General features: G+C 36.9%; 5 protein-coding genes across 12 annotated transcripts in view; 3 read left to right on the top strand and 2 right to left on the bottom strand.

Annotated features, from left to right (window-relative positions):
- The first annotated feature begins 9,550 nt into the window (after positions 1-9,550).
- LOC122009144 (G-type lectin S-receptor-like serine/threonine-protein kinase At1g34300) lies at positions 9,551-12,487 on the top strand. The gene has a single exon (XM_042565169.1). It carries the CDS (start codon positions 9,625-9,627, stop codon positions 12,322-12,324), a length of 2,700 nt encoding a protein of 899 aa, XP_042421103.1. The 5' UTR covers positions 9,551-9,624; the 3' UTR covers positions 12,325-12,487.
- A 928-nt stretch (positions 12,488-13,415) lies between these two features.
- On the bottom strand, positions 13,416-36,011 carry LOC122009143 (increased DNA methylation 1-like). 6 transcript variants are annotated; one of them, XR_006119478.1, is made up of 9 exons: positions 31,958-36,009; positions 27,621-27,747; positions 27,325-27,410; positions 24,644-24,885; positions 21,505-21,591; positions 18,889-18,988; positions 15,250-15,454; positions 14,613-15,132; positions 13,416-14,548 (listed from the first exon to the last, which is right to left on the bottom strand). XR_006119478.1 is itself a non-coding variant. In XM_042565167.1 (9 exons), the coding sequence occupies exons 1-9, from the start codon at positions 35,063-35,065 to the stop codon at positions 13,912-13,914; spliced, it is 4,203 nt and encodes a 1,400-aa protein (XP_042421101.1). In that variant the 5' UTR covers positions 35,066-36,009; the 3' UTR covers positions 13,416-13,911. The 6 variants fall into 6 exon arrangements, 4 of the variants coding, with proteins under 4 accessions (XP_042421101.1, XP_042421100.1, XP_042421099.1 ...); XR_006119477.1 differs by having other exon boundaries at positions 13,416-13,920; XM_042565167.1 differs by having other exon boundaries at positions 13,416-13,920; positions 14,894-15,132.
- A 19,427-nt stretch (positions 36,012-55,438) lies between these two features.
- On the bottom strand, positions 55,439-61,674 carry LOC122009141. The gene is made up of 4 exons (XM_042565163.1): positions 61,346-61,674; positions 59,770-60,695; positions 59,403-59,477; positions 55,439-56,123 (listed from the first exon to the last, which is right to left on the bottom strand). The coding sequence occupies exons 2-4, from the start codon at positions 60,667-60,669 to the stop codon at positions 56,007-56,009; spliced, it is 1,092 nt and encodes a 363-aa protein (XP_042421097.1). The 5' UTR covers positions 60,670-60,695; positions 61,346-61,674; the 3' UTR covers positions 55,439-56,006.
- Positions 61,675-61,815: 141 nt separating this feature from the next.
- LOC122009142 (probable U3 small nucleolar RNA-associated protein 11) lies at positions 61,816-68,255 on the top strand. The gene is made up of 9 exons (XM_042565164.1): positions 61,816-62,073; positions 64,313-64,443; positions 64,545-64,635; positions 64,705-64,796; positions 64,869-64,962; positions 65,033-65,112; positions 66,320-66,403; positions 67,421-67,520; positions 67,843-68,255. The coding sequence occupies exons 2-9, from the start codon at positions 64,388-64,390 to the stop codon at positions 67,933-67,935; spliced, it is 690 nt and encodes a 229-aa protein (XP_042421098.1). The 5' UTR covers positions 61,816-62,073; positions 64,313-64,387; the 3' UTR covers positions 67,936-68,255.
- Positions 68,256-69,386: 1,131 nt separating this feature from the next.
- The window catches only part of LOC122009140, a 3,181-nt gene continuing 2,807 nt past the window's right edge, over positions 69,387-69,760 (top strand). The window contains exon 1 of one of the 3 annotated variants that reach the window (XM_042565161.1): positions 69,387-69,579. The gene's annotated coding sequence lies outside the window, so the exon portion shown is untranslated. The remainder of the gene's footprint in view (positions 69,580-69,760) is intronic. The other 2 variants (XM_042565160.1, XM_042565159.1) reach the window with 2 other exon arrangements.

Genomic DNA, 69,760 nt, shown 5'->3' with positions numbered 1-69,760 from the left:
GGTGGATCGATTCAGACTGTCCCAATCGATTGGTCGATCGATTGGGATTCGACCGTTGCCCGGGATGCAGGTGATGGACGATTGTGATGGAGCGGTGCTGACGTGGAAATCGATTGGGGTTGATTTCAATCGATTGGAGGCACTGTATATAGCCTGGGCGGAGTGTTTTCTTCACCAGATATTTGTGATCTTCTCCTGCGAGCTTACAACGATCTTCACAGCGATTTCTCCAGCACTCACGCCAGTTCTTGAAAGCACTTGAGGAGCATCTTCAAGGTTCAAGAGGCAACAACAAGTAGCAAGAAGAAAGGTGTATTCACTTGTATTCTTAGAGTTTCTTTTTGTATTTGTGTTTGTGTTGTGTGTGAGTTTGTAGGAGGCTTCTCCACCTCCGGCTGCGACCAAGAAGGAGGTTTTCATTAGTGGAGATAGCGTGTCGTGTATGGATCCTTGGATTAGTCACCTCTTCTTGAGGTGGATACCAAGTAAATCCTAGGTGTTAGCATTGTGAGTGTTTGTCTTCGAGTATTCCGCTGCACAACAACAAGACGAGGCAAACCGACGCAAGCGCAACGAAATGCTATTCACCCCCCTCTAGCAGGCACATCGGTCCCAACAGGAATACTGTTAAGCAAAGCCGTCTTAGGACGGACTCGAAAATGAAATAGGTCATCCGTCACTTGTTGAGAGCAGAAGTAATGATGGAATAGGTGAGGAGATAGAGTTATACTGAATAGACGAAAAATAATAATAACACCACTCAGAATACGAATGGAGTTGGGGAGGAGTTGCTGAAGGGGAATACGAAAATAGTGGTTGACGATGACAAAGAAAAAGTGAAAGGAAAAAATGAAGCCCCTCTACGACCTACTCCCTAAAGACAACGATACTTTATATTGGGAGAAGATGAGGGCAATCTTCACTTGTTGGTATGACTATATAGGAAGGGAGCTTGTAGTTAAAATTGAGGTCATGAGCATTCATGATGGTGAAATCAGAGGAACAGAGTGTATACCATGGGTTGTCCTCGGCCATTTTGTGAGAGAAGGTGACGAGAATGGAAAATGAGGGAACAAAGAAGAAAGAACAACAAAGACGAAGAAGAAATGAATGAGTCAAAATTCTCAAAGCCTTTCTTATAGAAATCCTTAAAGGTTACTTTTCAAACAGAACCGTCGGATCATAACAATAAATAGGTATGTTGAATTTGAGACCGTCAAATGGTGAAATAAAATGACGAGTATAGGAAAATGCATATATTCAAAAGGATATACACACACGTGTCACTAATGAAAAGGCTGCATCGATAACTGATTTGACAAGTAGTCATTTCGAAACATCGATGTTTTTATCGAGGCAAACCTTATTTTTTGTGTAACTCTTTTAAAAGCCTGGCTAGTCCCACGTTTGAACGAGTTTTTAGGGAACGTCCAAGAGGATAACAAATAAAATAATAAGGGAGAATCTGACCCACTTTGTACTGGACTTATTTCATTCCGAGCAAAGTTAATGCCAAACGGGTTTCATCTCGACCAGTCCCAAATATTGTTGCCCTTAACTGGTAGGTATTATGCGTCATATCCAATCCAGTCCTAAAGTATGAACAGGTGTAACCCTGAGTGGAAATAATCTTAAAGTATTTTTAGTCCTAGGTAATTTCTAATGTGATTACGCTAAAACTAAAGATCCCAGCCGTTATAGTTCGTTTGGCCTTAAAGTTCGGGCGGATGGTTTTTGTCCTGAAAAATACCCTTTCCTTGGATAATCCATACTTCGATGTAGCCAGTTAGGTTTTGGTCAAATGGATTTACATGTCCTTAATATATCACACACCCTTAAAAAAAAGAAGCAAGAGTTATTAGGCAATCAAACATTAGAGCGAAGACACACAATAGAAACTTAATTGTATATGTTGCAAACACAAACATGGAGTTCTAATTCATTAATAAAAGAAAAGGTGAACACAAAGTAAGTCATAGTAACTCGAGAAACAAGCCGGGTGAAAGATTATGGGTTATCCTCTTGCGGTTCAGAAAACGAGCGGGGGGATCGGAAGCTAAATAACTACCCTTCTTTAATTGCTCCATCGTTCCCTCAGCCCCGATAAGAAACGCTTTGCTAATGGAGTGGACAATGGGCGCGTTGAATTCACACATTTGGAGAAGGGCTTTCTTTGTTGCTTCAAAGCACTCATCTTCTCTTGCTCGGTGGGCCTCCCATTCCACTCGAGCAGCTGCAAGATCAGTCGAAAGACCTGCCAGTTCAGATTATTTGGCGGACAATAAGGTCTGGGTAGTCGCTACATTCGAGCGTAAGGCATCCTGCTCATTATCTCGAGCCACCAACTCATAAACTTTGGGGGGTTAGCTCAGTATCATATGTGGCTTTTTGCTCCTTTAGCTGAGCGGAGAGGCGATCAACTTCTGCAATCTTCTCGTCCACCTCTACCTTCCGAAGGGTTGTCTCCGACTGGAGTTTAGCCTCAGAAGTCTCTAGGGTAATCTTTAAGTTGGATGCTTTCTCAAGTTCATCTTTCGCTAGCCGTTGAGCCTCTTAGAGCTAAGTTCTAGCCCACTCAACCATTCATAGAAAGGTACAGCAGCAGTCTCAAAAATTTGTTACTTTAGTAATTCATTTTCCTACACTAGGGAGTACAATTGTTGTGTGGTGCTCATCCCAATCACCTAGTGATAAAAGAAAAGACAAACAGAGTTAGAAACATCCAATGTGGGAAATGATATATTAAATATAGAGTTAGCTCGCTAAGTTGATTTCTAGCGTCCTCCCAGGCCTTTATTAAATGACCCCTTAGAAGTATCTGGCCGGTAGGAGCGGTCAAGGGAGAAGTTATGGCCTGTGCGGATGACATATCAAAAGTGGTCGAAAATTGATGGGGTCATCTCGGCATAGCAGAGATCAAAGGCGTCTTCACACGAGGATACACAAAGAGGGCAAGGTCTATTGACTCGTCCGACAGGGAAACAACCTCCTATGTTCAAACGAGATGTGGCATTGGGCTAGCGAAAGTAAGGGCAGACAAGGTCCTCTCAGAAGATTACTCTTGTACCCCTCTTGGACGGGCCTTCCCGGGTGGGAAATACTTGAGTGGAGGGCGGCTCACTAGAAGGTACTTGAACAAAGGGTGCTCATCCTTTGGGGACCTCGGCATGAACAAGCTTGCACCTTTTGCGTCTCTTTCGAGGGGTGACCTCTCTCTCCAAAGGGGGATAGGCCCTTCCCCCTCTTGGCCCTCCTGGGTAATCTCCTTCAGGGACCTCAGAAGATTACTCTTGTACCTCCTCTTGGACGGGTCCTTCCTGGGTGGGAAATACTTGAGTGGAGGGTGCCTCACTAGAAGGTACTTCAACAAAAGGTGCTCATCCTTCAGGGATCTCAGCATGAACAAGCTTGCGTCTTTTGCGTCTCTTTTGAGGGGTGGTCTCTCTCTCCAAAAGGGGACCCTCAAACACTAGAAGCCGAGCGGAAAGTAATTCCCCAGATGTAGTGGTCGGGTTGGACTCAAACGTAGGAATGCCAGATGCCCCATCGGAAGGGACGATCGATTGTAAACTCCGCTCAATCAATAGTTCTCATTCCTAGCATGGAGCTCTTCCTCCTCTAGATCAATCTTCTCGTCAGCTAGAGATGTAAGAATGGCATTCATTGCATAAAATGAAAAATACATTAGTTAGTGATAATGCAGTGACCAAGTTATCGAAACTTACTAAAAGAACCGAGAAGCTTCTTTCGGATAGGTCTCATGTTGGATTGTAGAATTCACTACCGGGGGTGAATAGCGATTTTTGAAAGTTCGTTATCAAATCGAGTACGTCGTGGAAAAATAAAAGGTACAATGCTAACACAAATCAATTTTACTTTGTTCGGAGCCTTCGCCGACTCTTACTCCATGACCCGCACGTGAGAGTGCTTTCAGTGGACAATCATTAATAGTTCTCAAAAATGATTACAGAATAAGTATAAGAACTATAAAAAGAATACCAACAACAATTGAAAAGAAAATCGAGCTGCAGGTTGTCGAAGAGGCTTCGCAGCATCACAGAAATAGAGTGCAACAGAGCAATTATAGAAGAAGTTGTTATCCGTAGCTTTGGAGGAAGACTCCTTTTATAGGAGTGCTTTGGGCGTTCGAATCCCTTCCGGGCGTCTGGACCGTGACATTGACCCAGCATATCAGTGCGCTCTATGTGGCGACGAGATAAGTTTTTGCACCTCGGACGCCCGGATCCCTTCCGAGCGCCCGGACCACCATTTTCCAGCACATCAATTTCCTGTAAGAAAATGTTAGTACGAGGTAAATATAAATTATACTACCCTACAAAACAAAGTATTACTACAATTATAGTAAAATGGGTAGTAATTAGATTATGTCTCACTGAGATCAGAATTTAGTCACGATCTCAACTTAGATTCCCGAAATGGTTCTAGGTTAGATCGACACCTACTGTTCCCTCGAACAGGAAACACATTCTCACCAAGTCACTCCCCTCCAGTAACTTATCTTAACTTACCTACCACACATCCGATCAGCCCATCGACCTATCTGGACTTCGTGCCAGCTACTCGGTCAGCCCGTCGACCTAGATAAATTTCCCTACAACACTAAATTAACACAATAGATAAAATAATAAGGCAAAATAGTGTTAACAGAATTCAAGTAATTTAGGGTCATCTCCCCCTAGGGTTGTCTAGCTTCACTCACTAGGACTTCCATTGTCTGGCTTCACTCACCAGGACTTCCTCCACCTAGCTTCACTCACTATGGCCCGACTTTACTCACTAGGAATTTCACCACCTAGCTTCACTCACTAGGGTCTGGCTTCACATACCAGGACTTCCACTATCTAGCTTCACTCACTAGGGGCTAGCTTCATTCACCAGGACTTCCACCATCTAGCTTTACTCACTAGGGCCTGATTTCACTCACCAGAACTTTCACTACCTAGCTTCACTCACTAGGGTCTGGCTTGACTCACTAGGACTTCCACCACCTAGCTTCACTCACGAGGGTTTGGCTTCACTCACCAGGACTTCCATTACCTAGCTTCACTCACTAGGCCCCGACTTCACTCACCAAGACTTCCACTTTTCCTAACCTCCAGTTAGGACTAGTCACTCAGTAGACTTCTTACCTGTCTCTCCTTTGGTTAGGACTTACCTTTGCTAGTCATCTAGTCCTGACTAGACTTCTCTCTTCCAAACATCAAGTCATGTTTGGATCAACCCTTGGTCAAACTAATCAGACTTAGATATATTGTCAAATATCGAAACCCTAAAGGTCAATTGCACCAACAGCTCAAACCAAACAAATGTAGAAAGTCTTCATGTAACCATTTGTGGATTTTGAAGTGTCGGTTGTTCAATTTGGTGAAGTATGAGATAAAAGAGGGATCATGCTTATAATTCCCAAAATTAGGAAGGGGAGGAAGGAAAGATTGTCATGCAATCGGCCAAGTGGTGGGCTCAGGCATTTCAAGGAAAAAGAAACGCGACTTCTAGCCCTTGTTCGAAGAGGGCATACCTGTAAGTACCCCATGGTAGTTTTGATGTGATCAACCAAGTCAAGTTAGGTCATGTTGTGTTTTGATCCTTATGTCTAAGTGTGTAAAAATTTAAGAGCACAAGAAGTCGAGCGAGAGACGTAGCTAGGGAGAAGGACGACACAAAAAAGAGTTGATAGACTTGGTGTGTCTGAGAGATGAGGTGTTGCGGAATAGTACATTAGTGGACGAGAAGAAAGTGTGCGATGTGTCCAAGGGATGAGAAGCCAGAGTAGAAGATTGCTCGAGAAGGATGGAAGATGGGTTCGGGTGATCCCAATTTCGGATGATCGAAATCACCCAAGCGAACGAAACTAGAGCAAAAGGCTAGACAAAAAGTCAACTCAGAGTTGACTCTTATCCGAGCGTCCGGAGTCTGGGCACCCGAACCACTTTGGTGCCCCAGGAGTGCCACGACGACTCGACACTGTGGATCAACGTCAGAAATGGTTCGGGTGCTCAGAGCGGGTCCAGGCGCCCGGAGCTGAATAAAACTTTATCCCTTGCCCGTTATGTAGCCGTTTGTGAGAAGATGTGATTTGTCACACTAGGGGCGCTCAGAGAGAGTCTAGGTGCCTGAGCCATGTCATGTCAGCAAACGGTCAGTTTCGACCAGTGAACTATAAATAGAGCCCTGGTCTTCTCCATTTCGAATAACACACTTTGTACTTCGAATCTCTTTCTATTTTTCACTTCCAAGCTTTATTTCCGTGTACGAGGTTTCATCGCCTCCAACGTTTTGTTCGAGAAGGAGATCCTCATAATGAGCTTATTTTCCTTGAAGTAACAATCCTCTGATTGCCAACCAAGTAAATTGTTTATCTCATACTCCTCTTAATTCTATTATTATTTCTTGAAGTGTATAATTGTTTAAAGCCCGATAGTTTGAGAAAGGTATTTGCTATTTTTATTATGCAGAGAAATTCACCCTCCTCTTATCGGTCACAAGAGACCTATAATGCCTTCGAAGAACACTAATTTCAAACAAGATTGGAAAAGGAAGACCCCATAGTTCCAATTTCTTGGAATAAGAAAATAAAAAGAAATTTCAAAAGGGGGTCAGGGGAATGTTGTATAGAAGAAATAACATGAACGTGTTGCACAAGGCGCGGATGACATTCGGAGTGAACTATTGCAAAGGGATGTTGAAGTATCAACTCACCTCTGATAAGAATGGAGGACAAGAAAATGAAGATCGGCTACTAATTAGTCCTTAAAGAAGGTGATGTGGTTAGTAGGAGGATGATGAGGATGGACATCGGAGGAAGGGATGACGATATGATAATTCTCAGGGATTTCATATCAAAAACAAATGTAAGCTTTATCAGCGGTGTCAAAATCTAAATGGGTTAGAGTGTATCAGGGGGTGAAAGATTCTTGAGCCATGAAAGAAGGCAAAAAGACCAAAAAACGAACAACTTACTGATCGCTTAAGCAAGGAGAAGAAGGAAACTGTGAACGAGAGGTTGTTGGAAAGGAGATCGGAGAAGACGAAAGGCGAAGTGCTGAGAAGATGGGTCATTTAGGGTTTTTATAGGGTGTAGCTTAATTACAACCGTTGGATCAAAAGAGCATGCTCCTGGAGGATCGTTGGTTTGCTAAGAGAAATGTGTCGTTGAGTCGTACGAAGAGGTGTGCGTCAGAGGCCATTTTAGGGGATGAGGAGTAGTGTCACGTGGCATTCACCCATAAATAGGTATTTATTATGGAAGTGATAGCCAAATCATTCTAGTCAACCATCCTTTGACAAGCAAGTTTTGTAAAATGCTGCTAAGTGTGTAAGGCATGAGGGAGAATAGGCATTCCCGGAAAACCCTAGTGAAAGGAATATGTGGATAAGAACTAGACTTGAGTTCAGTCAATCGGCTATACCTCTTTCGACTAGACTTGAAGGGAAGTCTAGTGATACCTATTATAACGAGCAGACCCAGAAGATAACATGGCGGTCGAGGTCAAGGTGACGTGGCGATCAAAGTCAAAATGACATGACAGTCAAAGTCAAGGTGACACTGCGATCAACGTCAAGGAAAAAGAATATTCCCCACTTGGATTCGTCACTCACCCAGCACTAAGGCTCTTAGCTCAAGCCCAGCCGGGTTGTGGGTCGGGCGAGAGGGGGTCGACTGACCGAGTTTAAAAGAGATTGGATAGGCTAGCCGGAAGGTTAGACCTACCTCATAGCAAACCCACCACATGGGCGGGCAGAATAAGGGCCAGTTCTGAATGGTTATAAATCTCTTTATACATGCTCAGCCAGATAAAAGACTGGTCAGGCCTAAACCACTTAGCCTCACACACCTCTTTATACATGGTCATCTAGATAAAAAGGTCGATCGGGGTTAAGACACTTGGTCTCATATTGCTCCCCGAACGGATTTCTAGTACGCCCGATGCAACATATTATTCTTCGGATGAATTTCTACCATTCAACATACATCAGAGCAACTCAATGCCAAAACAGACACAAAGATGGCCAACCTTATTCGGTTGGGGTATACTCATATTCTCCGAACAAACATCTAGCGAGTTGTGCATAACTAAGCAGTTTAATAATGCAAGGATAAGTAAAAAAAAAGTGATCAACCTTATAGTCCGATCGAGATATACCCAACATACAACATCCTAATAATTTGTCAGAATAACAACTAGGTGTCAGAAAAATATTGAATCTTCTTCGAGGGGCAGTGAGTCTCTCATTAGCTGATCATTTATAACAACATAGTTCTTTAGTGATCTCGATAAGGGCATAAGTTATAAACGACAAAAAATGTATACATATGGATAAATAGAAGATTTTTCGGACAAATATTGCACATTGCCTAAGTGATGCGCCATCCATTACTTAACAACTTATGGCATTCCATGTCATCTTATGATTACGGAAGTTACGAGAGGTGGTATATAAAGGAGGTTCTCTCCATTGACAAGGTACGCTTTTCACAGCATCTGAGCCTTATTCTCGTGCGAGCATTTTCTCTACTATTCTTTATTCACTCATCCAGACACGTACTAACTTGAGCGTCGGAGAACTTTCACTAGGGATCTCCTCTTTAATTTTTAGGTACTGGCGTCCTGTTTATTCATCGAGGTGTGTGCAAAACTCTCTAACAGAGTGAAAAAATCTCACTCCACACAACAATTAAATCATCGTCACCTGCGCACCATCTCAAGACCAATACATTTTCTATCTGTCACACTTAATTTTCATTGAGAAAACATGCTAGTAATTCTATTCCAAATATCATCCAAGCATCCTTCAGTAATAAATAACCTACTAGGCTACTTAGGTATTCCCAATATCCTTCGGACATCTAATTTTTCAAATATATTTCTTTGAGAATGTGAAGTCCCGATGCCTAGAGGACCAAACAACTGTATAATCACTGAGTCATACAAACATTAATTCCCTTACACATTTTTATTATTGCCACGGACAAACTCAACTATCAACAAATTTTTATTAGGGAATCTCCGAAGTTGTGAATTGGAAAAAATTAAACAAAAAAGTTTGTTAATCCGGACTGTAACCCAGAAAGTAGTCTAGCTAATAATATAAATCTGTAATATGATGCAAGGTCGAATCACGGTGAAATCATAAAAAATGCTTTTTCACAATGAGAACTTCTTGGATACTGATTTACTTATCTGTATCGATTCTTTATCATTCATTCGTTTGGGGGTGAGCAGGGTGACCCTGTGCTGTAGGTTGCCAGCTCAACTTCAGCAGCATTAACGCGAGTGAAATTAATGTATCATTAATACCCTTTCTCTCAGCGAGCTGATGGTCCTCGTCAAATCAGCCGCCGGTGAAAGTCTCGTCGAAAATAAAAAATCACAGTAAAAGTCTGAGACCGACGCCCCCACCACATCTTCCAATCCGCCCTTCTCCCCGTGTCCCATCCGCATCAGGAGAGGAGAGCAGAGTAAAAGTCCAAATTGTTATCGGTGAGTCTTCTTCCACTCGAGAAACTCTGCGGCCTTCTCGCAGACCATCGCAAGTTTCATCAAGACCCTCTTTCAGCCGCATCCAACGGTGGTGGTCGGAAGACAAAGTCATCCCACCCTCATGAGTCACGACTCAACGCATAAGTCTGACCACAGAGCGCCGTGTTACCTCGGCCAAACGCTTCTTCTTCGTCTTCGTCTTCCTAGTATTTCTCCTTCTCCTGTTTTCGGCGTCCATCTCCAATACAGTGGTGTTGAAGGAGAGAGCCCAGGTGGTGATCCGATGAGATCTGGGGGCTTAAAGCTGCTACCTTCCCCTGTTCCGCTGTGGCTGTCGTTTCTGCTGCTCGTCGGTTCTTTTTCCATCGCCAGATCACAGGACGTCGCCCTGGGATCGACCCTCACTCCGACGAGAAACTCCTCCTGGGCGTCCCCTGACGGCACCTTCTCCCTCGGCTTCATCTCGGATCCCGATAATCCCTCGCTCTACCTCGCCGCCATCACCTACTCCGGCGGCGTTCCTGTGTGGAGCGCCGGAGGCGCCTCTGTCGACTCCGGAGCCTCCCTCCAGCTTCGCTCGGACGGCGACCTCCGCCTCGTCAACGGCTCCGGCGTTGTCGTTTGGCAGTCCAACACCGCCGGCCGAGGCGTTTCCTCCGCGGCCCTCCGCGACGGCGGCAACTTCGTGCTCAGCAATTCCACCGGCGGCGACGTTTGGGACAGCTTCGGGAACCCGACGGACACCATTCTCCAGTTGCAAAGCTTTACCTTGGGTCAGACCCTGCGTTCCGGCGACTACACCTTCTCCCTTGACCGGACGGGAAACCTAACCCTCCTCTGGAACCGTTCCATTTCCTACTTCAACAAAGGGTTCAACTCGACCTTCACCAGCGACCGAAACTTAACCTCCCCCTCTTTGACCCTCCAAACCAACGGCATCGTTTCGCTCATCGACCCCTCGCTCACCACCTCCGTCGCGATCGCCTACAGCAGCGACTACGGCGAGAGTGGCAACTTGATTCGGTTTCTGAAGCTGGATTCCGACGGAAACCTTAGGGTTTACACCGCCGTCGGTGGGAGCAACACGGCCACGGAGAGATGGTCGGCCGTGGAGGACCAGTGCGAGGTCTTCGGATGGTGCGGCAACATGGGCATCTGCAGCTACAACAACACGTCGCCCATCTGCGAGTGCCCCTCCCAGAATTTCGACCTCGTGGATCCAAACAACCCCCGTAAGGGTTGCCAACGACGGACGGATATCCAGGATTGCCCTGGCAACTCCACCATGTTGGATCTTCCCCACACACAATTCTTAACCTTCCCGCCGGAGATCTCCGCCGAGCAATTTTTCGTCGGCATCACCGCCTGCCGGCTCAACTGCCTCTCCGGCACCTCCTGTGTCGCTTCCACCGCCCTAGCCGACGGCTCTGGTTTCTGCTACTTGAAGGTCTCAAATTTCGTGAGCGGCTATCGGTCCACGGCCCTTCCGAGCACTTCCTTCGTCAAAGTCTGCGCCCCGGCGCTCCGCAATTCCTTCTCCGCTACGACCGAAATCCACTCGGAATCATCAAAGCTCAGGGCATGGCTCGTGGCGGTCCTCATCCTCGCCACAATCGCTTGTTTGATACTCCTCGAGTGGGGCCTGTGGTGGCTCTTCTGCCGTAACAGCGCCAAGTACGGGCCTTCGTCGGCGCAGTACGCCCTCCTGGAGTACGCCTCCGGCGCCCCCGTTCAGTTCTCCTTCCGCGAGATGCAAAGAAGTACCAAGAAATTTAAGGACAAACTGGGCGAAGGCGGATTCGGCGCCGTCTACAAGGGCGTCCTCGCCAACCGAACCCCCGTCGCCGTGAAACAGCTCGAAGGGATCGAGCAGGGCGAGAAGCAGTTTCGGATGGAGGTCGCCACCATCAGCAGCACCCACCACCTCAACCTCGTCCGTCTCATCGGATTCTGCTCCGAAGGCCGGCACCGTCTCCTTGTCTACGAGTTCATGAAGAACGGCTCCCTCGACGGCGCCCTCTTCTCCGGCGACGCGTCCGGGAAGCTACCGTGGCCCGCTAGGTTCAGCGTCGCGGTCGGGACCGCCAAGGGAATCACTTACTTGCACGAAGAATGCCGGGATTGCATCGTCCATTGCGACATCAAGCCGGAGAACATCCTCCTCGACGAAAACAACACGGCGAAGGTTTCCGATTTCGGGCTGGCGAAGCTGGTGCACCCGAAAGATCACCGGCAGCGGACGTTGACCAGCGTCAGGGGAACCAGGGGCTACCTGGCGCCGGAATGGCTCGCCAATCTCCCCATCACCTCCAAGTCCGACGTCTACAGCTACGGGATGGTGTTGCTGGAGATCGTCAGCGGCCGGCGCAACTTCGACGTCGCCGACGACACCGACCGGAAAAAGTTCTCTGTATGGGCTTATGAGGAGTTCGAAGAGGGGAGAGTGGGGAACATCGTGGACAAGAGGCTGAACGAGCAGGAGGTGGACATGGAGCAGCTGGAGAGGGCGGTCATGGTGAGTTTCTGGTGCATCCAAGAGCAGCCGTCGCATAGGCCGTCGATGGGGAAGGTGGTGCAGATGTTGGAAGGGGTCTTGGAGATCGAGAGGCCTCCTGCTCCCAAGGTCACGGATGGTTCCATGCCTGTTCCCACCACGACCAGTAGTCTGGGTACTAGTGCGAGTGTTTTCGAGGCTTACTCTCCGGCGGCGCCACCCTTGTCGAGCTTATCGCAGTCGATGACCAGCATGTCGTCGATTTCCAAGAGGAATCCGGAGAAGACGACGATCTCGCTCCTCTCCACCGATATTTCTTCACTGTAACTAAGTCATAAACTTGGAAAATAGATGGCATATTGTTAATTTCGAGAATGCCAGCAGTTGTTTCAATGTCAAGATCTAACTGTCTGATCGGCGCATTTGGTATTTATACGAGTGCTTTGTTATAATAATAGATTTTGAAATCAATTTTTAACTGATGCCAATATATCGGTGAGCTGTGCTAAGATAATTTATCTTTTTGAATCGCTTTTTACCTTTTTTTTTTCTTCTACAATGTCAATATTTAACGGTAAGAAATTCTTTAAAAAAATCAAGTTTAAATAATTTAAATATTTAATTTTGTTTTTTAAAATTCTTATCATAAATTGATTTTCTCATGCAAAAGATACTGCACTAATCCTTTTTTTAGAATGCGTGGAGTCACCTTGAAGGGCCATTAGATGACAAGTTTACCCTTTTTGCTTCAATGTCAAGATTTAACGGTAATAAACTCTAAAAAAATAATTCAAGTTTAAATAATTTAAATATTTAACTTTGTTTTTTGAAAATTTTATCACAAATTGATTTAATAACAAAATTAAGAGTTAAATGTAATTTAAGAAAAAAACATTATGATTGAGATGCGATTTAATAACAAAATTATTAATGAGAAAGAGAAAGATAAAGGATGAGATCCAATAGAAGTTTATTACCTTCTGTTCCTCGTTGACACCGTGCGTTTTCTTCTCTGCTTGCTAATTAGCTGCTTCAATCACGCGTCTACAATCCGGATTACAAATTGAAGCCACAACGTCTTACTCACAGTCCAATTGTTCGCGCTTAAAATGGCTGCAATTACAAAGACAATATGAATGAGTCAGTTCCAAAGGATCTTAGATACACCAAATACATTTCAAGCAAGCAGATATTAATTCAAAGTTGAGCTTGGAAGTTCAAATCCATCTGCATCAAACCAACCATTCACGGTGGAATTAGGAAACCAAAACAATCTGTGGTTTGCTCCGAACAAAAAATTTGACATCTTAACCAATTTCATTTGCATCAAAAAATAGCATCCATCCTTTGTGCTCCTAATTCTGTATTCAGTAACAAGCAGAAATCTTGATAATCATATCAGGTTAAGGAGGACAAACTGACAATATAATCTACATCCTATAATTCACATTATATCTGGATCTCATTCTGAGATTTTAAACAAATCCAAAGCAGTATTGTATTAGTGATTCAGTTAGCATTTGCAATCACAAGTATTGCAAGATTAAATAGGGATGTTCACTGAACCCATCCAAATCTCTCAAAATCCATTCAAGCACTGGTTACAGCAAAAACAAAGGTTAGAGACAGAGAAAAATGTAAAAGAGAACTGCACAGTTGTAGGCTTCTGCTTTAGCAGACATAGTAACCCTCCCTGTTAATCCAGAGACATCATGAAAGTTTTGTTCAGCGGCACAATTCTTATTTCAGCAACAGGCAGTCATGATATCCTGCAAGTTAAAATCCTTTTTCGACAACCAACAGTCTTCTCAGCTCCCAAAATTACTTAGGTTCCAACAAGATGAGTCAGAATCATTGAATTCCCTAATATTCGCTTTCACGCCGGGACTAGGAAGTACGGAGTTGTTCCAGCCATTAAATAATCTGTATAAAGTTGCACCACCTTAGCTACAATTTTGTTAGCAGGCTATGAAGGTACTAGAAAGCAAAAGAAAAAGGCAATCAGTCCTATTTATGCTCATTGTTCTCTGCATTAAACTAACTATTGCATTGCCAGCCAATGGCCCATAGCTTCTGAAAGAAATCCCAGAAGTATTAAACAAGATCTCTTAAAAATGCTAATTAAGAGCAGTGATTGCACTTCTGTTTTCTCATAACCTGCTTTCTATGGATATTTAACAATAGGCCCTTAAAATGGTTGGGTGAAAGCATATCAAACAATTAAAGATCAAAGAAAACTTGTTATTTTGCTGCTTCTCTTACTAGCTGAAGACAACCTCTGGTAGGATGGGAAATACTACATACATTACAGCCTCCACTTATTTTGCAAACCAAATTACTTGAATTGATGTTTCAAAGAATTTGCAGTAACTGGATCATCAGTTTCAATCCTTGCTAGTCTGCAGATTAGTAAATTGTTTTCTGAACTTTGCATGATTCCAGTATAAGCTTCATATCAACCCCTTAGATGAACTTGTTTTATAAATCATAATAGCCTGATACTCCCCGGCAAAATATCTTTATGTTTGATGGAAAAGAATCAAGCAAGAACCTGAATAACACACAAATTGTCAAATATATGAGTGTTCTATCATTGAACTTTCATGTAAGCACACCTCATTATAGGATGCAATCACAGGAAACCATCAACTATTATCTTGGAACATGGAGTAATATGCCAAAAACTTGCAACCACTGAACTCCTTTAGTTGCATCTCCCTAATACGTAGAATTTCCAATAATGGTGATTGATGTTGTGTTCCACCAGACAAGCAACTATAGTTTACTTCAATGGAGTGAACAAAACCGTTGAATCCTCTACTATTTTATTAAACTTTCTTGTTACTTGATTGTTCAAATTTTCTACATTTATGCAGAATGATTCAGAGATATTTGCCTTGTTATCATCAGGCTTGGATGTTGAGTTAGGAGTGTCATCCAATTGTATAAATAATCCCTTCTGCTGCCACTTATGGTCTATTTGATGAGTTCCATTCATTGTTGAGATAAAAGCTCCACGATCTGCATCATCTCCAGAAATCTCATTGGTTTGTACTGTAGTTTCCACATCAATTTTATTAGTGTCATCACAACAGGAAGATTGGCTGACTCTTGAGCAAGAAGCGTCATCTGATCCTGCAAAACTGTATCTTAGTATTGTAGTACAAGAAATAGGAGCTGAGGAAAGCCTAACAATAGAAGATAAATTGCTAGCACAAATATAGAAGATATCCAATTATAAATTGTTGTCACCTATAACTTCACCAGTTTCTTCAGTTGTATCTTCCAAATTCTTGATCAACAATTCTGTCCCAGGAAACAACATAAAGTTGACATGATTTAACTGCCTCCTCTCAATATCCCCAATAGACTTGAAACCAAAATGTGATGTCCATGTTTCCACGAGACCAGGTATAGCTGATAAAACCAGCATCTTGACTTTGAAGGATTTAAGTGTCTGTAAAAAAAGCCATACAGGGACTATTTTTGAGTTAAGAACAGAAAAGAAAGCTGATGAAATAAACAGAGGATGCCACCAATGGACAAAGTGATTACTTCAGTATATGACACAAAGCTAGAAAATACATATCAAATATTATAGGTAAATTTAGACAGTGACCAAAAGAAAAAGAATTAGTGTTCTATCTATTAATATCTATAATCCGCTACCTGCTAACCCACTGCCCATTAGGTGTTAATCCCTTCCCCTGGAGATTAGAACACAGAACACATCCCTCCCCAAATTGAAATCCCTTCCTTTTTCTTCGCAATTCTGGAAAGAAATCAAGCCACATCTTCCTCCCACCTTGTGACTTCATCTCCTTGGCAACCTTGCAAACTTATCCACTTCTTCCTGCAACCCTTTCCCCTTGCAAATTAGTGTCAGTGCCATGACAACTTAATTGGACATCAGAAAACCCGATCATAGCCTCCCTTGACTACATCTGTTGCCACTGGTCAATGTGATTTCATCTCCCATGAGCCTTATTTCCTTTGTCAAACAAGCAATGACTTCCCTTTCCTCATATTCCATCCGTGAGTAAGCAGTGTGATTTCACTTCTAGGATCTTAAGTATGCTTCCCTTTCCTATTTCAAGTTTGAGTTTCGATTGAATTCCTTGTTCCTCTCAATCAGTATTGATGGAATAATCAGAGCGGCAGGCAGTCATAAACCTTTCCTGTGCCTTATTCCTGTGGAAGCAGCAAACTGTGTATCTTCTTCAAGCAGCAATAATAAAGAGTGATAAGGTTACGCTCCCATGTGTCTAATATAAGCCTTAGCTCTCCTATGTATAGAATAATCTAAACCCCTGTTTCTCATTAAGGGTAGCGACTAAAATGAGGTGTCCTTTGCTGTTTTCCTTTGCGAATTCAATCTCAGTGCACTTCACTTGTGGTAGGGTCCTTTCTCCTTGTTAGGTTGTTCCTTCAATAATTATGGTTTATACCATTGTGACTTAGGAAATACTTCACCATGATTAAAATTGCTTAAATATATTATCCTAGTGGTTTAGAATCTAATGGCCTTAAAAGGGAGATTAATGGCTTGTGTAGGTTGAGTTCAATAAGTATTTAGTGACCTAGATTTTGTTTGTTTGAATGAAAATAACTTATTTGTGGAAAACACTTTCAAAAAAAATCTTTTTTCTAAAAAATACATTTAATGTAAGTTGAAAATTAATTTCTTATATTTGATGCACATACTGGAAAATATTTTCCCCCTCACAAGGCTAGGTTGATTAAACAATTTGGCCAGTCTAAGCTAAGCTGTTTGATCGCATTGACACTATGCAGCTTGCCCATCTGGCTCATCCACACCGCGTGGCTCGCATCCGCTTGAAATGATTGGATGTTGACCCAATGGTGCACCTAACCTGACCAACTTATATTGATTGGACTGTATGGATCATCTCTCACTATCCACCTCAACTAGATCAAACTAAGTGACTCGGCACCCAGCCCACCTGGGACAATAAACACTGACCTACTCACACTGCCTCACCTACTTTGGCTACTCAACCCAATTGAATCAATTGTCTTTCTCGACCCACCCACTACTTGACCCACTTGACAGGCTTGAACCACTAAGCTCAATCAACTTTCGTGAATCAATCAGCCTGCATAAACAAGTGGAAAGGGTGAAGTTAAAAGAGATCAACATTGATAGAGATAAGCGCCTGTGGATGAGTGCAGAAAATATCTTTTGCTCTTTTTAGAGGATGTCATTTTCCTTAACAAATATCTATCACCAAAAGAAAATTTTTAATCAGCCAAAAGAAAAGTTTTTCTATTGAACATGATTTCATGTTTGCACCAGACACTAAAAGTATGAAAAATATTTTCCAAAAAAATATTTTTTACTAAATAAACAGAACCTTAGTTATTGAATTTTGAACTTGTAGTTTGAGTCTTTACTATAACTAAGGTGGTGCGTGGCAAAATTTACATATACAGTGTATATGGATAGGTGAACTTTAGTAGTAAATGCTACGTAACTAGAGGAGGAATGCTTGACCTTTTTATTCTTATTTTCTTGTGTTGCTTCTTGGATTATTAACTCTTATGTTATCTTATTCGTAAATGACATGCATATTTACCAATGCTTATTATTTGCTTAAGTTTCATGGCACATGCTCATTACTATTGCTAGCTAGTGTCGTTGCTTTCATTGCTAGATACACATGCTATGATCCAAACAAACTAAATGGAATAGTATTGCTGCTTCTTATACTATGAATACATGATGCAACATATAAAAGTTTGGTATTCTAAGTGGAAATAAAAACACGGTGTGTAACATTTTTGGACACTAAATTGGCATAATAACATGACATCATGATATGGCACATAAGGCATGTATGATAAATGAACAATAAAATGAATGCTATATCAGGAGGGTAGCTCGATGGCTTGTAAGCACATGTTTATGTTACTGATAATAACATTCGATCAGTCACAAGTGTGTCGGGCTGTGTATTTATACCCATGTTGAGTGGGCGCAATCTATTGCTCTCTTGCTTCAGAATGCTTGGGCTAGCTACATCAGATGAATCAATTCTTTGATATTTATCATCTCACTACTAACCATATTGTTTTACACTTCATTATCTGTCAACTATTTTTCAAACTGATATCCTGTTTGTCTTGCCTCTTCATTTACCATAGGATAGTACTAGGGTGTTAAACCAAAACATTTGTCACCATAAAACATGTTCTACCCAAATCATTGGAGTCATTGAAAAGTTTAGTGTATGTTTCTGTTAGCATTTTGCTATCTATGCATTTCTTTTTGGTTTTATTTGGCTTGTTGATCTACTCTTTCTTTACGTTTGTTAGTGCATTCAAACAATTTAAATTGGTATTTAATCATTTGAATATAAAATTGTCTCATTATTCTTAGTGTTATATGTTCTTAGTGGTGTTCAACTTTAGGTCAAGTCATGTGCATACATCCTGTAATATTATGTCATATGGACTGATACGTAGTACATGTAATATTAATAGAATAGTCTAACATTAAGTGAATCCCCTCATCTAGGAAGAGTCATTCAGGTCATGACAATTAACTTAGTGGTTAGTTACAAAATACCACTTTAGCAAGAAATTATTGGTATAGATATAGACATTCACAATTTGGAAATGTAAGTAGAACTCTCTTCTTAGAACATTACAACTTGTTTTTCCAATTATACGAGGGAAACCCATTGATCAAAATGTATTTCTTCAATATTTGATCAAAAACTGTCATTAAACAAAAATGAAAAAGGCAATTTATTCAAAATTTAAATATCTTTAGATGCACAAAATGCAGAAATACAACATAGACAACTCTTTCAAATCATAGTCAGCCTAGAAAGAAAACACTGAAATCACAATGCACCAGTATGGTACCTTTTCAACTGCATTAAGGAGCCGTCTGCACATTCCTTGTCGTCTATGCTCACTTGAAGTCGCAATAAGAGGTATCTCAGCCACTGTAATACCATGAATTCTGAAAAGACAAAAGATTAGATAATTAGCAAAACACAATAAGTCATGTATCCCATGGTTCTTATAGCAGAAAGCATTTCACAAGGAAGACTTATAATTAATAAGAATAAAATGGAAAAGCAGCTTAAAGAAGGATACAATTGCTAAATTCTTTTAGCTGTAATATAGGACAAATAACAAACCACATACAATTTAATGCATCTGTCAATCAGGCATGGAAAAGTGACTTCTTAGACACTTCCATACATTTATTAGAATATCATCTAGTCCGCCTATTTTTCCACTTTGCATCTCATTTAAAACCTATTTCATTTTTGAAGTTTGAATTTTATAATAAAAATTTTAATTTCTATAATCCTTTAACCTATTTAAATTACCTAAATTAAGTTGGGTCGCCTAAACCTTCATTAAAAAACTAATGAAAATATCTTTTCCATCACTCATTTATTTCCTCATTTTTCACTAGTACCCTATGTATTCATCTTTAATGTATCTTATTTAGATAAGATTTCTTGTTTATCTCTCTCGCTTTAGTTATTCTATAGACGTTTCTTTCCCCTTCTTTTGTATCAATTGTCAATATAAGCGTTCAAAAGTTTCATTCTTGACTTTACCGATGCTTTCTTAGTCTCATTTTTTTTGCTACGGCATAATTTTTAAAATTTTGTTCTTTTTTATAAGTGTATAATAACTAATAGGTTGTTCATTTTTCCTTCACTCTTCTTGCATGTTCTCGTTCTATCACTAAAATTCTTTACTTGATGGTGCACATCCTTTTGACTCATCGAGTATGCTCTTAGCCATCATTTTCAATTTTTAAGTCATCTTATCTCATGTTGTATTCGAATCATCATGTCCAAATATTTGTGCTCATACCATCTCCTTATACTTTATTTCTTACCTTTAACTTTCACCACTTGATTCGAAGAGTCGTGCATATTTTCCTTCTATTAATATTATGCTTGAGGTGTAAATCAACATGACTAACCTATATTGAGTAGTTAGATTTTCTCTATAGATGACTTTGCAATATTCACAAATCTATTTTATTTTTCCTAACTATAAAAAAGCCAATTTACAATTTAGTATTCCCACTTTTAAATGTAGCCAAGTATACTTTTCTTTTCTTAAAAAACATATTATTTATTATAAATTCAAAATCCAATATAATTTTTCCTCCATTTTTTTTTCAAACCCATAACCCCTATACACCCTATCATATTCCTCATTTCTTATTTCTGTATATCCATTTAAATTCTCCTATTAAAATCATTTCGTTTGATAAAATTTTTTATATTACCTCATCTAGTTCTTTCCGAAACCTATATTTAGTGTCATTATATAATTCTACTTGAAGTGTATATATATTAATTACATCAATAGTTTCTCGTCACTATTATTTTAAGAGTTATAATCCTTTCCCTTTCCTAAGTACTATTATTTCATCCTTTAACGAACTATCTACAACAATTCCTACTTCATTTCTTATTTTACTTCTTCCTATACACCATAACTTAAACCATCATCTTTACCTTCTCTTTTGCCCATTTTGTCTCTTGTAAAAAATATTAATTCTTCTCTTAATTATCGTATCTACTACCTCTATTGTTTTACCAGTGAGCGTTCCTACGTCGCATATTACAAATCTAAGACAATCGGTATTCCTATAATATTTGTTCTTATCCAACTTATGCTTGGAGAACTCTTGCATATTGAACACTACACCCAAGTTCTCATAAAAATGTAATGATTTTTGCCAAGACGTTGCAGTCAATTCCTACAAAACATTCCTTTCGGAGAACACCCTATGTCTTTGGGGAAAAAGAAACTATACTTCACGTCTTCTTAATAGAGGATGCAAATGTTTCTTACTAAATTATTATAGCGCCTTGTAATCTAAATAATTACATCAAATCTACACAATTTATTCCTCCCAGCAAGCCTACTACACCATAAATTTCCCAAGTTAGATTATGGTTGTTGTGAACTAACTGAATTCAATATGAAAGTGCTTGTGAGAGTTTCCAACTTCAGGTCCATTAACAAACTTTCCTAAAAAATAAGACTTCAGAAATTTCCATGTATATCCATATTATACTTTATAAAGGAACGGTACAAGTAAAAATATTTTAATTCTGACATTAAAATAAGATAAAGAACCAAGTCATTGATCGGGCTATATGATGGTATTATCCTTTTCAAATGCAGTATATGTTGACCACAATTAGGTGTCAACAGGAAAATGGGATGAACAAGTATACCAAACGAGAAATCAAGTGCCAACAAGTTTTTCTTCTGTCCAACAATCGTATCCTCTTTCAGGTGCAACTATATAAATATTCAAACATAAAGTATATGAAGTATAGAGATAATTATCATCAACCAATAAGAAACGAGTAGATGCTCCCAAATATTTATCATGCAGAATTTTCATTTCAAAAGAATGGATCCTAGAATTCTCACTCGGAATTAAACTAAAAAATTACCAAAAAGTATCGTCTTTGCTATTATAGTTACCTGAGTGATGCCACTGATATTATTTCATCATTCTTCTCCATGACTACAGTATAAAATCCTTGGTAATTCAAGCGGGTAAAGTTAGACCTGAAAGAAAAACTTTGTGTAAGAATGGAACAACACCGAGGAATACTGACAAAATAAATGACGGGAATAAAGATCCCAAAAATTGAAAAATTATGTAAAATATAATGTTTAATCAATTCATGTAGTTAAATGAGAATTGAAATCAGTAAAAGAAACTGATTCAAGCAAGGTTTAAAATCTCGACCTGTATCGAGGTTTCGATCTCGGACCGGAACGATACGATTTCGGTATCATATCGTACCAATATAGTTTCGGTATTTTTTAAATATAAATATAAGTGTATATTAATATTTGATTATTAAAGATGTTTATATTTTGTGATGTTGAATTTATATTTTAATATTTTCTCATAAGATAATGTCTATTAAATTTTTATAAAAGACATTTTAAAAAAATAAGTAATTCTTAAAATTCAAAACTAAATTTAAAATTATAAAAAAAATTGAAAATTTTAAATTATTTTAATAATCTACTTGTAAATTTTTTATTTTAAAAATTTTATTTGAAATGCTTAATAATTATATATTTTTTTTATTTTTTTAGATTATTTTAAATTTATGTTTAATTTCAAAATTATTTTAAAAATTTTAAATTATTTTGTTAAATATTTATTAAAATTATTTAAAATTTTGATATAATTTTTAATATTTTATAATTATTATTAATAATAGTTTATTTATAAAAATAGATATTTAAAAATAAAAAATTAACTAAATCAAAAAGACTAAAAAAATCATGATCCCTTCGGCGCAATATTTATGAAGGATTTTAGAAATATATAATATTTTATTAGATTTTTTTAGAATTTTAAATTAATTTGTATATATTCTAATGGAATAATTTAATTACAACTTAAATTTTTTCAATTATTTATTTAAATTAGAGATAATTAGATTATTAAAAAATAATAATAACATAAATAATATATATATATATATATATATATTTTAAATTAAAATAAATAAAATATTAAATTAATTAAATAATTTTATTAGCATTTAATTAAGTCTCTTTGAATCATCTCCATCCACCTGAAAATTATTTTAATTAAAAAAACTATTTAATTAAAAATCGACCAAGCCAACCTTGACCCCTCCAACGTTGCCGCGGGGGTCTCGCGGCCCCTTCGACATGACCACGGGGGTTGTGCGGCCCCTTCGGCACGGTCGCGAGGGTCACGTGGCCCCTTCGGGGCGACCGTAGGGGTCACGCGGCCGCATTCGGTGCGGTCACGAGGATCCCGCGACCCCGTTCAATGCGGCCACAAGGGTCGTGTGGCCCCTTCGGAATGTCTGCAAGCATCGCGACGTCCTTCCAGCGTGGCCACTCGCAACGCCCCTCTTGTGCGGCAACGAGCATTGCAACGCCCCTCTGCGCGGCCGCGGACATCGTGACGCCCTTCCTGCGCAAGTGCGGGCATCGCAACACCCCCTCCTGCCAACCGTGGGTGTCATGACGCCCCTCCTGCTCAGCCGTAGGCATCACGACGCCCCTCGGGCGTGGCCGCGGACATCGTGACGCCTCCGCAGCTACAACGGGATTGGTGTCGGGTTCATGCTGGTGCTAGTTGGTTGGCGGAATAAAATGTTTCAATCGTTTCAACTAACTCGGCATAAGATCTCAAACCCTGGATTCAAGTTAGTAGCAAGAAACAAACATTTCAGGAAAAAAGGGTAAAGCATACATCTAATGTTCACGAGCCAGACATTGATCTATTATCAAATAGCAGGAAAAAGATGTGTGGCTCAGAACTAATTGAATTCCAAACTGCTTCACTATGAACCCAGATTGTGTTTGTGCATCTTAGATTGCCATTGGCAGCAGAACCACTAGATTACTGTAATATAACTGTAAGTTACAAAACAAAATGATAAGTTTGTATTTACCGCAACTTTTCCAGTTCTTGAAATTCAATACTTCCCTGAGTTTTCAAAAGAATAACTCTGAATATAATAATAACAAAATCATGGAATCACATACTTAAAGAGTCCGTTTATATTTTTTTCAACAGTGTGCTTTAGTCAGGTTTACACACTTGCATAAAGAAGTGGATAAATGGACAGTTTTCAATTGCAGTTGGGAAATCCTAAGCATCCAGGATAAGTTTTTTCTTACAGAGGTGATGAGTTCACTATAAGATGAGTTGCAGCTAAATACATTGATTGAAATTACTTAGTAAAAAATCATTATAATCATACATATAACAGATAGAATCAGGCAAAGGTGGATAACACAGTTTCTATAATTCACATAGGTACCTAGTTTTAGTGTATAATTAGAGTAGGTGGTACCAGACTTTTTTAAATCCCAAAGTGATACAATTTTGAATTGTCAGGCGAGGACTGTACTGACATATGGTGCCATGCTCCATATCACCAAGTATCACTTAATATTAAATACTAAGTAATATGGTTCAGTGTTTAGGTAGAATACCATCAAAAGATGCCCGTTCTTTGACTATTTGAGACCATGACAGGAAATATAGGCACTCGGAGAAGAAATGCTAAAATTTCTACCCATCTTAAATATTCATGTTCATGCTCAATTACGTAAGTTGTTATTTTTTGTAGTCTGAAAAGGATAAAACATGGACAATAACAAGATATTAACTAGTCTTTATTATGTTGAATTTCAATGGTTCATATGTCCCATCAAAGATAACCTTGAAGACTATTAATTAGAGTCCAATTGCTAATAGCTGCCAGGGAGAAACGAAACTGAAGAAAGAACTTGTCGGACACAATCACTTAAGTATCACTCTGGGATCGGTAAAGAAAATATTATGAAGCTGGCAGACTCCAACTTAAAAGGAAGGGAGGTTGGGGGAATTCTTTTACATCCATGTTACCTTCCTCAAGTTTTTTTCCTCAAGGAAACATGGTTATGAATTGTCACCAAATTATATTCATAATCTAGCAATCGCACTATATGATTAATGAATTATCAAAAATAAAAAAGTCAAATGCAAAGTACTGAAAATGCCACAGCATTGTCCAAGCTCGAAAACATGAACATATGAAATGTTTTAGGAACAAGAAAAGACAAGTTTCACCCTCGGTTGTAGAGGACATGTGGTATCATGTTAATGCCTGTTCTTGGATCAACCATTGGGAGAAAGCATTCCTCCATAATACTCAAGGCAATAGCTAATTTCATGTTACACTCTGCCATGAGTGCAATTTTTTGTGTTGAATTGATCTTTTGATCATCATGATTGCATCTCAAAATTGTCCACGAAAATCCATCAGCAAGACCATTCAATATGCCAACACGTGAACGCAGACCCAAATAAACCTGCTAACACAACTAGATTATGACAGATGATATAAATAAACAAGAAATAAGAAGAGTAACAAGAGAATAATGATTACAATATATAATCTTTTAAATCTCATCAACATTATCTTGTTACACAATTCTAAGCACATATAATTCTGTATGCCTAGTTAGTATGTCCAGCCTAACAGAATGCCAATCACTCCAAAACAAATAGGAAAAGATATGCATTTGATATGTGATAAACGGTATTCGATTTTTTTTCCTTATCAGTAGAAAAATGATCATCTTAAATCACGCTACAAATCTATAAGTAAATTAACAAGCCTCAGCCCTTTAAGATGCATGTCCAATACCGATTCTATGAATGTTCTATGCAGTATAAACAACATATATAAATAATTTTCCTACCTGATAATTATTAAGCTTAAAAAATTGATTTCCATCATTAAACAATTGATTACACCGAGACTTTTGCTCCTGTTGCCAAACTCAATACTACCATAGTTCTTCTATCATTGACCGCTAATCTAAATTGGTCATTCCATCAACTTCATATAAAAAATTGCTTTTCTCAATAGAGAGCTTGAAGAGGAGGTTTATTTGAATCAACCTCCAGATTTGAGGAAAATTTGGATGGTAAGACTATATGCCAGCTCAACAAATCTCTCTATGGGTTAAAATGGCACGAGATGGTAAGACTATATGCAAGCTCAACAAATCTCTCTATGGGTTAAAATAGTCACCTCGTGCCTGGTTTGATCGATTCTCCAGAGTAATCAAAAAGTTTGGACATATTCAAGGACAAATACATATCAGAAGATATTGCAGTCCCCATTATGTTTACTTATCAGAAGATATCCGGGCCGAGTCCGATGACCATGGGCCGGGTCTGACGACCATGGACCGGGTCTGAACAGACTCGTGCCGCGGTTCAATGGCCCAATTAACCGGAAGGTTTAGGGAGTCCAACAGATTTTTTTATATATAGATGTTTTTTTAATGAAAATTTGTTAAAAAGAATTGTGTTGTCAGGACTTGAACCCAGGTCCTAACCAATTAGACTACAACATATTAATATCCATATGTGGTAGTTAATTATTTAATAATTAATCAATAATTTTATTTTGATATATATAAAAAAGAGTAAAAGAATAAATAATTTCTTTCAACTTACTTCGTTTATACTAGTGTGATTTAAAAGTTAGAGGGAAGGAGTAAAAGTAATTCCGACCGTTAGACTGATGCTCGTTGAGGGGGAGGATTTTTGTTTTTTTTAACATTAAGATTATTTGATTTTTTTTATCAATGACTACGAGTTAATACCATTATTCTCCAAATTCTATAAATAAAGAGCTCATTTCATCATTTCCACACTATCTACTCTACTCTCATCTTTCAATTTCAAAATCTCAATTGCTTTCGACTTCAATTCTCTAATTATAGTGAAAGGAGGAAGTTCATCATCTCGATATCGGAGGGGCAAGGAAATCCAAATGAGGATCACGATATTTAATTTACCAATGATAAGCCTGAGTAATTTCGACACCCGAGATACAAAGAAATACTGATAATGATACTTCTAAGGTTCAAAATACTCCTTTAAAATAATAGGGGATATGTAGGCAACTTAAACAAATGCAAACCATAATTTATAATTTTTTATTTTTTTAAATAATAATAATCTTGAATCGTGTCGAACCATAGCGAACAGTGAACCACGATTAAGGTTAAAGGTTGACCTATCAAGAACCGTCAAACCATTGAACCGTGGTCAGGACTACATATGACTAATCATTTTGTGATGGAATGGGTTCCACCCCAATACAACATATTCAACTTTTCTAACTACAAAATCTATTAGTCATCTTTGAAGATGATGAACACATCTCAAACCTATTTAAGTTTAGAACTACACCTAATTCCTCTATTAGTATTTGTTTTATCCTGTCCATTAACTTCATAGATTTATCTTAGCATTACCATCTTTACTATATTACCTTTTTGTGTTATTTCCTGATAGCCCAATAATTTTAATCCATAAAGTATGGCAAGTTGCACCACAATTTTATAGATTTTTTACCCTTATGGGTTGCACAACTATGATAAGACTCCAAAAGATCCTCTATATTTCACTTCTCAAAACTCATTCTTTATCTCATTAATGTTATTTTCATCATCTCTCCTTTCATGTTGAATAATAGATCAAAATACCTAAATATCTTACATGGATTTCATGTCCATCTTAACTATTCTATCTTATACTATATATTTCATATATTGAAATTTTATTTTGCTTATCTTAAAAGCTAAACAATTTCAGTTTGGAATTAAATCTAATTGCACTCCCATTCATTACCATAATATCATATGCAAATATTAAACGAAGATAAGATTCTTTTATAAAAAAAACAAACTTACTCTTTTCTCACAGTTGAGTTAGAAACTTAGAATTACCTGTTCACAATTTTCTCCACAAAACCATGAACCAGATTTTACTTCTCCAATACTTGGATCTTTTTTCTTTATGCAGATATAGTGATCTGGAAATGACACAAAAGACCTTTGAAAACTATAAAGTGAAGGCAACAGATATTTAAAAAACAATAGAAATAAGTAACAAGCACAGGTCGCTAAAACTGAGAAAAACATCGTTCATGCAGAAATAAAACAATCTGGTTTACCCCTCCAACACCTCGGCACAATGAAAAACGAAGATTAGTTAAAAAATGATATGCTAAGGAAGAGCTTACATTTATGTTCACATTGTGAACATTCCAACACAGCCAAAGGCCTAGGATGCTCTTTTGTTGCTTTCACAACATTCCCACAGCTTTTACAAATGCAATTGTGGCAGTACCAGCTTCCTTCTGGAAGATCCTGAATGGGAATAGAATGAAGTGTCATTTAAGATTTGATTATGAAAAATAAATTCCTGGAAGCCTCCTTTTTTGAAAATAAATTTAGGAAAAATACCCAATACACCCCCACTGCTTGCAAAAGCTCAAACAAAGACTCATTTTCTAAGAATTCACTAATAAGGCACTAAGGAAAACAATTCCAATTTTCTCCTAACAATTGCTATGAAAAATGTTTTGAACAAAACATGATTCTGAAAATTATATTAGTGAATTATGTAATTCTGATTGCATAATAAATGTTAAATCATGTACTTGTTTTTAAGTTACATTAACTAATATATCATTTTTATATGGTATTCAATGACTTATATAAGAGGCATTTTGGCATGACGAACTGTGAAAACTAAATCCCTCATCTAGCGATTCCTTAAGTCCCAACTATGTAGCAGATGAAAGAAAAGAATGTTTACATAAACAAATGGAGAAACTCTATACATGTGAAGACATGTTGCACAAGATAGCGTTCTAGAATTATTATTTCAAGATCAATGGGAAGTGAAAGGAAAAGAGTTTACACAGAAAAGTAATCAACAAAAGTGCCTCAAAATGTTTCAGACATGCATAATATCAGACATTTTAACTTTAAAAGTATTACAATAGTAGAAAGTGAGAAAAAAAGGCAACTTTGATGCATCCCCAATTTATAAATGCATTGTTAGCGACCCAAATTTCAAAATTAGGAACCTATTTGTGAATACCCTGTTAAAAGGATTATAATATAATTATTATAAATAACACATAGGTGGAAGGGACTAGGGAATTAAATTTTGTTTTGTGCATATCAGAACGGACAAAATGTTTTATTTTGCCTTTCAACCAGAAAGGCAAGAATGCACAATATGATGTCCTAGCAACACTTTGTATCTGTGAAAAACACACTGCCAAAGCCATTAGGGTTCTAGAATCCCTCTTCCTCCGCAAATGATGCCCCCAACAACACTCTCTATCTCTGTCTTCATGAGCAAAGAGAAGCATGAGATACCGTTAGAAGCACTCTACCATAGTAGACTAGAGTTTTAAAGTTTCTGGTACCGTTAATGTAGTGGATCTATAAACTTTTTTTTTTAAAGCTTCTGGTACCTCTGGTAATGCCTAATAAAACTCAGTCTTTGACTTCCTCTTCCACAAGCAACAAGATGCTAAGTTCACCTCCTCCTCTACTTCGTACTGCTATATCCTCCTTTGTCTTCTCACTGGAGACACCGCGAGAAGCACTCTGCTAGAGCTCCTCCAACGGCACACCTCCAACACTGGTACAGTATTGACGACGCCATCTTGAACTGATCAAGGACCGAGACCCCAAGATTACAAACGTTAGAAGGGACTAAGTATGATGACCCTAATTTTCTATCTTATAAGGTATCAAAACCAAGTTCTCATTGATACTTTTTTTTTATAGGACATATAAACTAAATTTATGCTTAGGGATTTTAAAGTTTAAACAGATAGAAATAGGAAAAGACAGGTGAAGAAGGAAGAAAGGTCCGCTCGATTGCTCCGTGCATGTTTTTTTTACACTTTTACCAAAAAAAATCCATAATATTTTAGAATTTATAATTAGATCCTTTTTAATTTTTTTTTAACACAGAGTTAGTATTTACTTAAAAAAATACATATAAAAATTACAAAAAAACAAAAAAAGTGGGCCTCAACTTTTTAATTTAATTTTTTTTTCAATGAAGACATTTTGTTAGCATTTATTAAAAAAAATAAAAATTACAAAAAAAAAAAGGAAAGAAATGGGCCCCGCCGGATGTGGGGTCATATGCGTCAACCCCACATTGACAACCCCAGAGTCAGCTCTGCTCGTTGGTATAGCAAAAAGGTAGTTCAATATAATGTAATATTTTATACCATATTAGTTGGTACAACAAGGGTAGTTCAATACAATAATAACGACAACCAAGTGTTATCCCACCAGGTGGGGTTGGCTATATGGATCCTTCCACGTCATTGGACCTTATCCCCTACTATATCATTATTTATATTTAAATAAATTTTATCTTGTTTTATTGTTGCTAACCAAATCCTTTTTAGTATTCTTCTTCGTTGTTTGATGTGCATATTTGTCATAGTTTCATATTACTTAACTGGAGCATTTATTAGTCGTCTAGTTTTTCCTCAATAAGTGCAACCGACTCTCTTTAATATTTTGATTTTTTTTATCCTATCTATCCTTGTATGTCTACACATCACCTTAACATCCTCATTTCTACACCTCTCATCTTCTGCTTATGTACTCGAGTCATAAGCCAACATTCAGCTTTATATAACATAGTAGGTCTAACCGCCATTTTGTAAAATTTTACTTTAAATCTTAGAGGTACTTTACGATCATAAAGAACACTTGAGGTTTTGTCCATTTCAACCAACATGCTTATATTTCACGTAAGTCTCTATCAATCTCTCCATTCCTTTTCAAAAATTATCCTAAATACTTAAAATGCTCAGTTGCATATAACTCGTCATCTCCTATCGTAACATTTATCTCATTACGTCTAATATTACTTTAGTCTGGTAAGTCTAAAATCATTCACTTCTAGTGTTTCTCACCAAGATTCGAGTTTAGCATTTACTCTTTCACGTGTCTCATCTACCAAAACAATATCATTTGCAAACAACATGCACTACAGAACAATATCTTGAATGTGTCCAGTTCGTCCATCATTAGTGTAAAAAGAAAGAGACTTAGAGTTGATCTTTGTTGCAACCCTATCTTTATGGAAAACACATCGATTAATCCGCATGAAGTCTGATTGTTATATCATCATGCATATCCTTACTTTAATATATGATACGCTACCAAAACTTTTTTCCAAAATTCTCCATATAATTTTTCTTGAGATTCTATCATAAACTTTTTCTATATTGACGAATATCATGTATAAGCCTTGCTTCTGTTCCCATACTTTCAATTAGTTGCCTAAGAAGATGTATAACTTCTATTGTCGACCTTCCAAACATAAATCTAAATTGATTTTCAGTTATCATGGCCTCTTTTTTTAATTTTTTTTTATTACTCTTTCCCAAGTTCATGGTATGACTCATCAATTTAATACCCCTATAGTTTACACAATTGTATACGTCTCCTTTGTTCTTATATAAGAAACTAAAGCACTTATCCTCCACTAATTTAGTATGTTTTTTGTTTTTAATATCAGATTGAATAACTTTGTAAGTCATTCAATACCATGTTTCCCTAAACATTTCTATACCTTTATTAAAATATCATATGGTCCATATCATATGGTCTGACTATTTTTCCATTGTAAATCCTATTTTAAGTTTATTCAACTTTTGAAGTTTAGATTTTACAATAAAAGTTTAAATTTCTATACTCATTTGACCTACTTAAATTACCTAAGTTAAGTTGATCATCTACATCTTAATTAAAAAGTTGATGAAAATACATTTTCCATCACTCTTTTATTTTTCTCATCATTAATACTCATCATTTAATACTACTCTATTGTATTCGTTTTTAATTTATCTGATTTGGATAAGATCTCTTGCCCTCCTCTCTCTCACTTTAAATATCTCTTCCCCTTCTTTTGTATCTAATTTTCGAAATAAGTATTCAAAAGTTTCATTCCTAGTTTCATTCACTGCTTTCTTGTTCATTTTTCCTTCACTGTCTAAGAGTAGTTCAATACAATTGTAGAATATGTCACACTGCATACCCTATAAATTATATAGGGAGGCATAGGATTGCAAACATCTTGCACATATCACATGATTGTTCCTCTTGGTCCTCAAGCAACATTACTTAAGCATGATACTTTAAAATTGATATCGGAATTGAGGTTTAACTGTAACTTGACTTGAATAAAAAAACAAATTTTAAAATGGATTTCTCATAATGAAGAATGGCAAGCATTTGGTTATACTATTATATTTTGAATCATAGTTTGGGTGTTACTGACTCAGTTACGATATTTCTCACAAAACATAAGCAAATAAAAGCAAATATAATATAATATTCTTCAAATATTTTGAAAATATAATAGATTCACATTGTACACAAACATTCTGAAAATATGAATGCAAAAAAAAAGACGGAATTTTGAGAAAAAAAAACTATGCATGAAGTGGAATAATACTAGCAACGATATTATGATTTGATAACTAATGCAGTACTAAAAAAAAGACGGATGGTAAGAGTGAAATACCCGCATGGTCAAGCATGTTTGATGATAAGTAGACGGACAGTTATCACAACATATTAGTTCACCACCATCTACACAAAATCCACAAGTATCATCATTTTGATCCACCTCCTCAAGTCCCATATCTCTCATGTGGCTTTTTCTTGCCTTGTATTCAGCAGACCAAGCCTGAAGTTGACATAATGTGTATGATCTACCTGACTCCAGGAAAAGATTAGAAGACGGTTTCTGGAGCTTGGAACCAGAATGGCATTTAAAAGCAGATAAGGAGAATATCTGTTCACAACATCTACATAGAATCCCATTCCTAGTAATCAAGCCATCCTTTACCAAGTCATTGTTCTTCGGGTTCCTATATTGAAAAACATCTTTCAGGGATAAAACACCTCTTTCAATCAACCAGCTCAAAACAGTTCTTGCTCCCAAAATAATTTCCTTCCCATCTTTTGACAATGCACCTTTGCCAGGTGTTCGCAGTAGCAATTTACAACCTCCTTTTTGGCTTTCAAGTTTCTTCAATTTTTTGGGTTGAGAAACTCCTAGCTTTGATCCCTTAGTATCAATGCATGTCACATAATCTTTGTTTTTGATAATAGCTGCAATAAGAAGATCATCATCATTAATACGAAACCCGCGTGGTCTCTTCCATCTATTCTTCTTACAAACTTCAGCTTCCTTTAACTTTGTAACTATCTGGCGGCTTTGTGTGTCAAGAGTTTCCCCAACAGTACATGAAACATCAGCATTGGAATGAACGAGTGAGTTTTCTGCTTTATTCTGAAAAGGCATGGCAATATTTTCTTTCTTGCCCTTTACATTTTTTATTTTCTGATTAAAATGGGAGCCTAAAGCCTTTGTGCATTTTACATAACATGTGCCATCAACATTATATGTTTTGATGCCAGATTTTTTTTTGGACTTCTTATGTGTCTTCTTACCAGAACCACTTGCTTGACTTAAAGAAAAATCCAGACCGTTAGATTTTTGATCCTCAATGGCTGCTTTTTCAGTTGTAAAAAAATTGAGAATGTCAACAACAGGAATCACACCTTTGCAACCTGGCCTAGATGTTGAATGTTGAATTTTCAAGTGTTCATCATCTACTTCCATTTTATTAGCTGTATTCTCATGACTAGGCAGGTCTAGAGTATCACAGCCAACAAATTTGGAAAGATGCTTGCCATATACTCTCCTTTTTGCAGAAATTATTGTCCTTTTTTGTCTTGCTTCTTTTAAATCCTTTTTAACAGATTTACATTTGGATGGTCTACTACTTAGTTGCTGACACACAGATTTTTCAAAAGAAGATGCTTTGCAAGCTTCTGGGCCATTGGTTAGTGGTGTTTCCAAGACATATGGAAGAGATTCATCAACTGAAAATTCAAAAACTGAAAAATCTTTGATAGAAGTGGGGTAGACATCTTCAGTAAATATAGATATATTGTTTGAACCACATACTGTATTGTATGAATTAGTCAATTCCTTGCAACTAGGATGTAGGCATGTAGCATCATGCATGTTGGTTCCTTTGCTTACAGATAGACTACTAAGATCTCCACGACCAACTCCTGAAGCACAGGAAATTTTCCAATTTTGTTGATTGCATTGGGCATTCGTTTTCCAATCTAAACAATTTTGGGAATTTTTCTGATTTTTAGGAATTACAGTTATCAGAACCTGATCATGGCCAGCTAGTTGAATATTAGGATTCAAATAACTTCCTGAACTTGAATTTAGTTTTCCCAGGTGTGAGACTCTGACAACATTGTCATCTGCCAAGACATTATTATTTTCCTCAGCCAAAACAAAAGTACAACTGTTCACAGCCTTAAGAGATTTCCCTTCTCGCAGAAGGCTAATCTTCCGGTTGATGTAAACAACGGCAACAAATGGATCAAGAAGCTGCCACCTTTTCAAGTGAGAAATGGAGGTTCTAGATGGCTGAGTATTTTCATCAATGTAAAACAAGGTATCTGTCAAATCACTCCAAAATTGGCCAATATTTGCCCATGCTCCCCCCTTATCATCCTTATCGGAGATTCTGGCACTAGAATGAAGTCTCCGGCCACATGCCTTCCAGGCTTGAGAGAGTGAAGTAAGAACAGGTTTTCCTTCTGGTGGTACATAATAAGAAGCCAACTTAGCTCTGTCATTCCTCACACGTGGTGCAATTTTCCAGCCTGCATCAGTAAGAAGGCAATTTGCATGTGAACATAGGCGTTCCGGAAGGTCCCTAATTAATGCCTTCTTTGATGCAACCTCTATTCTGTCAGACTTCACAATGTTCAATTGTTTCATGCACGTAGGTATTTTTAGTGTCTCAACATGAGCGCTAGTAGAATTTATTACCAGAAGATCATAAGCACAACTCTCTTGAGAAACTGGGGATGTGACGGATTTAGCCTCATTAATTATGTTAGCATCTCTCACCTCTTGTCCTCTGAATTCAATATCCGGAGCAACATCATCATCCATATTATTACTTGCATCAATTTCTTCATGTGTTTGAGAGAGATAGCAACTAGAAAGAATACCCTGACCACATGATTCAACTACAAGGCATTGCAATTGCTCTTGATGCTGGATGAACATGCTCGATGAATTTTGTAATTGACCCAGGTCAACCAATGCATTACTGGATACCAACAGACTGGAACTGTGTGTGACACCCTTTTGATTGTGTTGCTCGATAGATAAATTCATCCTTTTCTCTTGAACATCACAATGATCAGAAACAGAACCAGTGGAAGAGCTCTCCAGAAGGCATCTGGAACGACTAACATCTCTGTCACTGATACATTGAGGCTGGGAAGTATTGCTGGATGAATCTCTAAGGGAAACATAAGTAGTCATACCCGAGCTCTCAGAAATCATAGAAGCCAATGATCTTGATTGGATGCTCTTATCTTTTGGGAAATTCAAGAGGTTTGAAGCAACATGAAGGTTGTTTACCTTGTCAGCACTTAGATTGAAGATTTCCATAAATATATCTTTCTCCCCTTTTGAGCCATCAAACTCATCTGTCATTGCATCAGTTCCATGACCAAGCAACACACTCATGACACTGTGTGTCTTAGATCCTTTTATAACTGTAGATGCCCACTCTATCATCTTCCTAGAAGCTGCTTTTAAGGATAAAATATATCTTAGCTCACTAAGAAAAACCAACGATGGTAATTTTTGGGCGGGCAGAAACCCATCCGGAAGGAAACCATCGGTTCATTCTCTCCTAATTGAGGGACAAGTGGAAGAGGGCGAGAGACTCAATGCAGACAACAAAAAACCCAAAAGTCCAAGTTCAAAAGCTTCAAGGAAAACCAATATCGCCTAGAGAAAAAGATCAAATTTGTAGCTTTCACACGAGAAACAACCGATTTCAACCCTGAAGAAGCTCGAAATGTTCAACTGAAGCCTACTATCAAAGAAGATGGATAAGTAAATTCCAAACCTTCAACCAGCCTTTTCTCTGCTAGTGAACATTCTAAGCTCCAAATCATAGATCCTAGCAAGCCAATATTAAGAAGGCGGGAAGTGCCTCAAAAATGGAATTCGATCCCAGAAATAGAAACTTTTAGCCATCAATGGACTTCCCAGCAGAGCTTCCAGACAATGACACTAAAAAGGCACCCCAAATAAAGTAGGAAATTACGAATCACACCCTTTTACAAGCAATTTCCAGTCCAATATCATATCCTTTAGGAGGGAGGCTTTCCCACCCAATCCCCTTCCACAAAACACCTCAAAGCTTACCAAGGAACAAAACCGCAGGATCGATCAGAGAAATCAAAAGTAGAAGAACAAGAACGTACTCTAGATCAATAATGCACCGAAGTAACGAAAGAGGGGCGAACTTTGACGGAGATAGGGCTAGAGACGATCCGATTTCTGCTGCGCCACTTAGAGCCGCTCCGTCCCTCGGTCTACTCGCTCTTCCCGAGAGCAGCACGACCGATCGATCTGAGACTGAACAGGAGATGAGCTGGGGCACGGTCTTGCCCTTCTAGTTCACTCTCGGCTTCGGGTCTTCGGGCAATGCGAAGCGAGTGGGAAAATGTAGCGCCTTGTGCTATTTTTTAACGCCCGAGGAAAGCTAAAGAGCGGATGAGCCCATGGCCACGGCGTCAACGGGAGGCCCAATTCCATTTATTACACAGTTGGTGTCATCTGAAGTGAACCACAGCAGCTCTCCAGGATTGATAGGTGATGTCACAAGTCATTTGCTTGCCAATTTGGTTTTGCCGGATTGTTTTTTCTTTCTTGATTATAAGTTCATTTTGTGAGTATATTAAAAGTTTAATTTTTATATAAATATTTATTTAGAAATAAAGAATCATAATGATCAAATACCTACATTTATTTATTAAGTGTGATTATTCAATTAATTTATATTATAGATAACATAGTGTGTGGTGTCACACACAGAAGATCATGTTATCAGTTTTTAATAAATTATAAACAGTTGCTCGCAACTAAGATGGAAATGAACAAACATTGGAATAGTCGTAGTGTAATTATGTATTCATTTATCTTGACTAATAAATTATACTAGTACACTCTAAGTGTATTGAGTAGGATCATTTTAGGTAAGTTCTTTTTATACTGATTTGATAAAAGAACTAGACCTTAGTTATTATAGAAGTATGTGCTCTTAATCCTAATATAATAACAAACACATATATTTAATATTTATTTCTTTGACTTATCAATAGGTGAAATTTAGCTCGATAAATCAATAAGCCCGATAAGTTGGGAAATGATATTACTTATAGTGTGTGTTGTTGATTATAGAAGGAAACTGCGTCCTAGTAATCTAGGTTGATAATGTCCCCAAAAGAAGCGCATAAGGATTGTCATGTTAAACCCTGTAGGTGGACTTAATCCGACATGACGATGAGGTGAGATATACTACTCTTGGACTAAGATATTAATTTAGTGAGTTGTCAGTAACTCATTTAATTAGTAGACATTCGACATCTTAAACATAGGGAGACTAACACACTCATAATAAGAATGAGCCCAAAATATAATTTGGGATTGGTGTGGTAGTTCAATAATAATTCTTTAGTTGTATGAATTATTATTGATGAAGTTAAGTTGTGTGTTCGGGGTGAACACGAGAAACTTAATTTCATCGGAAGACCAAAACCAATTCCTCCTCTTAGTCCCTATCATAGCCTCTTGTATATAAAGATTTATACCCACCACATACCCACTTCTTACCCAACCCAAGGGGGTCGGCCAAGCTAGCTTGAAACCCAAGCTAGGGCCGGCCAAGACCCAAGGATAGAGCCAAGATTAGTGGCGGGCCCTAGCTTGGAGTCCAAGCTAGGTGTGGTCGGCCACATAGAAAATAAAAAGGGATTTTTATTAAAATTATTTCTTATGTGGATATCATGGTTTTAAAAGAGAGTTTGAAATTTAAATCTTTCCTTTTATAGCTTTCTACAAAAGATTTGAAATCTTTACTTATTTGTAGATTGAAAGGTGGATTTTAATTTTAAGAAAACTTTCCTTTTTAACCATGTTCATGATTTAAAAGAGAGTTTAAAAATTAAATATTTCTTTTGTAAGTTTCTACAAAAGATTAAGAAAAGATTTGATGTCTTTCCTTAATTGTAGAAAAAATATTTTAATTTTTAGAAATAACTTTCCTTTTTGTAAATCATCCACATGTTTAAAAGAAAGATTTTAATTTATAAAATTCCTTTTTTATAATCCACCCTGAAGGGAAAAATTATTGGAGAATTTTTTATAAATTTCTGGAAACAAATTAGGAAGTTTTAATTCTTGTGTTGATTAAAACTCTCCTTGTTTGGGATTAAAAGGTGACCGGCCATGTTTATAATGAAAAGAAAATTGATTTTTAAATTAATTAATTTTTCTTTTCATGGCAAAAGAATTAAGGAAGTTTTTATTTAAATTTCCTTATTTGCCAAGGCCAAGGATTATAAAAGAGGGTGTAGAGGTGTCTTCATGTAAGTGAATTCTATTATATTTTTCTCTCCCTCTCTTCCTTGGTGTGGTCGGCCCTTCAAGTTCTTCCCTCTCCTTTTTCTTTCTTCTCCTTGGTGGCCGAATCTCTTCAACTTTTGAAGCTTGGAAGGTGGCCGAATCTTGCTTGGAGAAGAAGGAGGAAAATGAGGCTTTGTTTCTAGCATCCCTTGGAGCTTGGTAGTGGTGGTCGGACCTCTACTTCTCATGGAGAATTCTTGGTGGCCGAATCTAGCTTGGAGAAGAAGGAGCTTGGTGGTTCCCGTCTCTGAAGATCGTTGCTCACACAACGTCCGAGATTAGAAGAGGAATACGGTAGAAGATCAAGAGGTTATTTGCTTACAAAGAAATGTATAACTAGTAATTGTTTTCCGCATCATACTAGTTTTCTTTGTATAGTTATTTTTGGAAATACCAAACACAAGAGGCATATGCTTCTAGAGTTTTCGGATTTGTTTTGAATTTGTGTTTCTTTTGTTTTATTTTTTTAATTTGTGATTCGATTGTTATTTTTGGTTAAACCTAGAGTTATATAAGGAAATTAAATATTAGCTTTCCTTAAAAGGCTTTGTCTGGGCGGTGGTGGATGGTCCCATACCCAAGAAGACCATGTGTCTTGCCATGCAGTCCTGGAAGCTAATTTAGGAAATTAATAATTAATTAAATTTATAACATAGGTGGATTTGGATCAATAGTGTTAAGTTCCGCTTGCGACTCAAGTCTAAACCATTAAGAACAGATAAGTTAAATTTGGAATCAATAATATTAAGTTTCATTTGTGATTCCTAATTTAACTTCTAAAGAACACAATAGGTTGTTTAGGAAAGGTTCGACACTTGTACAAAATTTTTGTACAGTAGAATCAGTACGATCTTCCTAGGACCAACCAACAATTGGTATCAGAGCTAGGGTTTGCCTCTGTGTATTTGGTTTTCAAATAGATTATGCACATGTCATACATAATTTAGGTAGGATAATAGTAGGATGTGCTAACTTTATGGTTGCAGACTCCAACTATTATGGCATATACATATTGTGTGTGATTGGACCCTTTGACATGTCAAGGGCATTTTATTATGTGTGCATGATTGTAAAATTAAATATAGCAGGAGCTATATTAGTTATTAGAATTTTACATTTTTTGTTTCGATCTAGATTACATGTACATTCCTTTATGGAATATAGGATCGATATATATAAAAATTCTATTTTTGTCGCGGATCGTATCCTTGCGAGGCGTGGTACTATCGGAGGACCAGAGGCGCAGCGGAAAAAAGGAAGCTCGATGGACCCGACGGCATGAACCTGAGGGTTGGCAGCACACGATGGACAGTGATGGAAGAAGCCATAATAGTTAGAAAATTAATTTCCATAATTATTGCTTTTATTTACTGTGATGTGTATGTGTATGTGTATGTGATGTATGCTAGCATAGGTTAAATTCCTCACCATAAATAACTAAGTGGGAGAGGGATTAGTATATGAATCTCATGTTCTCCATTACTGGTTTGTAAGTGATGCAACAAGCTTGCGCGTTGGCTCTGAGTGCCTTCCTCCATATCGGATGAGTTTGTTTGCGGATCACTAATTCAAACTTCCATTTTGAATGATTATAGGAAATTAATTAAGAGTGTGTGATATTCCCCATCGAAAGGGTCATAATCTTATTTAAATGAATTAAGTATCAAGTAATGGTATACACTTAGGCACATTTAATAGTATCCTCTCCATCGGAGACACTGCTATTATTTGTGTGACTGAAGGAAAACCAACTATTAATTTGTCATAAAGATAGGTTGACAAGATAATAAAATTATAACCCTCCTCTTATAAATGTTGAGATTTTGTATACATCTACACTGTCGTGGCATACAAAATTCACGGTGTTTGAGGAAATTTTATTTGTCAGGTTGACAAGATAATAAAATTAATGGGTAAACCCCCTCTTACAAATGTTTAAATTTGTATATGTCCACACTATCGTGGCATACAATATTCACGGTATTTGAGGTAATTTTATTTGTCATAAAGATAGATTGACAAGGTTATTAATGGGTATAATCCTCCTCTTACAAATGTTCGATTTTGTATACGTCCACACTATCGTGACATGTAAAACCCCGCCACCGGATCTGTGCGAAAAAATAAATTTACATAAAACTTCGAGTACGAGTTTCTAGCCTAGATCTAAACTAGATCTACAAAGGAGAAGAGCTTTACCCTTGATGTGATGCCCTTCGCTAATCCCGCTCGTCCAAGGTTCACCGGATCTCAAGAGTATCAAAGTAGATACTCCTCTATGTGTATCCACACAAGCAAGAGATGGAGAAACCAAACAAAAGGTGTGCTAGCACCTTTGAAGGTCTTGGCAAGGAGGAAGAGAGGGAGAAGAAGATGAGAGGAGGAAGAAGATGAGAGTTACTCTAAGCACACAAACACATTCAACACCCTTGAATGTGGCCGACCACTAAAGGAGGAGTTTTATACTCCATGGGATATCAAGACTCACAACTCTTGATCTCCCTCATGATGTGGCACACACATGTGCTAATCTTGATGATGTGGCACATCATCATTAGTCCACTTAATACCAACTCACAAATAAGGTGCAATGGTCAAGTCAAACTTGACCTTTCATCTTCCTCTCAAGTCAAGTCAAACTTGACCACTTCTCTCCCATGGTTGATCAAATCTAACAATTGGTTTAAGTCAATTTTAATTTAATGAATCTCTATTTATTGAATTAAATTGGCTCAACGAGTCTAAGTCCAAATTAGACTCATTTAACACATGAACCAAATTGAGTCCAACTCAATTAGCCTAATTTGGATTACTCTTAATCCAATTTGGTTCATCACATGGACCTAATCCTTTAGGTTCATTAAATAAACCTAATCTCCATCTAATTGCCCTTTGTGTGTGACCCTATAGGTTCTTATAACATTGGCAATGCTCCTAAACCCATTTAGAAGCATAAGTAATGAGCGGTATCTAGCAACACATTATTACTACCCAAGTTATAAGAATGTTGAGATCCAACATCACCTTGCGCTACTAATTGTGACTCTTCACAATATATGACAAGTGTCCTTCTATCCTTGACATCTAAATTGATTAATGTGAGGCATAGACCGTGTCATCCTCTAATCAATCTAAATCTTGAATCCCAAGTAGACTCACTCAATCAAATGAGCTCAACATCTCATATTGACTCATTTGGGTATGGTCATGCACTTAGTGGTCTCACTCTATCTAGAATATCGATGTCACTCCCGTCATATAGGAGGGATAGATCCCATCTACATCACTTACATCCCTCCACATAATTTGTTACATACCTAGTAATCGCCTTTATAGTCCACCCAGTTACGGGTGACGTTTGACGAAGCCAAAGTATGCAACTCCTTATGTAAGGAATCATGGTAACTTCAGGTCCAAGGACTAATAGTCATACTAATAACCACATGAGAAAGTATATGAAACTCATATAACGATCCATGATACTTTCTCATGGCGGGTCATTCAGTATATATTCTCCAATGCATACCCATGTGTCAACTTGATATTTCCATATCCATGACTTGTGAGATCAAGTCATTGAGTTGACCTACATGCTAGTCTCGTCGCATTAACATTGTCCTTGAATGCTAATACTTGACTAGGAATGATTAAGAGTAGTGTTACCTATATCATCTCACTATCGATTCAACTAACCAATTGATATAGGTAAGAACCTTCTACTCAAGACGCTATTATACTTAGTTATTTGGCACCAATACAAGTAAGCATAATAACCATAAATAAATGCCTTTATATATATAAGAATATGATACAACGAGTACATACAACAATCATCAAATGATTGGCTCTAGGGCTCTAACTAACAAATAGTCCCAATTATGATTAGAAATAATACTTGGATTCTAAAATGGACTGTATTTTCAGAACCAAGAACAATATAGATGCATTTTATTCATTAGTGGTTGAAACATGATTAGTGCTGTTATCTACCGGTACCTGGTGTGTAGATACGGGAGCCACTAATCATGTATGTAATTCATTGCAGGGGTTCCAGGAAATCCGACAACTATATGAAGAGAAAATCAACATGGGCACTATTGCAAAAGTAGCAGCTGTTGCAGTGGGAGATGTTTATCCTATGATAGGAATAAAAAGTGGATTTTGAGAAAATTGTCTTTACATACCAAGTTTAGAAAGAACTTGATTTCGGTTTCTAAACTATCAAAGAATAGATATTCTGTCTATTTTGATAACAAACTTGTTATCAAGAAAAATAGGGAAGTTATCTGTTCCGGTATGCTGGTTGACAATTTATAATCCAATAACTCCTACGATGCAATAAATAGAAATTAATAACGCATCTTCTAACTTTAATAAGAGAAAGCAACCTTCGGAAATGAACCAATCATATTTTTGGCATCTAAGGCTAGGTTATATTAACTTGAGTAGGATTCAAAGGATAATAACCAATGAACTCTTGGGTTCATTGGCAGTGGAAATCTTTCCAACCTGTAAGTCTTACTTGAAAGGAAAAATAACCAAGAACCTTTTAATTCTAAGGGAAATGGAGCCAAAGATATGTTGGAATTGGTTCATTCTGATTTGTGTAGACCTTTGACTATCCAGGCAAGAGGTTGTTTCGAATATTTCGTTTCTTTTATAGACGACTATTCGAAATAAGGATACATTTACTTGACGCGTCATAAGTCTAAGTGCTTTGATCAGTTCAAAGAGTACTAGGCTGATGTGGAGTAACGTCAAGCTAAAAATATCAAGACACTACACTGAGATCGTAGTGGCAAGAACCTCTTGGGAGAATTTAGGAGTCACTTATCAGAAGATGAGATTCAATCCCAACTAACTGCACCTGGTACACCCCAACAGAATGGTGTAGTAAGAAGGAATAGGACTCTTATGGTAATAGTTAGATTAATGATGAGTTATTCAGAATTACCAAATTCGTTTTGAGGATATACTCTGGAAACGGAAGTGAACATAATACCTTCTAAGTCAGAATACTCTACTCCCATAGAATTGTAGAATGGGCATAAACCTAGTCTAAAGCATATTCGATTTTGGGGTAGTCCAGTACATATGCTGAAGGGAGACACTGATAAGTCGGACAGGAGTTCACTTTTTTGTGGGTTATCCTAGAGAAACGAAAGGAGGTTTATAGTCCTAAAAATCAGAAGGTCATTGTTAGCACCAATGCCCGATTTTTAGAAGAGGACTATGTAATGAACCACAAGCCCATAAGTAAATTTGTTCTTAAGGAAATAATAAAGGACACGCCTAATCTAGTATCAACTGTACAAGATGAAATATCACAAGAAACTGCAACACGTATCACAGAAGATACACAATTGTAGAAAGTGTCTCATCATAGTGGGAGGGTTGTTAGACAACCTAAAATATTCATGTTTTGGGAGAGTCTTTGGACTTGATCCCTGGTGAATATGAACCTAATTCCCAGACATATGACGAAGTGCTCCAAGTTAAAGATGCATCATCTTTGAAAAGAGCAATAAATACAGAATTAGACTATATGTATTCTAATAAATACTGGGAGCTTGTAGAACCACTAAATGGTATAAAAGTCATTCGGTGTAAATAGGTCTACAATAGGAAAAGAGGGGTAGACAGGAAGGCAGAAATTTTCAAAGCATGGCTTGTTGAAAAAGGAAACTTTTTTCGCCGGTAGCCGTGCTTAAGCCTATCTAGATTCTTTTATCTATATGGACTATGAGATTTGGTAAGTAGATGTCAAGACAACTTTCCATAATGGAAGTCTTGAAGAAAATATCCATATAAAGCAATCAGAAGGGTTCATTGAAAAGGGCAAGGAGCATTTAGTATGTAAGCTCAATCGGTCTATGGACTGAAGCAAAGCTTCAAGGTCTTGGACATCTAGTCTAATGAAGTAATCCAGACCTATGGATTTATTCAGTGACCAGATAAGTCTTGTGTATACAAGAAGTGTGATGAAAATATGATGGTATTTCTTGTACTATACGTAGATGACATTTTTTGTAGTTGGAAATAATATCAAAATGTTGTCGGAAGTAAGGGTATGATTGTCCAAACAAATTCGATATAAAAGGACTTGGGAGAATGCACATATTCTTGGGATCAAAGTAATAAGGGATCACAAGAAAAGAATATTGTGCTTATTCCAAGCTTCATATATCGAAACAATCCTTACTCGTTTTAGCGTGCAAGACTCCAAGAAAAGTTTTCTACCTTTTAGGCATGGAGTACCTTTATCTAAAGAAATGTCTCCGAAGACATCAAATGAGATAAAGGATATGAAGGCAGTTCCTTATGCTTCGGTTATCGAAAGCCTAATGTATGTAATACTATGAACGAGATTGGATATCTGTTTTGTCCAGGGCATAGTTAGCAGATATTGAAGTAACCCAGGACCAGGACATTAGACTGCTGTAAAGCATATACTAGAGAATATATGCTAGTTTACAAGGCAGATAATTTGATCCCTGTGGGTTACATGGATTTTGACTTCCAATCAGATAGGGGCAATAGTAAGTCGACCTCGGGGTTTTGTGTTTACTTTAGGAGGTAAAGCCATAACAATGGAGGAGTGTTAAGCATAAATGTTTTTCGGTCTCCACCATAGAAGTTGAGTATGTGGCAGCCTCTAAGGTAACCATAGAAGCTGTATGGCTCAGAAACTTCATGATGGACTTAGATATGATTTTTGGTTTATTCAAAAATTATTACAATTTATTGTAATAATAGTGGTGCAGTAGCAAACTCGAAGAAAACATAAGTCCATAAGACAAGTAAACACAATAGAGAGCAAGTACCACTCAATACGAGACATCGTATAACGAGGAGAAGTTGTTGTCGCCTAAATTGCATCAGGTGATGACCTATAGATCCTTTCATTAAGGTCCTTAAGGAAAGAGCTTTTAATGGGCATGTTGAAGGGTTGGGAATCAAATGTATGCCAACATTTGTGACAGCATAGTCTCTTAGTATAAGTGTGAGATTATTATAGTGTATACTAAAAGCCTAGCTTTTGTATAAACATTTATTTAGAAATAAAGAATCACAATGGTCAAATACCTATATTTATTTGTTAAGTGTGATTATATTATTCAATTAATTTATATCGTAAATAACATGATGTGTGGTGTCACACACAGAAGATCATGCTATCAGTTTTTTATAAATTATAAATAGTTGCTCACGACTAAGATGGAAAGGAACAAACCATTGGAATAGTCGTAGTGTAATTAGGTATTAATTTATCTTGACTAATAAATTATACTAGTAGACTCTAAGTGTATTGAGTAGGACCATTTTAGGTAAGTTCTTTTTATACTGATTTGATAAAAGAACTAGACCTTAATTATTATGGAAGTATGTGCTCTTAATCCTAATATAATAACAAACACATATATTTAATATTTATTTCTTTGACTTATCAATAGGTGAAATTTAGCTCGATAAATCAATAAGCCCGATAAGTTGGGAAATGATATTACTTATAGTGTGTGTTGTTGATTATAGAAGGAAACTGTGTCCTAGTAATCTAGGTTGATAATGTCCCCAAAAGAAGCGCATAAGGATTGTCATGTTAAACCCTGTAGGTGGACTTAATTCGACATGACGATGAGGTGAGATATACTACTCTTGGACTAAGATATTAATTAAGTGAGTTGTCAGTAACTCATTTAATTAGTAGACATTCGACATCTTAAACATAGGGAGACTAACACACTCATAATAAGAATGAGCCCAAAATATAATTTGGGATTGGTGTGGTAGTTCAATAATAATTCTTTAGTTGTATGAATTATTATTGATGAAGTTAAGTTGTGTGTTCGGGGTGAACACGAGAAGCTTAATTTCATCAGGAGACCAAAACCAATTCCTCCTCTTGGTCCCTATCGTAGCCTCTTATATATAAAGATTTATACCCACCACATACCCACTTCTTACCCAACCCAAGGGGGTCGGCCAAGCTAGCTTGAAACCCAAGCTAGGGCCGGCCAAGACCCAAGGATAGAGCCAAGATTAGCGGCGGGCCCTAGCTTGGAGTCCAAGCTAGGTGTGGTCGGCCACATAGAAAATAAAAAGGGATTTTTATTAAAATTATTTCTTATGTGGATATCATGGTTTTAAACGAGAGTTTGAAATTTAAATATTTCCTTTTATAGCTTTCTACAAAAGATTAAGAAAAGATTTGAAATCTTTACTTATTTGTAGATTGAAAGGTGGATTTTAATTTTAAGAAAACTTTCCTTTTTAACCATGTTCATGATTTAAAAGAGAGTTTAAAAATTAAATATTTCTTTTATAAGTTTCTACAAAAGATTAAGAAAAGATTTGATGTTTTTCCTTATTTGTAGAAAATAGGTTTTAATTTTTAGAGATAACTTTCCTTTTTGGAAATCATCCACATGTTTAAAAGAAATATTTTAATTTATAAAATTTCTTTTTTATAATCCACCATGAGGGAAAATTTATTGGAGAATTTTTTATAAATTTTCAGAAACAAATTAGCAAGTTTTAATTCTTGTGTTGATTAAAACTCTCCTTGTTTGAGATTAGAAGGTGGCCGACCATGTTTATAATGAAAAAAAATTGATTTTTAAATTAATTAATTTTTCTTTTCATGGCAAAAGAATTAAGGAAGTTTTTATTTAAATTTCCTTATTTGCCAAGGCCAAGGATTATAAAAGAAGGGGTAGAGATGACTTCATGTAAGCGAACTCTATTCTATTTTTCTCTCCCTCTCTTCCTTGGTGTGGCCAACCCTTCAAGTTCTTCCCTCTTCTTTTTATTTCTTCTCCTTGGTGGCCGAATCTCTTCAACCTTTGAAGCTTGGAAGGTGGTCGGATCTTGCTTGGAGAAGAAGGAGGAAAATGAGGCTTTGTTTCTAGCATCCCTTGGAGCTTGGTGGTGGTGGTCGAACCTCTACTTCTCATGGAGAATTCTTGGTGGCCGAATCTAGCTTGGAGAAGAAGGAGCTTGGTGGTTCTCGTCTCGGAAGATCGTTGCCCAAACAACGTCCGAGATTAGAAGAGGAATACGGTAGAAGATCAAGAGGTTATTTGCTTACAAAGAAAGGTATAACTAGTAATTATTTTCCGCATCATACTAGTTTTCTTTGTATAGTTATTTTTGAAAAAAACCAAACACAAGAGGCATATGATTCTAGAGTTTTCGGATTTGTTTTTAATTTGTGTTTCTTTTATTTTATTTTTTGAATTTATGATTCGATTGTTATTTTTGGTTAAACCTAGAGTTATATAAGGAAATTAAATATTAGCTTTCATTAAAATATTTTGTCTAGGTGGTGGTGGATGGTCCTATACCCAAGAAGGCCATGTGCCTTGCCATGCAGTCCTGGAAGTCAATTTTGAAAATTAATATTTAATTAAATTTATAACATAGGTGGATTTGGATCAATAGTGTTAAGTTCCGCTTGCGATCCAAGTCTAAACCATTGAAAACAGATAAGTTAAATTTGGAATCAATAATGTTAAGTTCCGTTTACGATTCCTAATTTAACTTCTAAAGAACACAATATGTTGTATAGGAAAGGTTTGACACTTGTATAAAATTTTTGTACAGTGGAACTGGTACGATCTTCCTAGGACCAACCAACACATTTATAGTAATCATATCACACTTGTGCTAGTTCAATTTGAGTTGGACCTTGCCCCGAACTCTAGTGTTATGTTAAGAAATGGAACGGATTTCTGATAACGAGGGTACATTATAGGATGTGATGGTAAAGGGGCTCATTAAGTGTGGATCAAAGGACAAAAATAATAGTCGATGTAGAGGTCAAATTCAAGAAGGTCAACGTCATAGAGTTAACGGACTCACAAAGGGGGGCCGAGCGGAGCTCTCCTGCAGTGGCCAATCGGGCATGAACCGTCCGATCGACAAAGGGTTGGTCCAAACAGAACGCCAATATAGTCTAGATCATCAGACGCTCATCACGAAGCAGAGGAACGTTGGGACGACCGGAGCGTTAGTCCGATCGAGTGAAAATAAGCTACCGAGTCGAGTGACCACATGGAAGAGCAGCCGAGTTCGACCAAGCGAAGGAGTTCCTAGTCGAACGACAATCCCACTCGGCTGAGCAGAGGGATCATTGATGTATCTCTTAATATCCTTCTGGGAGATAGTGCCGCTGATACAAGGCATGGTCAACAAGCGGATCATACAACGGAAGTTTCTACTGTCTTATCAGGGATATACATACTCTGCTAAGATATGGTGTCAGAGACACTTTCCTGATAGAGGGTCCATGCACTGGCGGAGGTATGCGTTATTCACTATTCACGCCTGCGTTTATTATTACTCTATTTTTTGCCCCTCTTTTAGGTGACTGACTTGAGTTTCGAAAGTCTAACGACGAGGATCCCTTTCTTGGATCGGCACTGGCGTTTCTTGCATTGCAGAGCGGAGCGAGATCTACATTCAGTCAACGCAACAACCACATTCCTAATTAGTCATCTCCACGATTTTCGGACAGGATCATTATAGTTGGAGAGTTTAAAAACTTATAGCATTGAACCGTTTGTTTTGATCCAAATGTACTTTTCAATTTATCCTAATGGTCAATGAAAAATTTTTATGGACTAAATCGATCGCCTTTAAAATTAGTTGAATCATAAAAGTTAGACACCTGGATTACTAAAAAAAATTGAGTTGGGACCTCAACAAGAGTGCGACGCTCGAACTACTGGTAATGCTGCAAAGTCACATCAAGAGCCATCTGTGCTTCCTGTATTTCTTAGTGATCGATGAAAAACTTATATGAGGTTAGACCGGTCACCTTTGAATATCTAAATGTAAAAAAAAAAAGAACTGTATCTAATCATGTTTAAGTGTGGTCCCATAGAATAGGGGTGTAAATTCGGATGAATCGGGTCGGTTGGGATCGGGTTGAAAACATTTTTTATAAAAAATCCCAATATAAATTCAACCCGAACTCGAACACAACCCAAAACTCCTAATTAAACCTGAACCCGAATCACAACCAATCTAAATAACTCAATTAAAAATGACTTTTTGTTTTACTATTTTTCTTATAATTTTTTCACTTTTATATATATATATATAATAATAATTGATTTAACCCTAAAAAAATTTACTAAAATCTATATTCGGATCAACCCGGATCAGTGCAAACTCGATTCGAAAATCTCTAATCTAAAAATCCCTCAACTCGAACCTGACCCGAATCCGAAAACTTCCAACCCGAACATAATTTTTCGAATCGATTCAAATTAAGTCATTATATTAGATTCATTTTTGACACCCTATCATGAGATCTAGGCAGGTTATATTCAAGTCCTCTCGAGACGGTGTAATAGTTAAGACATAAAATGTTGTCTTATTAGATCATGAGGTCAAAACTTGACGTGCCGAACATGCCTTCTTCCTTACCTTGGCTACTATATTAATGATTAGTAATTATTCATAATTTACTTCTTCCATATTTGACAAATTGACAGTAGTTTTAGGGGCGAACGAATCACCATTACCGCATTAGAGAGACCATATTCAATCTAATTCAAGCGTGGTGCTTGATTTGCTTAACTAACTCCAATATGGGAATGGGAATTATTTTTATCACTCTTAGTAAATGAACTAAAATTAGGAGGAAAATTTTAAAAAAAAATTAATCTAAATCTAGGCTTCTGACCTTCTATAGGCTGTCCAAGTAGTTTTGTTCAGAATAAGAATCTTTGCAATGTACGTACACTATGTTGAACACTTACTGGAGGAGCAGAGAAGTGAAGGGATGCTGGCTTTGGCCATGCTCCATCAACTCCAGCTGCACTCAAGAGTTGGCTGGCTTTATTGGAGTTGGAGTCGAATATTGAGTTCTTCCATTTTGTTATGGTTAGGCAATGCAGTATCAAAATTAAACGGTTGAAGCGCGTCTAAATTTGGAATAAAATTAAAGGAAAATTTTGGAGCAGAATTAAATTAAAAATTATGTAAATTTAAAGATGATTAATTATAAAATTTTAATTTTTTATACTCTAAATATATAAATTTTAATAATGATTATAATTATTCGTTCCAAAATAAAAATATCAATAATAGAAATCAAATTTTAATTTATTATTACAATTGTGCTAATTTTATTTTTTTTAAAATTTATTTCCTTTAATAATTTTTCCCACGTTATTTGTATTTTTTTAAAAGATAAATTTATATCATCAACTAAAAAACGCAAACATACCAAACTCATAAATTCTCTCTCATATCATATCTGACAAAGTATCATATCTAAGAAAGTATTCGCTCGTAGGGTAGACACCGAACTAATAATCGAAATTTGACATTTAGATATTGATTCTATTCGAACGATAAATTGATGGACGCTGGGCACGTGGCGCTCTCCCGGATGATGACGTGGATCTCCGACCGACCGTGGGGAGCTCCGGCGAACCTGCAAGGAAGTCAGGCCGGGAAGGGGTTCCCGGCGACGACCCTCCGACGCTCAAGTCAGGCAAGAGGAAAATACAAGAGTGGTTCCGAATCTCAGAGAATGCGTGATCGCGTGATTTCGTACATCCGACGAAGCGTGAGGACCCTTATATAGAGATGTGAAGAGGCTGGTGCACACATACCGAGGTGAATACGTGTCCCCTTACCATACCTCAGTATGAGCTTGTCAGAGGAGCTTGCCTGACACCATACCGCTACAGTCCGAGCACCTCTCTGATGGGACGGCAGAACCTTCTGTCGTAAGGTTCAGCGTATGGCTTGGTCGTGGGACATGCCTGTTGTCAGAGGATGTTTTCCGATGTTCTTTTGTCCTTTCTGTTCCCGCGCCGAGCGGCCGACCGCTCGGCGATCCCATCACATCCGACCGGACGGGAGATTCCAGGTCGTGTGCTCGGATGAAACGGTTCTCAGCATTACTGCTTTATGCCTCGGCCGAGCGGACTACTCGCTTGGCCCGACGACCCTGTTCATCATGAGCGTCGGAAACCCCGCTCCCCGCCGGGTTGTCTTTGATTCTGTTCTGACCTGTCCGACCGGTTGATTTGACCCTTACCCGACCGGTCGAACCTCATCTTGCCCTTAGGCTTTTGACCTCCACGTGACGTTGACTTCCCTCGAAGGGGGTCCCCCGTCTTTACTGCCGGATCGCTTGCCTCCCCTTCAAGTCTAGTCGAAGGAGGCGATTAGTCCGACTGACTGGACCATCAGTTTCATCGAGCAGCATCCATATGCCACTATCCTCTGCTCGGCCCCCACGGGGGCAGCTGCGGCGTTCAGTCAACGGTCACATTCCTAGGATCTCTTCGGAATTTGCGCCAATCTTCGTCATTAAGGGTAAGCACGCGCTCTGTGCCTCGATAAGGCGCTTATTAAATGCTCTCCCGTGGTGGAATGCCACGTGGTATTGCTGCCGTCATCGTACGGCGGCGGCGCCGCAGGTGATGAGACCGAGGCGGTTTGAAATGGACGGCGCGATGCGTGCTCCGGTTCTCGCGACCTGAATCCGACGGTGGAAGCCGCTCGGGCTCCGCCCTATAAAGGCTTCGCTTTCTTCCTTCGCCACACTTCTTCTCTCGCGCGCCCCACAGATTCTCACTCTCAACACTCCGGCGACCCTGTTCTTCCGTTTTCCGACGATCTCCGGCGTTCTTCCCTCGATCCTTATTCTCCTCTGTAAGACTCTTCCTCTGCTCTATCTTTGGTTCTTGTGGTTCTTATGTTTTCTTTCCCGAGTTTTGGTTCTCGGGGCACCGTTTCGTTTGCCATCTTCTTTCTTTTATCCTCTGCCTTTCGTCTTTTTTTGTTTCGTCCGTTCGGACAATGGCTAGCTCCTCCCAACCTCAAGACCAAGCCCTCAGCCCATGGTATACTACCATGGAGTCGCGCTTCGATCGGCGCGACGCTGATATTCTGATGGATACTTTTAACATCTCATATGACTTCGAAATTATCTTACCTTCTCCCTCCGCTCGGCCACACAAACCGTCGCGCGGAGCTTTTTGTGTTTTCCGCGACCAGTTCACAGCCAATCTGCGATTTCTCGATCATCCCTTTATTGCTGAAGTTTGCAATTTTTTCGGAATTCCGCTCGGAAGCCTGGTCCCAAACACTTTCTGCCTTTTATGCGGCATTGTCGTCCTGTTTAAAATCCACAATATCCCCCTCTGACCGGAGGTTTTCTACTTTTTTTTATTATCCTAAACAGTCCGAGCTGGGCACATATATGTTCCAAGCTCGGGCTGGTTTAGTTTTCTTCAATAAATTGCCCTCTTCCAATAAACATTGGAAAGAGTTCTACTTCTACCTTCGTATGCCCGAGCGGGCCTCCTTCCGAACCCAGTGGCAGGTCGGACCACCAATCTCACCAGAGCTCAAAAGGTTCAAGACCCGACCGGACTATCTACATGCCGCCAACATGTTAGCCGGTCTGAAGTTTGACATCACCAAGTTCCTGCCCGAAGGGGTGATGTACATATTCGGCCTGAGTCCGATCAGAACCCCCCTCCCGAGCGGCTTCGGTAAGAATCTTACTTTATATATTTGCCTTGATTGCTAACTGATTTTCTCCTTTTTCCTTTGCAGCGAATATTGTCATGGAGTCGGTGATGGCTGGAATTTTGAAGAGGAAGGCGGCGGCGCTCGAGGCCGTGGCGGTCAAAGAGATGGAGACTCTTGGCATTCAGGCGGTCGGCTCTAACGAAAGAGAGAGCGAGACAAATGCTGGGGAGTCGGCCGCTCAGGCTTCTCTCCCAGAGCCAGCAGCTGGCGCAACTGCAAGTCGAGAGCATTCCGTCCGGGAGGAAGGCTCTGCTCAAGAGGAAGAGCGCCCGCTCAGGCAAAAGAGACGCCGAGTGGAGACACCCCTTCGCTCGGCTACTTCCGCGATCCAGCCGGCCGAACGGACCACCGCTGATTCCCGCGGCAAAGCCCTAGCGGTGGAGGCCATTTCGTCCGATTGGACCCTGTCCCAATTGGACACGTCCGCTGACCCCCTCGAGGCCATTCCAGTCAGCGTCCTTCCGCCCGCTCCACGCCGAGTCGAACGCGTGCATGGAAGTGGTGACACTCCGAGCATGGAAGTCCAATTAGCATCGAGTCTTTTCAGCATTAGATATACTTCTAACTTGAGATATTAGAGTAATTGCAACCTTGGGACGAGAGTAGTTTTGGAGCTATGCGGACTCAACTTGTAGTTAAATTGCATGCCTCGGTCAAGTAATATTGAAGTAATAATCGATTGTTGCATAGGAAGAGTGTACAATTCAAACAAATTCGGACTCATGGTACGGGATCAATTGACTATATGAATTATTGGAGTCAACTGATTGATATCATGAATGACGTTTGAAGGTTGTGATTTGCGTTTACTGACAATCTACTGATAAAAACTATAATGTGCTTGAATTTCACTGCAATCTAGTTTTGTGTTTCAGATAAAAACGAGTTTTAAAATATGAGCGCTATTCAACCCCTTTTTAACGCCAACTTCGGTCCTACACCAAACTCTCTTCAAAGTGCACTAAACTCATCTATGGGAAGAGGCTTAGCGAAGAACGTTAGCAAGGTTTTATTTGGAATCGACATAGTCAACTATATCCCTTTGCTATATCGTCTATATTACAGCGATGCTCTACTTCAATATATTTCATCCTAAAATGATACAACATAAGTTTGATCAAATTTATGATGCTCATAACCACACAAGCATTGGACATTCTTGTAGTTAAGTCTGTAACTATTGAGTCAAACAAGTCAATTGGGTTGGATTGGCTAATTTATATAATGAGTCAAGGTGGGCTAGTCAATTCAATTAGGTCAACTAGTTTGATTAATGCACTAATCCTATCAATTCAATTTGTCAAATTTGATTGGTTGAGCTGACCAAAGTGGCTCATTTAGTTTGATCAGTTTGAGTAGGCTAATCAATTTAGTTTTTGAGTAGATGGTGAGTTGAGTTGGCAAAGTGGTGTGTTCCCTCCAAGCGAGTTAAACAATCCATGAGTAGATTAAAAAAAAATCATCTGCTTTTCAGCCTTTTCTTAAACAACAATCAAAGTGGTAAGTTCCTTGCCTTTCCTTAAACAACAATCATCTGTTTTTTTTTGTTTTTGTTTTTAAAACATCATACCGTATTTATTTCAATTAATCAAAATCAGTTATATAAAGACTATGATACGTCATATTTAAATAGATTAAATTTATTTGATGTTTCTCACTTGTCTCTTTAATTATAACCAATCGAACTCTCCTGACTATATTTATAAATGAACACGAAACATTTATCTAAGTAACCACATAAGTTTATAAATCTTATTCGTATACACAAACAGCAGATATGCATCCAACCAACATAATATATATGATCAGAATACTGCACCGTAACAAGGTTTTATTAGGACAGAAATTATAATTTACAGAGATTCATCAACCTTGATATCTAGCTTGGACCTCAACTCCGAAGTGGCGAAAGCAGATATTGAGAAGAGGGATGTTGAGGTTTACTTAGTTCGATTTGGCCCAAACTACCCCTAACCGTTTGAGCAGACGAAGCGGGATCAAACGAGTTCAATTCACCAGAATACAAGCAAACTTTAGTGAGATATGAAAGTTAAAATGGGACTGTGTCTGAATGAATTTCAAGGAAAATGGGTTGAAGTAGGATTAGAGGTATCCAAAATGGCGAAATGTTGGTTGTTTTATGGACAAACTACCTTTCAAAAGTGTGGTACAAAAGCATGCTCTATGGGAAATCACCACATGACAGTTTTCGTCTCCATTTACTCTCAAGAACGAATAGGTAGATGGATGAAAATTTAAAGAACAAATGGATGTATATAAAAGAAGATAAGAAATCTTCATTTACATTCACTTTGTTTTTTTTCCACATTTATATCCATCCACCTTTTCTTCCTTAGAGTAAACGGAGGTGCTTCAAACAATTAAGTGTGGCCTGTCTTAGCTACAGTATGAACCACCTGGAACATACAAGTCAAGCTATTCATTGATCAGATCCAACACGCATGGATTGTATCCTGTTCAAAATGTGAATCGAATCTAGTGTACCAACTGTTATATATGCTAATTCAGTCATCACTCAGCAAATTGCATAACTAGCATCTAATCACTACTCATAAATCCTTCCTTGGAAATCCAACATAAATCTTCTCCCTCTATCTAAGATAAACTTACCATTTTTATCATGCAAGCCCTCAAGTTTTCCTTTTTGGTGAAGGCCGATTATGTGCCCAAAGCGTTGGCAATATCAACTAAGTTCCTTACCAACTGAGTCAGTTGACACCAACAAACTTACCATGTATAAAACAAACTACTGTTGTGAAAGGCGAAAGGGCTAAGGATTACCTTCAAAAGCATGGCTGATGAGGAGGCCAGAGCTCATGCAGCTGACATCATCTTTTGTGCTATCAAAGAGTATAAGGTCAAACTGAAACTGACAAAAACAGAATATATGATGTGTATCATACAAAAAGTTGCAGCATGCCCATTTAAGCCAAGTCAAAATAACAGACTTATTTCATGTTATTTATGTACAACACAAGATACTTAACAATCTAGCAGAACCACAAACTCACTTGTAGAAATACTACATTCCATGGGAGGGATAATGACTTTACAGCACTCCCAGGCACACTTTGCCAGAGGCATGAAAAAATGGATCGGGATTCTAGATGGTTTGATTACGTTCAAAACTCACAATTTGGCGTATTACCAAGAAAAAAGAAGAAATCATTACCAAGAAGGCAAAAGAGCATTGCGGTAAACAACTACTAAATTACCACTTGATTCTATAAACAAGTTTCATACAAGGTTTACCTGGGTGCAGCAGGATACCTACCTGTGATCCAGCAAAAACTATAGACCTCTCCTGTCAAAACTACCGGCTGGCAAGAGTCCAAACATTTAGTTTGAATGTCAACTGATGATTGGACATCACCTTTCAGAATGCAGTTGTCCTGCAGTCACTGCTTTCACATGCAAATGAAAGTATGGACCTTCCCAGCACGTCAAGGCAGGATTATTTTGCACGGATATTGTGGGTCCGAGTAGCCCAAATTGCAAAAGCAAGAAACCAAAACACAAACAAGATTGCCCAATAGCGCGTTAACCCATGTTTGAATCTGGTTGGCATTATCTGCAATGACAAAGAGAATTGTTCCTTTAAAAGGGCAGTCTTTCTTGTACTACAAATAGAGGAACTTAGACAAAAGGTCCCTTTTTGTCATAACAGCTTTCCAAATACAATATCAAGTTGCCTACTTATAACCTAGGAATATATATAACTGATCTGCCAGCTGTTATTACTGTCTTCTGGGTTGTTGGAATCATAATAGCTTTTATTTTCAAACTATCATTGCATACAACAACAACAACAAAACTTTATCCCACTAGGTGGGGTCCATTTTCCAAACTATTGCATGTATAAACGAAAATAACTTTTGGTAGTGAAACTACCAGCTAGATCCAAAATAAGTTCTTGTCAGATCGCGTCATTATGTATATTGCATGACATGAAAGCAAATAGAATTGGCGAAGCCCAATTGCCTAAAACAACAGAACAAAATAAAAATAGTAAATATGGTCTCCAGAGTGATACTCTTCAAAAACATTTTAAAACAGTTTGCAGTGTAGACATGCAAGGTTGGTGTAAGAACACTGATCACATATTTACATGAGATGAGGTGCATTTAAATAGGAGTTTAACATGATTTTTTCAAATACAATTTCAGAGATCCATTCTGCCGCCTTTTTAAGAGTTCGATTTTGCTTCTTTTGAAGGGATTGGATTCTTCCTCTTTTGAATTCACTTATTATTCTTGAAACATACACAAAGAAAACAACAAAATACAAAAAACAATTCAACAACAACTAAGTCTTATCTCACTAAATGAGGTTGGTTATATGGATCCGCCTACGTTATTAAACTATATCCTCTACTATATCATCATCTATATTTAAATAAATTTTATCCTATTTTATCATTCATGACCAAATCTTTTTTGATCTTTCTCTCCCTCATTTAATATGTGTATTTGTTATAGTTTCATACTGCTTAACTGAACATTTATTGATTGTCTTGATACATGTTCGTACCATCTTAAATATATATCTCGGGTTTTCCCTCAATCGGCGCAACTCTGACTTTCTCTCAAATGTTAACATCCTCATCTTTACAACTCTTATCTTTTGATCGTGTGTGCAGCTTGATATAACACAATAGGTCTAAGCGTCATTTTATAGAACTTCCTTTTTAATTTTTAGAAATACCTTATGATCACAAAGAACACCTAGCGCTTTCTTTTATTTCAATCATCCTATTTGTATTTTATAAAAGACGTCTCTCAATCCCTCCGTCCTTTCGTAAAAAAAAATTTAAATATTTGAAGCTCTCAGTTATAGGTAACTTGTTATTTCTTATCTTAATAATTATCTTACTACTTTTAATATTACTACAAAATTATGGTAATGTGCCTTATCTATCAAAATAATATCATCGACAAATAACATGCATTATGATAATATGTGTCTTGGATGTGTTGTTCATCCATAATTAATATAAAAAGATAGAGACTTAGAGTTGATTGTAGATAGAACCAAGGAATGAAATGTCGTTCCGTCCCCGCGCGGGGATTGGACGATGATCGCGGACGATCTCGCGTCTGCGATTTTTTTCTTTTTCAATAATTAATTATTTTATTTAATTAATTTAAACAATTCTAAGGATGTGTGATATTTCGAAAAAGCTTTTATAAACCCTAATTAAATTATCCTAATAAAATATATAAAAAATATATTTAAAATTAAAATAAATTTAATAAATTTTATTAATTAATATTCTGAAAAAATAATATTTTAAATTTCATTTAAAAATTTAAAAATCTAATAATTCTTATTTATATTCTAATGTTTTTTTTATTATTTTGTATTATTTTAAATTTCATTTTATTTTTTTTAAAAAATTCTTTAAAAATTCTAAAAAATTTTAAAAATTCTATTTTTTTTAAATTCTAATAAATTATATTTATATTAGATAGATCCATTTTAATTTGAATTATTGATATATCAATTCTATTTAAATAAAACTATTTTTAATTATTTTTTCTAATAATATTAAATTATTCAATAATTGAGAACTTATAATAAATCAATATACAACTTATTTTTATATATACCACAAACATATTTATCTTATAATTACTATATATAAATAAAAAATATCGAAACTGTATCAGCACGACACGATATGATACCGAAACCGTATCATTCCAGTTTGAGATCAAAACCTCGGCATGGGTCGAAATTTTAAACCCTGGATGGAACCCTATATTTATAGAAAACACCTAAGTTAATCCACCTAGATTCTTCACTAATCACATCTACATACATATCCTTAGTTGTTTCAATATACACTGTGCTAACATTTTTCTCTTCTAGAATTCTTCATATAATTTCCATTGAAACTTTGTTATAAACTTTTTCTAGGTCGATGAATACCATATGTAAGTATTTCTCCCGAAGAGATGTATAACTTACATCATCGACCTTCTTGAATCCAAATTGATTTTTGGTCATTGTAGCCTCCTTCCTCAATCTTTTACTCACTTTTTTTCGAAATTTCATGGTATGACTCATTAGCTTAATATCCCTTTAATTCATACCATTTTATACGTCTCCTTTATTTTTATAAAATGATTAGAGTGTTTATCCTCCATTGATTAGATTTTTTTTTTGGTTTTAAGTATCAAATTGAATAACTTCATAAGTTATTCAATACTCTACTTCCCTAGTCACTTTCGTATTTATTCCTTAAATACAATTTCACTTAATCTATTTAATTATAAAAATAGAACTGGCAATTTGATAGGTAATTGAATTAAATTTATCGTATTATATTGCACTGGTACTTAGTATGTTTTGACATGTGTTAAAGCATGTTGCCTTACTCATTTAATGCACTTTCACAAGAATTAAAATTTTAAAGAAACAACTGCAAAAAAATCTTGATAAGAATCCTAGTATGCCAAGGAAGGTCAAGCGTCAAAATCGGTATAACTGACACATGCAACACAATAGACATTACCAATGGCACAGATTAGTAGTATCGAATTTTGTTGATTTACCCAATAGTGTCCCATAGTATATGAAATTTTTAACAAGTATTACATGCACCATGCAATGATTATCCCATAAGCAATATAATATTATCTACTTTCCCTTGCCTCTACATATTTTTCATGAAAAGAGGAAGAATTAGGACACTTCGCAAAGGAACATCAACCAAATCTCCTTCAAATCCTTGACTTAATGACAGTAGAAATAGGTTCCCTAACACTCTTTTGCTCTTACATTAATGCATGTTAAATGGTTAGTGACCTCTAAAGTATAAATGGAAATAAGACAAAGGTATACTTACAAATCTAACAAAGATCACTACTGCCAACACACATAGCCCTCCAAGAAGAATATGGAAACCAAATTTTGCACCTTTCTGCAAAAATAGAAAGAAACTTGATATTTAGGTACTATGTCGAACAGGTAAAGAAGAGCAACAAATACAATTTGACTATCAAGGAAATAGCTACAGGAACAAATCTGGCAAATCCAAATTTGTTGCCAGCAGGCCTTTTAGTTACCAAACAAAAATACCATGATCATCAAGCTATGTTTGTACAAACGACTATGCTCAGCCACATAGATTTTATTCCTCCATTGAAAAAAAATAAATACAAACTCATGCACAAGTTATAGAAACTCTAAAGAAACACAGTTTTAGGGCATACCTTTCCGATTCGAGGAGCAACAAACCAGAAAAGAATAACGGTGAGCAGACCAGTAACAACTAAAATTCCTGAGTGCTCCAAAGCTGACTTGTTTATTTGTGTGTCCCTAGTTACAACATTTTCTATTGGATTATATGGCACTTCCTCTACAGCCTCCTGGGAGATTGATGCAGTATTATTATGAGGATTGAACCACAATGATATCTCACTAAGTCTTTGCCTTCTAATAGCAGCAACAGCATCAGGATCAATACCAGAACTTGCCTCCATGTTTATATAAGTAGGTTCTCCTGTGACTGTTCTATCCCTTAGTTCTTCATAGTCTTTTAAGGAAGCCACAACCTTTCTAAAATCCTCTACTCGTACATTTTTAGCTAAACTTCCGCAGATCTCACATACAGTGGAACCATGACTTATAAACCACTTAAGTGCACAAGCATAATGAGCATGAGAAAGATCGTTTTTGCAAGAGCATCCTAGATCTATGATTGTGTCATGACAAAGGCATGAACCTGATTCTACATCAGCACTGCAAACCAATATCTCACCTTCAGGACTTATAAACTGAATAAAATCAGTATCCTCCTGAGAAGACTTGTTATTGATGGATCCTTTTACAGTCCATTTTTGAGGAAGTTCGTCATATGAATTTCGGTCATTGTTGATTTCTGATAATCCTTGTGATGGAGGGATAATATTTAAAAATTCTAAAGCAGCATCTCCCCTGATGTCAGGTTCGAGACAATGGCAAACTCTACACATTAAAATATCCACATCCTTTTCTGTACTACAAGCTGATGCCCGTGATGTCTCTAAATTTTCATCACAGATGGAAGAGCATGAGTTCCTTTTGTTGCTGCAACTATCATGTTGAAATATCGTTTCTTCCTTGAGTTCCATTGGATAAATTAGTAACCTTGACCTAACTACAATATTGGAAAATTAAAACAAAACTGTAAGCAAGTGGCCGAACAACACTGTTACATGATCTGAAAGCAGCATTTTGTGAATGCCCTCTGATGCAAAAGATGAAAGCTTATTAAACGGCTATCAACATCTGCATTACTGACTAAAATCACTGGAAACCAGGATTTTGAAAAATTGTAATAGAGTCCCAAGTTAATAACAAGTCTTTAAGAAAAACTGCAAAAGAAAATTTCCCCCAGTTTTAACTTATGAGCTCGCCAAATCTATGGAAGACCATAAAACTGATGAAAAAAATTAGTCATTTTCTTGCGCGGATCAAAATTTTCAGAGATTTCACCAGGAAACTGAACTTAACACGATAGCATAAACGAACAAAATCTAGGGGGGAAAATGAGAAACCGATTCTCGATGAACTAGAATACCAAAGAAACGTGCACGCAACAAAAGGAATCTCTTCAATCCCACAAAAACCCGACTTTTACAAATAAACAAAGATTTAAAGCACAAAAAAGAAAAATCAAAATCAGGTACAGGAAAACTGCGTGATGAGGAAAACGCCACATATGCGTTGGTTTACAAAGATACGATGAAATCTCTTCGAGCTCCGACCAAATTAGATAGGAAAACTGCCAGGAGAGAGTCTATTAACCTTCTACTGGAGGAAGATTGGCTATGGGAGCTTGACAGAGAATCGGTGAAACAAAAGCCAGGTTCACCCCGATCCGCTTCCCAGAAAGGAGAACGAAACAGAAGGCAGAGGCGACCGATCCTGAAGTTTTGTGTGACTGACTGATCTCGACTGCTCCTGTGAACTTTATGGCAGTCTCGAAGTTGCCGAGGTCCCTGGACTTGTGGCTAAAGTCTTCAAAAGATGATGATGCCGGTCAGTGGAACTAGTCCAAGGAAAGGAGATCGGGACTTCCGCACAGGGTCCATACGGCTTGGGACGAGTTTCCACTTCTGCTTATCAAGTCCTCTTTTACGGGCGCATAAATATTAATTCTAATTATTTTTATTTTTTTGATATTTTTTTTTTTCAAAGGAGCGGACTTAGCCTCTGTTTACTTGGAGGCGTGGAAAGTAAAATTAGAGAAACTTTTCCATAATAAAAAATAAAATTACATAAATCTCCAATCCACCCTCCACCGTAAGGTAGGTTTTATTTTCCCTCTTTCTCTCTTCCGCCGCCGCCCCCCAGCCATTCTCTTTATCTCTGCCGCCGCACTGTTCTTTTGCCGGCGACCTCTTCTCGAGCAGTCGCACCCACCCAACCGACGAGTATTAACGTCCAGCCATCGTGCGTAGTTCTCAGCATCTTCCGGCAAACCGACAACAACGTGGTCCGACGTTCCTAGGTCGGCAGAGCTCCACGGTCGGGTGAGTGCTATTTTTTTTGCTCCACGGTAGTCTGGCGTTCCTGATTTTGAAAGTCGTCAATTTTTAGGTAGATTGCGTTAGACTTTGTATAGTTAAAATTTTCTGCCTTGTTGAATCTGTTTCCTGGATAGCAACATTGCCTGTTGCGAACAAAGGAATTAACACAGATTCTATTCTATCATCGGAACTATCACTATGGATAACAAAATGAATGTGACTTCAGTGTCAACTAACTATTGGATGTTTAAGTAGGTTCCAATTCTTCCTGCGAAAGTTGTTTAGCAACTTGCAGCGAAGCATCAAGTAATAAATAACAAACATTCCCTATTGAAATGATCCTCGTGATGGGAAAAATATTTAAATAATATCCAAATGAAAGCCACAAATGATTTTGAACAGATTATTTAGGGCATCTCCGATAGTTAGAGATCTAAATGAGCTTTTTTTAATATGCTTCCAATATGCCACATCAACATTATAAAATTTTATTGAAACATCTCAAATGGTTAGAACTCTAAATGAGCTTTTTTATGGTCCAATTTATAACATGTAGTTGCATGGATTTATGCATGTTACATCAATTTCAAGACAAAAGAGCAGGTTTGAGTTTTCACTACTGCTCTTAAACTACAAACCTCAAACCTCACCTCTACAATGGTTCAAACCTTTTTATTCAACTTTTTTGATTCTACAATGCTCTCACAAACTTTGCATTGGAGATGCCCTTATTTTGAAGACTCTCCAATTCAGTGATAAATTAAGAAAAATTTTGATGAATAAATATAGAAAAAATATTTTTAAAAATAAAATAAAGACATTGGATATTGAAAAATATTTAAATAATTTTGCTATTTTTTAATTCAATAAAGATTGCTAGATTCTTGATCAAATGAAAAAAATAAAATAAAAATAAGGTATTTTGGATGGAAAACAATTTAATTGTCTTTCCTATGTTCTAAGTAAACAATTTAATGGATTGATAAGCACAGTATGATCTTTCTCTTTTCTATAAATGATTATGTTTGATCGGCATTTTGCAATACATTTTTAATATATTATCTTATATTTTGTATGATTATGTTTATGTTTATTCGGATAAATAATCCTAAAATGTATTCTTGATATTAATTATTAATAGTTTCAGAATAATATTCTAAAATTTATTATTAATAATAACCATAATTTTTTATTATTTAATAATAAATAATTTTAATTTTGTAATAAAATTTATATAATATCTTATATTTTTAAATAAGGATTGATTTTTAGTTAAATTACTTAATCATCATTACCTTTATTATTAATTTAGCACACCTTACAACCAATTATTTAATAAAAATTAAAATTTGATTTAGTTTTTTCATACAATTTTAAATTCAAATACACATTTTAATGTTTTATTTAAATAAACTGTAAATTTAAATATTAGCCCCATATAATATGTTGCCCTAGCTTTTGAAAACGCTGCATGTAAATCAGCCCGATCTCTCCTTGCCACCCAACTTGCAGTCCCAACCCGATCCCCAGAAAGTCATCTGCCTCGTCTTCCTTGCCGAACGACCATCTTCCACCGCCATTTGATTCTCTTCCCGACTTTGTAGTTGGATTGGTTTCGTCCCAGTCCACGGTCTAGTGGCTGGCGCATGAGGTGCTAATACCATGAGATTTGAGGTTCGAATCTAACCATAGTCGAGGTAAATCCCTCCCTCATGCGCTAGTCACTATTCCAAAGGCTAGTAACCACCCGTGATTTACCTCCTTTCTGTTGGCCGTGGGACGGATTGGGGGGAGCGTTGGGGGCGAGCGTAGTCGCCTTGTGCCACCGGATTGGTTTTGTCCCTAGTTGCTGCTTTGTTACAGAAACTCACAGCCGAGCTTGGGGCCTTTGAGGTTTCCCCGTTATCTTTTTGATAATGGAAATTTCTGAGCATGTAAATTTCTTTCTTTGATAAATCAGAGTTGGAACTTAGTGGTTCCAAAAATTCTCTCTTTTATATTCTTCTTTCTTATGATTTGAACTAGCAACGTAAATATATATTAGATGGAATAATATGATTGAAAAATACTCCTAATTGCGACTATCATGTATTTTAGATTTGGACGCCATCAACCCAGCACCTTATTAGCTTGGAGTAATTATCTTCATTCTTAACTAGTGCTTGCAGATTATTTGTTGTGGATTTAGTACTTCTGTTAAGTTGTTCATTCTTTCTTCTTCTGCTCTTCTTAAATATTTCAGGACTGGTTGCGGATTATTGGAAGTCATTTTCTTTTTGTTTATTGTGATCCATTGCACACCAGAAATCAATAAATTATGTCTTCTTTTAGAAATGCTATCCCTCGGAAGGCTCACAAAGAGCGATCACAACCGTGAGTGAACTTTATTTTTCTCTCGCTCATCATCTTTTGGTTTTCATCTGCTCAGGATCCTAATAATGTTTCCTGTTGATTTTAAATAAATTGATTGGCAGTCAAGATAGGAAGAAGTTTGGGCTTCTCGAGAAGCATAAAGATTATGTTGTCCGAGCACAGGCATTCCACCAGAAGGAAGAGACTCTGAGGGTGAGAAACAATTGCTTTTGTTTAAGTGATAGTCTGTGGATTTGGGGTCTTATGTGTTGAATGTTGCAGAAATTAAGGGAGAAAGCATCTTTTAAAAATCCAGATGAATTCTATTTCAAGATGGTTAACACACGAATGCGTGGTGGGATTCATATTCCAAAGTAACGATGCAAAACTTTAACTTGGATAATTTAAGGTTTTTAGTAAAATATGGCTGACAATTTGTCTTCCAGGAGCGAAGCAAACAAGTACACACCTGAACAGCTCATGCTTATGAAAACTCAAGATATTGGTTATGTCCTTCAGAAAATTCAAAGTGAAAAGAAGGTATTCTAGAACAAAGTATGGTGTAATATTCAGTAACAGATTGATGAAACACTTGTTTAATCTATTGTAGAAAATTGAAAGGCTAAGTTCTGCTCTTCACACACTAGATCATCAGCCAGGGAACAAGCATGTTTACTATGCTGCGGATAGGTGCGATTTTGATCATTTGATATATTGATGTATTTGTTGTGTCACAAACTCACAATGGTTTACTTACATTGCATAGAGTAGATTTAATCTAATTTAAGAAGTCACATTGGTATATAAGCCATTAGCCAGTGCAATTCATGGGTATTTTTGAAAGAATTATTTTAAGCTAATTTTAAATTTTAAATTTATAATTAATTATCTTCAAATATAAAATTTCGTTTTTTTATATATTTGTAATTATGTTGTAATTTTTCATATCTTTGCTTCTATCAAATAGTAATTTATAAAAATATTAAAATTCTAAATTTAGAACTTTTATTTAAAATTTCAATTTTTTAATATCTTGAAACTATTAGTACCTCAATTTATCAGTCTATTAATATCTTCATTTTTCTTTTATATATATATATATATTTGATTTGCAACTATCTTCAAACTATTGCCTCTTTGAGTTTACTAATATTGATTTATTAAAAAAAATAATTTTACAAATTTTATTAAGAAAATAATATTGTCCAAAAATTTAATTTAAAATTTCATTAATTAATATTATTTAATAATAATTTGTATTCTTAGTTCTAAGTTAATCTTATTTATTTATGAAATATTTTGCTATAATCCCTAATCAAATTTCATAATTTACTTAACAGAGGATTATTAAAATCTACAGACTACAGTATATAATTTTTCTTTAAAAATATTTATATAATTATTTTAGATAAAACATTAAAAATTTCTTTCCAGTTTTAGATATTTCTTTAAAAATATCATGTATGACCTGACCATGCAATTGTTAGTCAGTAATTTTAATTTGTTTAAGTTTAATGATGCCTTAAACTAATAAATTTGCTTAATTTTTAAAAAATATTTATAAATTGTAAATTTATTTCTTAAAAAAATTGTTTTGAAAAAATATTTGTATTTTAACAAATAGAGAGCGTGTAAGTTATAAAGTTTGTATATGATTAGACCAAAAGCATATTTTTTAATCACTTAATATTAATGCATGTGAGGAATGTGAAGGAGCAATTTTAATTCTTTGTTAATTTGTCTTTACTTGATGTAAAGTGCATATTTGTCTGTTATAATGTCATAGATACTAATTTTATTTATTCTGATAGTAACTAACATCTTGCCATGTACTACTTCTAGTGGTGTTCTGGTGTTTCCTTTGGCTAATGTTCTGCTTTTGGTCATTATATGACAGGGAAGAAGCCGAAGAAATACAATCTAGAGCACCGCAAATGAGCAATTCAGTTGCTTCTCTAAAAATTCCCAAGGGCATTGTTAAGTAAGTTTTATCTTGTCTTTGGTTCTTGGATTGGGCATTATTACCTTCTGGAAATTATTTTGATGGGTTAGTTTGAATATTGCCAAATACAAATAAACAACTACCCTACCTTTAAGAGTGATCTAGTTGGTTGGCTTTGTATAGTCGACAAGTTAAACCACACCCTCAAGTGCAATGCAAATATTTAGTTGTAGTCTAGATTTGAAGTTCAGCACCTATATCATAGTCTAAGTTATAAATTAGTTTCTTATTATATGTTTATTATCTTAGCTTGGTTCACTTGCTTAATCTAAGTTCAGACTTAGCTTTGGTAACAGGAAGTTTCTGGAATGAAACAAGCTGAATTTCAATATGATGAGGAACCTATCAAACTGCCATATCTCTTAATTTCTTGCTACTATCATAATTCTGCTCAGTTGACGACACCACATTCAAAATTAGCTTGTTATCGTGCTTAATCAACATTCTAGTTTAATTTCTTGAACCTAGCCCAGAATTAGTAGAGGTTTGGTAGAAATTTTTTGTCAACTATTTTTGATATGTTAGTTTGGACAAGCCAAACTTTGCACTGAAAAAGCCAAAAAATAAGGATAGATTTAGTAATTGATCTTATTAATTACCAACCAAAAACTTCATTAGTAATTGATATGTGTGACAAAACTTTGCTGGTCTCTTTAGTTGTTTGCAACTTCCATTAATTTATCATCAATTCCTATTGACACCGCATCTAGCCCCATACAATAAGTGCCTTTCTCAGTTTAGCATTGCCTGTTACATCATTATTTTTGTTTGCTATAAAGGTAAGATGCTTTACATCAAAATAATGAGATAAATGCAATTTATTTTGAAAGACATTATAGTTTACCACCTTGTAATCTTCATCCTACCGGCATTGTATTTGTCCAAGAGAAATATAAAGTAAATTTGTCAATTTGTACGCTCTTGACATGTTTCCAAGTATAAAATTCTTTGCTTTGTATAATATATATTTTTTGAAGTTCCTGCGGCTCTTTCTAGGAAAACAGCTGCATCTTACAAAGAGTTGGAAGCAAGGAAAACAAGGGTTCAAGAACTTGAAAAGATATACTCAGACATGGCTTTGCAAAAAGAATTGCAGGTTAGTTATCTATTACTATCCTCTTTGAAAAGAACTTTTTATTATAATTGATTGCTGAAGGACTAATAGGCTTTAGTAGCGTCTTCAATATACATACTCTATGGAGGCTCAAACATTATGCTTATAACGTTGGGGTTGCGTGAGCCATCTAATTCATTGGTCCTGTGACTTTCAATAGCACCCCATTCACTCTAGAAGGATTATACTTGTTTAGCTTCACTTAAGCTTCTTAAGTTCTAAGTTTGACGATGATTATCTTCCGTGTTGATCTTATTCGGCGTAAGGTATTTGGAATAACTGTGATCCTTTGTCCTTGCAACAGAAACCCGGGAGAAAACGCAAACTTCGTGAAGATGAAATTGTGCAGCCAACAAATCGACCCGTTTACAAGTGGCGTGCAGAAAGAAAACGTTAAGGGATCAGTCTAAGGAAGCCCCCTAGATTAACTAGATGATGTCTCTTATGAAACAAGTTGCTGGTCTGAGAAAAGATTGAACTGAAAGGAAACATTGTTTTGGTTGAGATTATGTTTATTTTTTCGAAATTAGTATTACCTTTTCTGTTGTGCTGTTGTATGACTAAAGGCATCATTATGTGAAGTACAAAAATTTAGATTTTCGTTTTTATTGGCTTAGGCAAAAGCGGATTTATGTGTATTCAGTGAAGCATCATTATTGTATTATGTAATCCATAAAAAATAATAATAAATCTAGTTAAAATTGAAATATTTGATCACTTTAAAATATATGTTGACATTAATGACCTATTAATTCATAATTTAAACAAAAAATATATATATTATAATCTCTGATAGTATGTTTTTTATGTTGTCAAAGATATAAGAGAGGTTATTGATATGATTGAGAGTTTTAATGTTTTAATAAAGAGTTTAAGTTAGATTTTATATATTAATTTAATATGCTCATGAAATTGTGTAGGAATTTATTAAAGATAAGATTCAGATGTTTAAATTGTGCAGGAATTTATTAAAGACAAGAGAAAGCCCAGTGCCTGGGAAGCAATTTGGATAATATAAATGGTAATGAGATTAATTGAGATTATTTAATTTTATTTTGGTTTTTATTTTATTTTTCCATAAAATTGTATTATCTTTTGAATACTAACATCGCAAAAAAGAAATATTCAACGCCTTCTGTTACAGCGGTTATCAATCAATATATCGATTTGATAGTTAGGATAATTTATTTTATTTGGATAAATTAGTTTGTTGAAGATCCAATTAAAAATGATGAACCACTTGATAGTAAATTTGGGTGATGAAATTCGGTCCTAAAATATTTAGGACTAGTTGTTTGGATAAATTAAGCAACACGATGACGGACATTTAAAAATTCAATATCTTATGATTGCATATTATATTTGAAGAAAAATTATTATAAATATATTATAATTATTGATTGAACTACGAAAATTTAGATGATAAATTAACATTGCATCATAATGTAGATGATCGATTTAACTCTATAAAAAATTTTTATTAATCATTTAGATAAATTAAAAAACGATTACAACAGACGATCGATATCCCATGGATGGATGCGTTCTGGTGAATGTGTCGAAGACCCAATTAGTCAATTGGGCCAGACGAGTCAATTGAGCATGCTTGATCAATTTAAATTGTCTTTAATAATTTTTTTTTTAATACATGTACCAAACATAAAAGTGTTTTTCTATTAATTTTACCAACAGATTCAAATATTAAACAAGAAAGATGTGCATCCAATATTACTGGCGATCTGATATTACCCTCTTGCCCTCTGGCGACAGATGGCTCGGATCGGACGCATTTATCTGGCGATCTTCGCCATTCATTTCAGTCCATCCAATATTTGATATTTCCAACAAAATTCTTAGCCACCTCTATTTGGCTAAGAAGGCGAGCGAAAGGAGCACCAGGAAACGCCCGAGATAAATAAATCCAAAATTCCTTTTTTTTTTTTCCCCATTTCTCCCACGATTCCTTCTCCAGTCTCCCGTTCCAGTGGATTCACTTGCCATTGGAATCTGCTAAAAGAAAGAAGCGCAGGTGGTGAGTTCTGTAATTTCCTACTCTGATTTCTCTTTATTTTTTTTATCAATTAAAAGAGAATTTGCTTCCTTCGTTGCTCAAAACAAGATTTTATGGATGCAAGAGTTGATAGTGTGTGCTGGGTGGAACTGGATTTAGGGGTTTATTTGTGAGGGAAGTATGGACTAGTTAAAGAACATTAACCCCTTTT

This window comes from Zingiber officinale, chromosome 8A, assembly GCF_018446385.1.
Source record: "Zingiber officinale cultivar Zhangliang chromosome 8A, Zo_v1.1, whole genome shotgun sequence".
In the NCBI taxonomy this organism is placed as follows: Eukaryota; Viridiplantae; Streptophyta; class Magnoliopsida; order Zingiberales; family Zingiberaceae; genus Zingiber; species Zingiber officinale.
The sequence above is the reverse complement of the archived record's forward strand: the minus strand, read 5'-3'. Positions and strand labels throughout refer to the sequence as shown.

Bases quoted from the DNA above. Each gene is read 5' to 3' on its own strand.
- LOC122009142 (XM_042565164.1), top strand. From the start codon at position 64,388: ATGTCTTCTTTTAGAAATGCTATCCCTCGGAAGGCTCACAAAGAGCGA. The intron at 64,444-64,544 runs GTGAGTGAACTT...ATTGATTGGCAG, and splicing joins CACAAAGAGCGATCACAACC to TCAAGATAGGAAGAAGTTTG. The intron at 64,963-65,032 runs GTATTCTAGAAC...AATCTATTGTAG, and splicing joins AAATTCAAAGTGAAAAGAAG to AAAATTGAAAGGCTAAGTTC.
- LOC122009143 (XM_042565165.1), bottom strand. From the start codon at position 35,065: ATGATAGAGTGGGCATCTACAGTTATAAAAGGATCTAAGACACACAGT. The intron at 27,411-27,620 runs GTAAGCTCTTCC...TGTCATTTCCAG, and splicing joins TTCACAATGTGAACATAAAT to ATCACTATATCTGCATAAAG. The intron at 15,133-15,249 runs GTGACAACAATT...ACAGTTTTGCAG, and splicing joins AGAAACTGGTGAAGTTATAG to GATCAGATGACGCTTCTTGC.
- LOC122009141 (XM_042565163.1), bottom strand. From the start codon at position 60,669: ATGGAACTCAAGGAAGAAACGATATTTCAACATGATAGTTGCAGCAAC. The intron at 59,478-59,769 runs GTATGCCCTAAA...CTATTTTTGCAG, and splicing joins TTGCTCCTCGAATCGGAAAG to AAAGGTGCAAAATTTGGTTT. The intron at 56,124-59,402 runs GTAAGTATACCT...TTGTCATTGCAG, and splicing joins TAGTGATCTTTGTTAGATTT to ATAATGCCAACCAGATTCAA.
- LOC122009144 (XM_042565169.1), top strand. From the start codon at position 9,625: ATGAGTCACGACTCAACGCATAAGTCTGACCACAGAGCGCCGTGTTAC.